Consider the following 72,089-nt stretch of genomic DNA (forward strand, 5'->3'; position numbering starts at 1 on the left):
AATTGGAGGATATGAGGCGCATAGGGTATCAGCAGCTGAGTCTTAGGTGAGTTCTTGAATCCCTGAAATATGGCGGAATAAGCCTCCAGGATTCCATTTCTCAGAAGATTTGTGTAATCTAATATCTCATCATCAGCACCAGTTGCACGTGCTGACAGTTCCGCAGCACTCTGGAGCATAGGCATGGCATACATCAAGTACTTCTCGAAATTCTCTCCTATCGCCAAGGCTATGTCACCAAAGCATGAAAATATTGGTGGCTTTACAGAACGATGTAGTTGATTACTTGATAGATCCTTGAGAAGCTGTGTCATTATACCATCACAATAAGGTAAGATCTTATCCTCCAAAGCTCTGCATAAATCACCCACAACACCTACGGTGACAGCACAGACTTGGTACTCCTCAAAATTCTGAAGACCCATCTCCAGGTACTTGTAAAATTCAGGCATGTACTTGGCAAAGTCGGGACCAGTTGCATAGGCAAGTGCTCCAATGGAAAGCATGGCTTCCTCATGCACAGTAGCACTTCTACATGCAAAAACCCTGAGGAAAAGGCTCATGATCTGATCAGCATACTGCGAAAAAGCATACTTTGTTTGCTCTGAGGACCCTAACTTCTGAATAATAACCTGTAAGCATCCACACAAAAGACCTTGCAACTCACTCTGCTTCTCACGTTCATCAGACGAAAGCTTCTGAGCCTCAAGAGTCTGGTGGAGCTCCATCATAATGACAGGAACTAGTTGCAAAACCATGGGAGCTGTTTCATCAGTCGAACACCTCACAACTTCATTGAGTGCCTCGTACGCAGCAGTCCTAAGCCGTGACTCACCAGCATCTTCTCTGTGGGTCACTGTGAGAAGCGATTGCACCATTTCCTGGAAAAAAGGGGTCAAGGGAGATGATGCAGCCACATCTCCATACCCTTGGGCAAGAAAATAAAGAGCACCACATGCTTTTTCAGCAACATTTGGAGCATCCTTCATGCTCTGAAGTAGAACTGTAATGATCTGTTGGCAGTTTGCTGGAGTAATAATGGGTATCTCCACAGTTGAACCATGAAGAAATTCAAATATTCTTCCAAGGGTCCATGCAGTAGTGTCCTTCACATGGCTATTTGCATCCTTTGTCAATGCAGTAAGCATGAAGTTTAGAGCACCATTAACAATGGGCGTTAGCTTATCAGGTGAAGGACCTTCCAAAATGGATCCAAAGGCATATGTGGCGGCCTCTCTTTGCCTCCAATCAGGCTTTGTAATGTTCTCTTCAATGAATGGCATAACAAGAGGTACAATGTCATCTCCTACAGTCCTTGCAACCAGACCAAGGCAAGTGCCACCGGCCATAGCAAGATTCCAAGCAACTTCATCCTGATCCTGATCTTCTTCTTGCTTGAGAAGTGTCTCCAGCAGCATAGGAACAAGTGCAGGAAGAGCCTGCTTGATGAAATTATAGCAAGGAACATCAGAATCTGCAGTAAAATCATCCCCATAATCTTCTAAAATATCAATCTCCTCATCACAGATTGAGCTCCAAAATTCAATGGCTTGAAGAGCAACAGGCTCCTCATCCTCTCTAACAGCCTTTGCTGTAATGTTAAAGATGTCTTGAATATAAGGAGCTAATTTCTCATAGTATGTTGACGAAATCGACACTAAACATTCAAAAGCAGCCTGCCGAATTTTAACTTCAGGAGACAGAGTGGCCTGGCAGACAACTCTCATAATAAAGTCACGCTCCATATCATTGGTGAAATTTGCCTGAGCAAAACCAAGTGCATTGTATAATGCTCGGGTAGCAGCAAGCCTCACATCATTGTTCCTTTCTTCAGCATTCATACCCTGAATTACAGCTGTAAGGATTTTATTTACTTGATCCTGCTCCATGACATCAGGAGAAACTTCTTCGCATAAATATCCCAATGTCTCTAAAGTAGCTTGCTTGACGTGGGCAGGGAGCTGTTGATTTGACAAGAGTGACCCAATCAACTCAGGCCACTGCTTCTGTGGCAGCTCAATGCCAGCAACCTTGGCAATGACTTGCGAAGCAGTTGATCGAGCATCAAGTGCTTGAGAAGAGAGGGTTTGTAACAAGCATGCTTTAATCTGGGTCTTCACAGCCACATCAAGTGACAGCCATCTTTGGACGAGTTCATATTTCCTGTGTTGTTCCTTGGCATCCAAAGCATTTTTTAGTATTAGACCTGCCAACTTACGACTATCCACTGGCTTGTCCTCACTAGCCAACTCTCCTGACAGAGACAATAGGAAACCAGGAAGATTTTGCTCCTGAAACTGTTTCAGTGTTTCTTCTGCATGTTTTCGCACTGTTGAATCAACTGATTGTGCATTTAGAAGGACCTGAGTGACTTCCATTGCAATATGGTTCCTGCCACACATGAGAGATCCCGTAAGTAAGAATCACAGGATTATCATAAGATGACAAGAATGAACTTGAAGTAATGCTAATATTAAGAGATTGCTTGGTTTAAAATGCTGAAAAAGTAAACACGAGACCCGAAGGTGTAGCCTAGTAGTGAATGCAGTTGTTTGAGAACCATGAGGTATCAAGTTAAGATCCCAGCGCAGACAAAATATGAGGTAATTTTTTCTCATGCATTCAAGACTAGGTCAAAAAGTTTTCCAGTATAAGTGTTGGTGGGAGGTAGCAGCTACCCGTGGAAATAATCGAGGTGCCCACAAGCTGGCCCTGAGTCCAAAAAAAAAAATGGTATAAAAACCCTATCCACATTTGGTTGTCATTTTCATGTCTTACATAGATAATACTGTACAACTTATATGGTTTGGGAATAGTTCTCAACAAGCAATAGAAGCACCTTGGTTAGATCCTCACCACCTGCGTAGACCGCATAAATTGTATGGTAAGTTATGTATAATTTTATACCTACATAAGCACCCAAAAAATAACACCATTGATTTTAACATGGTGGTTGTTCTTATCCCCAAGTCCTTGAGAAACCTGTTGATGCTTTAGGCATTTTTTATATTGCTAGAAAATGGCACCTCACTTTTAGGAACACCATAGTTAGGGTAATTAACTCTTCTAGATAAAGATACAAGCATCGGTCTAGGGATGTGCCATAGAACTGACAGACTTCAGACTCTTTCTTGGAAAATACCGAAAGCCACTACCTCTTGTCATAATATGTTGGAAAAATAACATTGACAATATCCTGTGTGCTTATCCATCTTAAATGAAAAACCATTTCTGCAAGGAACGTTCATGGTTTCTATGCTTAAATAGATCAGTGCATAGTGATATAGAGAAGAGAGTCTTCTCTTCCCCTTTTTTTGGTAAGCAAATGTTGTTTTTTGAGAAGTAGATTATTATCAGAAGAAAGTCCCTTACTAAGTAAATAAAAATGCAAAAAAATCTTAATGAGAAGAAAAATATCTACCATTATATAGTTAAAAATGATCACATTTGACAAAAGGTGCAAGTAGCACCCAAAATAAACTATGGTGAGTGGAAGAGTTAGCAAGGAGATGAGGTAGTCCTAAAATCACATGGGAGAAAGTTGTCTCAAAAACCTACCATCTCTCTTGAAATCCTTGAAGACCTAGTGATTAATAGGGAACAACAAAAGAAATGTAGGCAAAGCCAATTGGTACGATTAATTTTTAGTCATGTTAGTAAATTAAATTTAGGACCAATATTTTCTAGGGATCTTTATGTCAAAAATATATATTTCAGTAGAAAATATGAAGAACCTGTAGTACTTTTATTTTTATTTGTTTTAACTTCATGAAATATGGACTAAGATGATCTTTATCCGTTGGGTCCGGGGAAGGGCATACCACAATGGTCTATTGTACACAACCTTAAACCTATAATTCTGCAAAAGCATGTTCTCATAGCTCAAGGCAACTTTACCAGTTACACCAAGACCCCTTCAATGTGAACTACAGTACCCCATAAATCTAAAGCACAATGTAAAAAGGGATGAGGTCCACTATAAGCAAGAGAAAAAGGAACATAAAAGTTGAAGCAGCATCAATAGAGGCCTTACATATCAAATTAAGAAATATTGCATCAATTGAAAAATGGCACCAACCATTAGGGAATAGATTCATAATTAAAATAGAAATATATTAATCGTCTTGTTTAATTATTTTAAAGGAATTATTACTGCATTCTTGTTAATTATAATTCCATCAAAATATGAACATTACCTTAATTGAATAGGCAAGTAGAAGTTGAAATTTGCTATGAGGAAAGTTAACCTTGTTAATGAATAACACAGATAAATTAGTATGTCAAATTGTTTGAAGAATGCAACATGATTGCTAGAATAAACCATAAATCTAGAATATTTTTCTCATTAATATCCAACCGTTACAAGTATGTTGATTACCTGTTTTAGCTTGCCTGTGCATAGAAGGCAACAACCACAAAAAAAAGTCCTCAGATACAAGTAACTAATAAAATTCATGCACCCTGTTCAGTAAAAACAATCCTTTTCTGACTTTAAAAAGCACTTCAGAGCTCAATCAAACAGCAAAAGTAATGACTGCACAAAAACCCCTCATATATTAAGGTTCACAAATAACAGCTTCAGAAGCCGCAATTACTGAAATTATGCACAGGATCACCGAACGGATCTACTACAAAACCTAGTTCATGTAAAGTGCATCACCATATCACTTGGAGAAGTTTCAATTTCAATAAAATAACAGAGCATATCATTGATCATACTAGATCTCAGTCCTCAAAACAGAGTCACTAACAGTGATAGATGCAAATAAGTGAATCAAAAGATTGGAACCACAATCAAATCTATTGAAGTTCAAACAATGAACATTAGATGAAGCTTAAATCAGTTGTACAGAAAACTAATCAATTTTTCTGATATGAAGAATTGTTGTTGAAAACAATGAGTGAAGTACCTGAAAATTGTAGATGCGGCAAATGAGATGGTAACCAGCAAATTACACTGAGAGATCGAATAAACCAGAAACGGCGCCCAATTGAAACCCTAGAGAGAGAGAGATGGAGTGAAATTATGTTTTGTTATTTTGTTCCTTAAATAGAATACTTACATTTTTTGCCCTAATGTAATAGTAGTTGATTTAATTTCGGGTCAAATGGCCCACTAGTATATAAGGCCTTATGGGTCTTTCTAGAAAGACATTGAGTCATTTTGTGTAGTTTCAGATTTTCATATTCTGAAATTATAAATTAAGCGGATCCACTATAAACCTAGTTCTGTAAAGTGCATCATTATATCAATTGGAGAAGTTCCAATTTCAATAAAATAGCAGAGCATACCGTTGGTCATACTAGACCTCAGTCAACTCAAATATCAGAAATTAAAATATATATAGATAAGCTTCCAAACCAAAACTCAGTCAATAACAAGGATAGATGCAAATAAGTGAATCAAAAGATCGGAACCACAAACGAATCAATCGAAGTTCAAGTATTGAACATTAGATGAAGCTTAAAATCAGTTGTAACGTAGTAATAGTGTCTTTTTTTAATTAGTACTTGTTTGTATAGCAAGGATTTCCAATAAGTTTTAATCTAACTTTTTGAATGCTTTTTTTTACATCTATCAAGGGCACAAATTAGTTTGATTATGTATTAAAAATGGCAAAAATGTTTGCTAAAACATCACTAGTTAAATGGTATTTTAGCCCAAACCTCAGTTCTTCAAAATGACAAAGGAATGAAGCACATGTCAACACTCAACAGCATTATTTGAAATTATCTCTTTTCCAGATAAATTTCTATTTCAGTTTATGAACCAAATGTTAACAAGAATGTATGTGCATCAACTAATTATTATAATCATAATATTACAACCCTTGCATAAATATATGTGAACCACAAAAAAAGGCATCCACGCCCTTAGATACTAACTATTGGCAGAGTCAAGGCCATACAACAAGGGTCTATTATACGCTGTCTTAACCTATATTTTTGCAAGAGCTTGTTTCCGGAGCTCGATGCAACTTTACGAATTACACTAAGACTCCCTTCAATGTGACCCACACTACCCCATAAATCTAAAGCACAATGTAAAATAGATAAGGTCTACTATAAGCAAGAGAAAAGAGACACATGAAAGTTGAAGCAGCATCAACAGAGGCCTTGCATATCAACTTAAGAAATATAGCACCAATTGAAAAACAACACGAACCACTAGGGAGTAGACTCATCATTAAAATGGAAATATATTAATCCTCTTGTTTAATTATTTTAAAGGAATTATTAATGCATTCTTGTTAATTATAGTTCCATAAAAACATAAAAATGACCTTAATTGGATATGTTAGTAGAAGTTTGAAAGTTTGCTATGAGGAAAGTTAACCTTGTTAATTAATAACTCATATGTATTAATAAGTCAAATTATTTGAAGAATGCAACATGATTGTTAGAATAAGTCTAGGATATTTCTCTCATTGATATCCAATCTGATCGGCTTTTCACAAAAAAAAAAATCCTCGGCTGCAAGTAAATTAATGAAGTTCATGAACACTGTTCAAGGAAAACAAGCCTTTTGCTTCGTTAAAAAGCACTCCAGAGCTCAATCAAACAGCAGAAGTAATGACTAAACGCAAACCTCTCATTGATGTTCACAATAGCAGCTTAAGAAGCTGCAATTACTGAACTTATGCATATGAACATAGGATCATTATATCGATCCACAACAAAACCAACTTCATGTACAGTGCATCACTATATCAATTGGAGAAGTTCCAATTTCAATAAAACAAACAGAGCATATCATTTGGTCATACTAGATCTAAGTCCTTAAAAAGCAGTCAATAAGATGCAAATAAATGAATCAAAAGACCGGAACCACAATCGGATCAATCAAAGTTTCAAGTATTGAACGTCAGATGAAGCTTAAAATCAGTTCTACGGAAAACTAACCAATTTTTCTGAACAGTTGAAAAAAAAAATGAGTTAGTTACCTAAAATTGCAGATGCGTTGAATGAGATTGTAACCAGCAGATTACACTGTGGGATTGAGTGAATCAAAACGGCGCCCAACTGAAACCCTAGAGAGAGATGGAGTGAGAGTAGAGAGAGAAAGATCACGCGAATTTAAAGGGAACTTGAATTACTATTATTGCAAATCTATTGTACTCATTTTGTGCTTACTTCCATTGTTTTTTCTGTTTCTATTTTAATTGGGAGAATTATCTGCTACTATGCGACTGGTGGAGTAATTAATATCTAGGAAAAATGGTTTCATATAATCTTCAATTTTGTCATTTAGAGCTGATATATTATGAAAGCGGCTCATATATACCCCTGCTTATAAAAAAAATGGCTCATACATACTTTTTTCCTCGAAAAATAATTTTAATCTAAACTTTTTATTATTTTTTTAATAAAAATATAATCTCATACGAGTAAATTTAATCCTCGTCAAACATATTTTTTTGACTTTTCTTTTTGTTTCAATGACTAGTTTAGAATTATTATTTTGATAATCAAATTTATTTATGTTTCACTAATATTCTTGTAAAACTTATTGTAGATGATCAAATTTTTTTCTTCGAATACAAAAATTAAATCACAATATAGAAAAAAAAGTAGTTTAAATTTTTTTCTTTAAAAATAAGGAATGAAAGAAAAAAATAAAATAAGAATAAGAAACTCAAATAATTATAATAAAAGAAGTCAAAAATAATTTATGTATGAAAAAATTAAAATATACCTTGAACTTTGATAGAAGAATCATATATACACCTAAATAATTTTAAAAAAAAATAAAAATAATAAATATAAACATAAAATTAATTTTTTTAACTTCCGTTAAATGGAGGGTATATGTGAGTCATTTTGTAATGACAAGGGTATATGTGAGCCGTTTGTATAACGGTAAAGGCATATATGAACCACTTTCATAACAAGGGATATATCAGCTCCAAATATAAAGTTGAGAGGTATAGCAGACCCTTTTTCCTAACATCTATTTTTAATTTTTCTCAGCTTATTACTCTTATGAAGTACTACTAATATAACTATTTTACTTTGGTCGATTTAATGAAATTAGTCAACCTAAATTACCATTGTTGAGACTTAGAAGTACAAAAATTAGTAATATAAAGTAAAAACCATTCTAAGATTTAGTGGCGAATCCAGAAATTTTATCAAAGGTGTTCGAGAATATATATATTTTTATCAATGAGTTGGATGTTATTTGTTTAACTTACCGTATCATGAGCGATCTATATATTTGTTACTATCAAATATAAACAATCGAGTTTTTTCTCCCAATGCATTAATTTTATATGATAAAGAATATATGAATCATTGTGTATAAGGTGAAATAATAATTGAATAAATGTGTCTAGCTTTATAGGAAACACAAATCACACCATCAAACAATTCTTTTTTTCTATTAAAAAGAAGAAAATAAAACAAATGTATTGATTTTAGCTTTGAATTTAAAGTTATAAACATATTTTAGCACAAATTTTTAATGTAAAATGTTTGCCAATTTGTTTTTACACCCATGTTAGATAAAAATAAGAAATACATAAAATGTATATAATAACAAATTTCAAAATTAAAACTATTTATTCATAAATGTTACTCTATATTTTTATAATTGTAATATTTAAATTAAGAAAACATTTTAAGAATTTTAAGTAAATTAAAATTAATAAATGTATTTTTTTATGCAAGAATATATTATCAAAATTGTAATATTAAAAGTTAAAAAATTTCAAAAACATTTAAGGATTTTAGGTAAATTAAAATTAATGTGTGTGTACAAGTATAAGTAAGACTTATCTCAAAACAAAATCAAAAAATATAATGAAGTTACATAGAATCGAACACAAAACCACAAGGAATAAATGAAAACCCTTAACCAATGCAGCAGAGGAAGAGCTTACGCTAAGGTTGTTCAACATTATATATGTATTGTTTAAACCCAGATTTTTGACTTATATACGTGATGTAATTTTTCGGTGAATGGTGTTAACCTAACCAACTTTGGATGGCTATAGCTCCGCCCCTGCTAAGATATCAAGTTAGGGGGAGAGCAGATGTCATAAAATACATCTATAATGATTAGTATACTCATAATACTCTCTTGAATGTAGAGATGTCAATATGATTTGATTTTATTTGGGCTAACTTAAACAGATTTTGAAATTTGATGGTCATATCGGATTGATTTGGTCCGAATCACAAGTATGTGAGTTGTAGGTTGTGCCCCACTTTTTAAAGAAATTATTTTTTATAATATTTGAAATTAAATTGTAATTTAAAAATATTATCACAAATATCGACAAGACAATATTACATATGTTAGTATTACTTGTTAATCAAATTCACAAATAAAATTATCTTTATAATATTTATTAAGTTGGTTTCAAGTAAAAGTATAAATAGCTAAATAGAAATATTAATTTAATTTTATAAACATTGTATTTAAATTGTAAATAGATTTTGAGTTTGGACTCTTATTATTGTTAATATTCTATTTTTTTATATAATTATTTTATTTGGCCCACAAATCGCCTTACCCTTATTATTCTGTCACATCCGAGAATAGCTCCTAGACGTAACCAACGTCGTCGTCCTCTTTGAAGACTAAAACTAGCCTCTTAGCTTACATCATTACATTCATAGGTCAAAATTAGCAGAAAATTTAAAACTTTTCATTACATCTACTCGGAGGTTTACATAAACCTCTACATACACATAGTATATATATATCTAGTATACATAGACCCTTCATATAGGAAGATTACTTAGTCTTCTACTCCTATTGCACATAAGTATATAAAAGATAACATAGTCTCAAAATAGTCGTTTCATCTCATAACCATCTAATAAGAGTATATCAAATTAGGACTAGTCCATACATCAATGAAACAAGACCACATATAGGTCATACAATGTTTAATATCCAAATGAAAAGGAAAGAAACATAAGAGTCTTAATACTAAAAATAACATCATGGCTTGATAATGGCATCGCCCTCGGAAAGTGAGGACCTACCCTACTTGGATGATCAAGAAATCCAAGTCTTCTTCAATGTCATCTCCAAAAGTCCTCCAACGATCGGAACCTAAAATGTTGGGGAAAAGGAAGTAATGGGGTTAGTACACCACTTGTTGAGACCATATGCACACATATCATGAAAACATACTAAAAGGGACATTTCATTAAGTATGCAAGTTTCTTGAAAACCTTTATGCATATTCAACAAGACTATACCAAATCACTTAGGCATATTTATTAAGTCATAGGCATGTACATCACAAGACCAACAACATCAAACTAGTCAAGTCAACATGCATATCATGTAATTGAACACATAGTCAAGTAACTCTATCAGCAAGTCATAAATAACCACAAGCATGAACAAGAGTACATTTCATCATAGCCAAAATAAGACAATTACCCATGAACCCCTATTAAGTCAACAAGTGCAATGACCAAGCAAAGCCCCATAACCTTACTCAATCAAATAACTCAACAAGAATCATGACCAACATCCCACTTCACATATCATAACATTTAAGAGTACATAGCATCATACTTTAACAATATAGACCAACACATATTCATAAGTGACACCAATCAACAAATAGTATCAACAATGTGCAAGTTCACCATATACATATCATTAGCATTATAAGCATATTCATATATAAGAACATCCTCCTAAAACTCCCTTCAAGGCTAACTAGTGCAATGTTTAGGTAGAGTCTCATACCCCTACCTAGACTAAGCTAAACCCCTTAGGTCATCTTAGTTAGAGTTCAATCCTTTAGTTTATTTTACCTTTTGGGAACATCTTTCCCTAACCGACATAGACCACATGAGCTAATGTGAAATCTTTCTGGTGTCATGGAACCCTAAACCGAAAGAAGGCGGACTACTTGCCAAGGTAGTACCAAACATGAATATAGCAACTGCATGGATCCGCTAGCCAGTATTCCTATGGGGGCGACATAGTTCAAGAACCAGGAGATATAATTGGGACCCTCTTTATGCTACACGCATTATAGTCTCCAATCTCAAGAGTACATTAGTGATCCTACATTTCCTGTGTGGGAAGGGACACTCCTCACTCTAGTTCACTCGGTGCTAAGCTAGAGTCCCTTTTGAAGTGTCTTTAATGTCTTTATTAATCATCATAGCTTAATGTAGGTCATAGGGTCTAACCCTTGTATAACATCATCATCATCACAGCTCAATAGGAATTACATGAGTCTTGTCCTTTTATTACAATTCACATAGGTGAGGTTAGCACATTAACATTTTCATATCATGATAAGGCACATTGGTAAATCATTCACCATCCGTATAACATTTACATCTTAAGCTAACACCTCACAAATCATAGTCAAAACATTTCAATTCAACATCATACCATCCTATCAACCCTAATACAAGGCATGCTCCAATACAACATCATGACTTAATCACAATTAACCATAATTTGAAGTAAAAGATAGGGATCATAAGACTTACCAAGTCTCCTTCATAATCCATCATCAAGGTCTTACCATCAATCCTTAATTCAACCCTATTAGGGTATAACATTATCATAATTCAGTGACCAACATGATAACATGACTAGAAGAATCACTACATCACAATTTAATACTAGATCAGAGCTTAAGACAAGATACTTAAGTTAATTCACAACGTACTTCATAACTTAGATCACTTCTCAAGAACTAGTATGAAAGAACTATAAATCACCCTAATTCATTCATGATTAGTGTAACAACATCATCTAGTACAACCAATAACCAAGTCAATTGAACTAATACAATATAATTCACTACTAAAAAAAATAGGGATTAGCGACGGATATTAGTGACGAAGATGTTCTGTCACTATATAACAACGGATTTGCAACGAAATAGCTATTTCGTTGCAATAATTACAAATAATTTTTTGAGTTATGATACAGCGACGGATCTGCGACGAAATTTTTTTTAGCCGCTAAAAAATAGCGGAAAATTTTGCGCCCTAATTTTCGCTAGTATTTTGCAACAAACTGGGTGTGACAAATTTATTCTGTGACGGAATTAGCGATGGAAAATCCTTTCTTAAATTATAAATATATTTTTATAGAATTTAAATTATATAGTGACAGAAAATCCGTCGCTGGAATCTAATTTAAGTAAATAAATTTATTTAGTAGGGAAGAAATTCATAATTCGTCGATAAGTTTGTTGCAATTTTTTAAACTATGTCTTGAATCCTAGTAAACAAAAAGGAAACGAAAAGACATTATCCCTAAAAGAAATAGGGTTTACTCTTACTGAAAGGCGAAAGGAGAAAAATCTCAAGTGAAATCTCCCACCTCTTCAGGTGAAATCCTTGAGGTGAAAGGTAAAATTGTTAGGTGAAATCTCCGTCTTATTGCTCAGATGAAAGCTTCCGTCATTACTTCTGATTCAGTGAGCATTTTAGAGGCAGCTATCGAACAATGTCTTCAGCATATACTTGGTATCTAGTTCAGTTGAAAGCTCTGTCTCCTTCTCAAGCTTCTACCTCCGGTGAAAGCTCCCGTCTCCTTCTCAAGCTCAGGCGAAAGCTCCCGTCTCAAGTTTCAATTCGGCTAACCTTTGAACCGTGGTATGTAAATGAATGAAATGTTGTTTTGGGTTCATTCGCATAGCTTCGAAATGGTCTAATCTTATTCCAAAAAGTTAATATAGTTTTCTCCTTGTTGCCTCCTGTGATAACGTTTTATTTGTTGATTTTCGTGTCAATGAGAAGTATGTATGATGCCTTAGTTTGCTTGTATCATTAAATTAATCAGGATTTGGTCAGTATGCGGTAGTTACATTGTTGTGGTGTTTGGTTGTTTAGGTTCATTGATGCAGTAGTTTATTCGATGCAAAAAATGGCGTTATTGCTTAATAGTTTGATTTCTTCAGTGTTCATTCTCATTTCTATCAAAGTGGTGAAAATTTGATAGGTGTCCCTTTGGTTTGATTTAACATGTACTAGTTTAATGTAGCTATGCCCCTACTCTAAACCTAATGATCAGTTTAAGCAGTTTTGTTCTTCACATATGAGGCATCTGGCATCCTTTAAGGTTTTGATGCATGACCTAATTACGAAATACATGATCTCATTAGCTTTGAAGTCAAAAGATTGCTGACACTGAAAATGGCATGATAAAAATGTACAATTTTTTCTCATACTTGCTAACTAAGAGATCAAATTGACAACCATATGAGGCAGGACACTATCTGTATATGCAATAAGTGAACATCTTTGTACATTATAGATTTCACCAACAGTTAGTAACCAACAGACTTAAGCCCATTTAATATGACAAATGAAAGAAACAATTCCTTTGACAAAACAGTGATAACTAAGGTATCCCGTCAATAAGTTAAAAAATAGTGATTCAGCTGAACAAGAACCTCTTAATGTAATCTGAATAACTTACTTCAGATAGAAGCAATAATCATAATTGATTTTCGTATCCCATTTCCTTTCAATCATTCTTAGTGGTACTACATAGAGGATCAGAAATTCACAAGTTCTTAGGGTAATGAGTTATGTATAAAGTTGATAAAGACAAGACTTACAAACAGAGCATTGAAAGGAGTAATTAAACGAGATAAAGTCTATATATGACTTCAAAAGAGATGAAGACTATATATGACTTCAAAAGTTCTTCTCAACAGGCTTTATTAAATAACCCCTGTTCTCTTCTACTATGAGAGAAACTAGGAAACTGCATATACAGAAGCAAAGAAAAGTAATTCAGATGAGGCTTTAATTGGGGACTGCTTTTTAATGGATTTCTTAGTATCTTAATTTAATAGTGGAGCGTAATGATTAAGTGGATAAGACCATCTACTGTAGTTGTATGTATAGGAATTGAAGCTTCTCTGAGTTAAATCTCTGATAGTTGTGTTACTACTAACTATTTTTGTTAGTTCGATTTGTATATTTTGATTAAATTTAATGAATATGAAATAGAGTACCTTTTGGGCAATCAACTTGTACTTTTTTACTAGTAGTTCTATTTCTTATTTTAACCTTTATTTAAATTTGCTTATAGCATTAATTAGTGTTATACATACCAGGTAACTGAATGTTCCATTTGAATGAGAGTTGTTTTGTGATGCTTTGCATGCCTAGGAAATTTCCACATTCACCCTTTCCTTTCTTTTAGCTACTGTGTTTTCATTATCATTGGTCCTTTTACATTGGTTATGGAGTTTTTAGTGTCAAGTGTGGTGTCTTTGATGGCCAATCCAAAGAGAATTTCTGTTCTCTTTCGTGCTACAGAGAAAATTGAAACAGATGCTATGCTTTGTGGTCATTTTACATTAGCATTATACATACCAGCTTTGATGACAGAATGTAACTATCAGGTCTAGGTGCCTTTTCAAAAGCACATGATCTGATGGTATTAAACTTTTCAGCCTCTTAAAAGGCTTCTCCAGTTCTCTAATATCATTTTCTGTGATTGTATTCAAATTTTCAGTATCTAATATAGATTTCTGAAGCTCATTCTTTGTGTAAATCTTCTAACCAAACTTGATGATAACTATTCACTCTTTTATAAGCAGGCATAAGTTTTTTCAGTTGATCTACCAGCTTTTTTGGTATTTTTAATATACTCTTTATCCATGTTCTATCAATTACATGTTTGTTTCTTTGGTTCCTTCCATATGTAGTAAATAATTGTTCCCAACATTATCAACAACGAATATTGCTCTCAACACACCATGAAAAACATTCGATTTGCTTTCTTTTTTTGGTGATAGTCATTTGGTAATCTCCTTTCATTCTCATACAATATGATATTTAAGTGGGGCTGCTTGTATTTTGTTTTGACATTGGATAAATAGCTCCCATGCATGTTGTGTTTGTAGTTCCACATCACTGAAAGTTTTTTTTGTTTAGACATGACAATACATTTTCATAAAGTCAACTACACAGTTATATTTTTTTTATAGGTATTGCTCGAGACAAAGGTCATGGAAAGTCCTTTGGTAGGAGTACTCCTGCAATTCATGTAAGCATGCCAACTATTCTGATGCTCATTATAGTTTCTGCAAAAAGACATTTCTTTTTTAGATCTATGCTGTTGGAAGTAGTATATGAAGATTTGGTTGGTTTATGCTGTTTGTTTGAGAAAAGGGTAATTGATGTTGGTTTATGCTGTTGGAAGTAGTATTAAGAGATATAAATGTTGATGGAAGTAGTATTAAGACATATATATGATTACTTAATTTGTTTGATTTGAAAAAATACAATTATTCAATGATATAATGAAGAATCAGGAGAGAGAATTTTTTTCTTAAAATAAACACATCACTTAAACTTCTCATCAATTATAATTTCAAAGAGAAAACCACAGTGACTGCACCTCTTATTGTTTCTCAAACTTTCCGTATCAAATTTTATCTCCGTTGATTCTCAAACCTCATTTGAATTTTTTCCTATGTGGACAAAAGATATTGAAAGAATCGAATAGGATTTAGTTGACAAATAACTTTAGAACAGAAATTCCAACTTGAACTTTGAAATAATTCGTGCAATATAAAATCGTTCAGGTATTTGTTAATTGGTGAATTACTAATTTGTTTGGAAGTTTTGACATGATCTTTTTTTAAAATTTTCCTAGGTAATTATAAATTGTTTTGGATGACGAGTTGGAGTTTTACCAATACACAAGTAAATACCGATTCAAATTTGAATTTGGTGAATTTTTTTTTGTATAAAATGAACGTAGCAAACAGCCAAATAAAGGGCTGGATTGGACCGGTCCCATGGCTAAATCCGTTTTGACGGCACTAGAAACTAGAGAAAAATTCTAATTATATTCTTATTCATCAAGATATATACAGGTAAAATGTATTATATATACACTAAAAAGACTATTAGCTACCGCTAATGCATGATAATTATGTAGCTACTAGTATATAACTAGGACCTCCCTTCAGCTAGCATTCAACTAATTTCAACGCTATTAATTAATTAACTGCTTCTTGTTGAACCATGATCAGCTGACTTGACCTCATGGCTCGAGTTGAAATAAATAACTGCCTCTTTGAATTAACACACACACATATATAATCTCCTGTTGACAATAATAAAAATAAAGATTTAGCTAACATAATCTCCCTCACTCCACCTCATCCCCTCCCACGCAGGATCCATTCTACATCGATAGTATTTGTCTAAGATTATATACTTATTTTTTAAGTATTTTTAGAATATGTGCACTTATCAAACACCATCATAAAATAAATAACAAAATAACTTATTTTTTAGGAGAGACAATTTTCAAAAAAATATTTTTCTTCGTATGTGTCAAACACACCCTATTTATATTAAGAAAGAAAAAAAACGAAATATGTAGAAAAATGCAAAGTATCTGTTAGTGCATTATGATTTATATTATGATAAACAAGAGAAAAAGAAAGCCTATAAGGAAAAAAAAGAGAATTTGATTTTTATATATGTTATATGAGTATCTGAATTAGCCTAGCTTACATTTACATTGAATACATGACGTACCATAAATCACAGTTCTTCGTGGAAAATTTCTTCATTCCTACTGTTATCATAAACAGTATTATAGAAAATACTTTCATGGTTCAATATCTCATCCAATGTCAATTTACCATCTTTGTCATCATCAGCCTACACACAAAAAGTAATGCAAATATTAGTGATTATTGACTCAAACCCCCTAACCTCGTCACTCAAAAATATAGGGAAAATGCACAAGTACCCCCTCAATGTATGCCGAAAAACTCAGAGACACACTTATGCTATACTAAGGTCCTATTACCCCCTGAACTTATTTTATAAGTAATTGTCTACCACTTTTCGGACTATGTGACACTAGTTTGAAAAAAAAAAAGGCAACTAGCGTTGAGCCCACAAGATAATGTCATGTAGATAAAAAAGGGGTAAAAAATTATTAATAAAATAAGTTCAGGGGTAATAGGACCTTAGTATAGTATAAGTGTGTCTCTAAGATTTCGATCATAGGTTGAGGGAGTACTTGTGCATTATCACCAAAAATATATAATATATTGTTTCACAAATCGATCGGACTTACCTCTCGAATCAAATAAGTTGTGTACACTTTAGCATAGGAAAGTTCTCCGGGGGATAAATATTGTAGAATTGGTTTCAATTCTTCCACTGTCAAAAATCTAACATACAAATAATAATAATTAATTAAATATAATTCACTTAATTACAGTATCCAAGAAATAAAATTAACAATTGACATGAAGTAAGAATAATTACCCGTCACCATCGTAGTCAAGATTGGCAAATGCTTGAAATGGTGTAGGAATATTGGTTCCTTGAGATTCATATTCAAGGTAAGTCTTATAAATATTGTAAGCCCCATTACTAAATTCCAATCGATTTAGCATATTATCCTTGTTTACGTCCATTTGCCTATTAACAAAAAATAATTAAAATAAACCAATAATATATTTCAATTGTAAATAAAATTAGTGAACTTCTTATGCCTATAAAAGACATTGTAACCTATATGGAAAATACATAAAAAAAAAGGAAGATAAAAGTTTTCTATTTTATCCATCTACTACATTCTTCTCTTCTTAATTGTTATTAGTTTAATTTTAGTACTTAGTCTTTATTTTGTAACAAGTTCTCAGCACGAGACTCTATCATCTCAAAGTTTGAAGACTAAATTTGAAGGCTAAGTACTATTATTTTTCTTCTTATTATTATGCCAATCTTACTAAACTTGAGTTCGTTGCCCTTCATAATTCGGGAAAGAACTACCTTTCATGGGTACTGGATGCTGAAATCCATTTGGATGCTATGAGTCTTGGAGACACCATTAAAATTGAAAATAAAGCATCAAAACAAGACTGTGCTAAAGCAATGATATTCTTACGTCATCATATTGTCGAAAATTTAAAAATTGAATATCTCACATTCAAGGATCCACTCATTCTGTGGAATAATCTAAAAGAAAGATATGACTATTTAAAGATGGTCATTCATCCAAAGGTACGATATGATTGGATGCATTTAAGGCTACAAGACTTTAAGTCTATTCATGAGTACAATTCGGTCATGTTCAGAATTACTTCTCAATTAAAACTATGTAGAAATACAGTTAGTGATGTTGATATGATGGAAAAAATGTTCTCCATATTTCATGCCTCGAATGTGCTTTTACAACAGCAGTATCAAGAAAAGGGTTTCAAGAAGTATTTTGAACTGATTTCTCATCTTCTCGTGGCTGAACAAAATAATGATTTGTTAATGAAAAATCACGAGAATCATCCCACTGGATCTCCATCATTTTCTGAAGTGAATGAGGTGTACGCCCACCACGCTAGGCGTGGTCGTAATTACGACCAAGAATGAAATTCTTTTCCCGATGTTAATTTTTCACCAAAGAAAAATAATTATCAAAGCAGAAAAGGAAAAGATGAGAAACGTGAAACAATTAAAATAAATTATTTTTGATGTGGTGGAAGAGGTCATTATGCACGTGATTGTGTTCTCGTAAACACTTGGTTGAGCTTTATCAAGCATCACTAGAAAAGAAGGATAAAAAGTCAGAAGCTAATTTTATCACTGATCATGTTGACATCACACACTTGGATGTGAAAATTTTCTTCACACACCCTAAAGGAAAAATAGATCACTTAATTGGTGACGATTCTACGGCTATGGAAGAATAACCATGATTGATATTTGCTAATGTTATTGATATTTGTTGTTTTGTATTGGTTATAATGTGAAAATTAAATAATTAAAAGTGCTCATATTTATCCATGCATATTCATTAAGTCCCTTCTTTTAAAAACACCAATGGAAAGTGAGTTGAATTTTAGTGACCATAAAGGAAAATATATATATTATATTTAATGTAAAAGTAAGAGCACTACCCAAATTGGTAAGTGAAAAATATTTTTTTCTTTGTCACTCAAATGTCCTTGCAAGATATTAAAATTGTACTAATACTTATTTTATACATGCTAAACTAAATCAATTTAGTGTTAAAGGTTTGAGTGATAAAAATCTTGTGCATTATTAGTATATGATCATTATAATTATTTAAATGTCATTTTAACACTTACATTATTTCTTAAATTATTTAATAGAAGATAATTAATCATTTAATATAAATTTATTTCATTACTTTTGAAGCTATGGATAATTCTCCAAGCAAATTATCAAATTATGAAGACATTTGCTTGATTAATTCTGGTACAACACACACGATATTCAAAAATGAGAACTATTTTTTTCATTTGAGTATGAACAATATGAATGTTACTACGATATCTGGTAGTACTAGTTTGATTAAAGCTCTGAAAGAGTCATTATAATTTTGTCCAAGGGAACTAAACTCATAATAAATAATGTCATGTTTTCTCCTCAATCTCGGAGAAACTTATTGAGTTCAACGATATTCGTGAAAATGATTATTATATCAAGAAATTGATGAAATGAACCTTGAATATCTTGGCATAACCAAAAATATCTCTAGACAGACATATGTTGTAGAAAAATTTACGGTCTTATCTTCTAGATTGTATTGGACAAAAATTAGTGCAATTGCGGCACATTCTATAGTAAAATCAGGGGTTCACTGATTCCAATACCTTCGTACTTTGGCATGATCGTCTGAGACATCCTTGGTCTATAATGATGAGACGAATTATAAAAAATTCAAATGGGCATCCATTAAAGAATTTGAAAATTCATTTAAATGGTGAATTTTCTTGTGATGCATATTATCAAGGCAAGTTAATTGAGATACCATAACAAACAAATGTCAAAATTGAGTTCCCTGCGTTCTTCAAACATATATATGGGGACATTTGTGGGCCAATTCACCCACCGAGTGGGCCATTTAGATATTTTATGATCCTGATAGATGCTTCTTCTATATGGTCTCATGTATGCCTATTGTCATCTCCCAATTTGGCATTTACAAAATTATTGGCACAAATAATACGATTACGAACACAGTTTCCTGATAATCAGATTAAGTCTATTCGCCTTGATAACGATGTAGAGTTTTCATCTCAAATATTCAATGATTATTGTCTGTCGATTGGAATAAAGAGTTGAATATCTTGTAGCTCATGTTCACACTCAAAATGGTCTGGCTGAGTCATTAATTAAACGACTGCAGTTGATTGCAGACCATTACTTATGAAAACTAAGTTGCCCATTTTTGTGTGGGGTCATGCAATTTTGCATGTTGCACTACTTATTCAGGCTGACAAATTATCATAAGTTTTCTCCATTTCAAATGATTTTGGGTTAACAATCCAATATATCTCATCTGAGAATTTTTGAATGCTTTGTGTATGTGCTGGTAGCGCCACCACAACATACTAAGATGGGTCCCCAAAGAAGGTTAGGAATATATATTGGGTTTGAATCGCTCTTCATTATTCTCTACCTTGAACCATTAACTGAAAACATGTTCACAACTCGATTTGCAGATTGTCGATTTGATGAGACACTTTTCGCAAAATTAAGAGGAATAAGTAATGAAATTAAAGGAGAGATTCTGTGGAAAAATCCATCATTATCTCATCTTGATCCTCGTACTTCCATTTGTGAGCAAGAAATACAAAATATCATTTATTTGTAGAAAATCGCAAATCAAATGCAGAAGCATTTTACATATTTGAAAAGGATTACTAAATCACATATTCCTGCAATGAATGTCCCAATTCGACTTGATGTCCCCGTAGGACCATCTACTAGTATCATAGATAATGAGTCAAAAGCACGTCTGAAACGTGGTAGATCATTAGGATCAAAGGATCAAAATCCTAGAAAAAGAAAATTAAAAGATCAAAATGACATTGTGAAAGAAGCTCACATAGAAAGTCCAGATGTGAGTAATTCTGGTATCCTTGAAGGGATCAATGAACTTGAGACTCAAGAAAATAATGAACCATCCATAAAATCAAGTGATGATGAAACAAATATGAGTTGCTCAGAAATAGCGGTGGATTTTGTTTTTGCATACAATGTTGCATCAAAAATTATGCAAAATTGTGAGGATCTTGAACCTTAATCTGTTGAAGAATGTCGACAAAGAAATGATTGGCCAAAATGGCAAGAATCAATTCAATCAGAATTGAATTCACTTGTCAAGAGCGAAGTTTTTGGGCTTATAGTACAAACACCTAATGGTTTTAAACCTATTGACTGTAAATGAGTTTTTATGCGGAAAAGGAATGAGAAAAATGAAATACAAAAGTACAAAGCACGTCTTGTTGCGAAAGGATTTTCTTAAAGGCCCGACGCTGATTATGAAGAAATATATTCATCCGTTATGGATGCAACAACATTGTGTTATCTTATTAGTTTGACAATCAATGATAAACTTGAAATGCATTTGATGGATATTGTTACAGCCTACCTTTATGGATCACTCGATGTACATGAAAATTTCTGAAGGATTCAGATACCCAAAGCATATAGTTTAAAGCCTCGGAAAATGTACTCAATTAGATTGCAAAGATCATTGTACGGTTTGAAGCAATCTGGACGCATGTGGTATAATCGTCTTAGTGAGTATTTATCTAAGAAAGGTTATACAAATTATGCGATTTGCCATGTGCGTTTATAAAGAAAACAATATCAGAATTTGTTGTACGTGCTATTTATGTCAATGACATAAACCTTATTGGAACTTCACAGGGCAATTTATTATCTAAAGAATGAATTTTAGATGAAAGATTTCATAAAGACAAAGTCTTAGTTTGCAAATAGAGCATTTGACAAACGACGTGTTTGTTCATCAATCTACAGAATAGGTGTTGAAATGATTTTATATGGATGTCATTAAGTACTCCAATTGTTGTTCGATCACTTGATGTGAATAAAGATCCATTTCGACCTCAAGAAAAGGATGAGAATATTCTTGGTCCTGAAGTACCATATCTTAGTGCTGCACTAATGTATCTTACTAACACCACAAGGCCTGATATAACATTTTCGGTTAATTTGTAGCAAGATATAGTTCTGCTCCTACTAGAAGACATTGAAATGGGATCAAACACATATTGTGGCATCTAAAAGTGACTATCGATATGAGTTTTCTATTCTAACGATTGTGGTCTAGATCTTGTTGGCTATGCTGATGCAGGATATTTGACTGACCCACATAAAGCTAGATCTCAAACAGATTATGTATTCACATGTGGGGGTACTGTCATATCTTGGAGATCTACGAAACAGTCCATCGTGGACACTTCATCAAATCATGCTAAGATAATAGTTATTCATGAGGCAAGCCGAGAATGTGTGAGGTTAAGGTCCACTATACACCTTATTCGAGAAAAATATGGTTTAAAATGCGACATAGTACCCACAATTTTATATGAAGATAATGCAACATGCATAGCATAACTCAGGGGAGGATTCATAAAAGGAGATAGAACGAAACACATTTCACCAAAGTTTTTCTACACACATGAGCTCTAGAAGAATGGTGATATCTTCGTTCGAGTGATAATGTGGTTGATTTATTCACTAAGTCTTTGTTTACCGCAAATTTCGAGAAGATGGTATACAAGATTGGAATGAGAAAACTTAGACAACTAAATCGTGATTTTTATCGGGGGAGTAAAATACGCGTTGTACTCTTTTTTTCTTAATTAAGGTTTTATCCACTGGGTTTTTTAGATTATGTTTTTAATGAGGCAGCAAATAATGCGTATTAGGAACAACTATTTGCATTTGTTACTTTACTAAAGAATTTTATTTTACATGGACATCTAAGAGGAAGTGTTGTAAACAAAATTAGTGAATGTTCATTTTACCCCTCTTATGCTTATAAAAGACATTGTAGCCTATATGAAAAAATACACCAAAAATAAGGAAGATAAAGATTTCCTATTTTATCTCTCTACTACATTTGTCTCTTCTTAATCATTATTAATTTAATTTTAGTACTTAATCTTTACTTTATAACAATTTCAAATATAAATGATATATATATATATATATATATATATATATATATATATATAAAATTAATAAAACATTCTAACCTTATTTTTTCTCTCAACAACCACCTCTGTATTTGTTCGTTCCTGCTATCTTCAGGGTGCATAAAACTGCATCAGGAAGATTTGAACTTTAAATGACACAACGAAGGTTGATAACATTTTGTTAGTGAAAATTTATGTACACACGCATACCCCAAATTTATTTTCTTTTAAAGGGAAAAAAGATAAATATGTCCTCGAATTATTATAAATGATATGCAGATATCCTCTGTTATACTTTAGGGACATTGATATTCTTGCCATCCAAAAACTAGAGCATACATATTCTTTATACTAACGAACATATACGTGTCATAATCTTATCCACCGAACCATCATCGGATCGAGGGATAAGATTGCGCCACGTGTCCCTATTTAGTCTTTCGTTAGAGCTAAGGGCATATACACTCTAATTTTTGGACAGCAGGGGTATCAATATACCAAAAGTATGACAGAAGTATTTACATACCATTTAAGATAGTTCAAAAATATATTTATCCTTTTTCTATTTTTTAAAAAAAGAAAGAAAAGAATAGTATTAATTACTCTCTAAATTCATATAAGTTTAGAGTTCCACTTCGATCAGCATCAGCATTTCTGAATTGTGCCATCCACCATCCTGCATCTCCATGGCTTGTCTCATTTTTCTCTGAAAATTAAAGATGACCCAAATTTGGGTTCATTAGCAGAAATTCATAAAAAGGAAAAGGACAATTCGGTGCACTAAACTTTTACTATGTGTGTGGTTTGGTTAACTAATGGGATATAATCACAAGAGTCTACTATATGTAATCTTTTATATATTTCTGCGAAAGACTGTTTCGACATCATGAATTCTGAAGATAACTTAACTCGCATTCTCCTAACTAATTCATAGTTTAGTGAAAATATATCTTTGAGATCTTTTAGTCCAACATGAGTATTATACTCGTAATTAATTTATAAAAAAGGCAAAGATATCTTGATGCACTAAATTTTTCACTATTCATGGAATCTGAAGAAGAATCGAATCACAAGAGTCTATACTATATTGTACACTCTTATCTTATCTTGCATTTCTACGAAAGGATAAGAGTAAATCAACTTTTTCCAGTTACGTTCAAGGCTCTCATTAATTGTTATTTGAGTGTGAATGAAATGAATTACCTAAGTCTTCATTGGTAAATTGAGGGAGATATTCAAAGAAAGAAATAGCTCCATCTCCATCCTTATCTCTAAACTCCATTTCACTCGAACTCCTATAATGCAATCGATCAATAGCTTGTTGTGTATTCCAAATTTCAAGCTCTTTATACTCAATAAATCCATCTTTAGGTGCAACGTCCAAAATAGGAAACAAAACCATCAATCTCAAACTAGTTTTCAATCTCCCATCATTATCAAAATATTTTTCATCCTCCTTCTTACGCCATCCATCATTTGATTTTCCTCTTCTCTTTTGCTCCAATTCAGCAACAAGAGGATCAAAAATTGGGTCACGAGTTTTGAGCCCTAATCGCCTGCTCAAGCCATTAGGTGTGTAATATCCGTCTTTGTGATTAAATTTGATAATTAATTGGATGAAGAGTACAACGAGAAAGATGAAGGCGGTGATTATGGTGGAAACCACCACCTTCGACATTTTTTTCCTTCTTGTTCTACTTAACAAATTTTTTTTCATCTAAAAAATGGTTGGGGGCAGTTATAAGATAAGGGCCAACATGTAAGTATGCATCTTTGTGGTTAGTACAATTTTAGTGGTTAAATACATTTTTTTCTTTCAAATAATAATAATTAGTTCCTGTTTTAAAACATTAAATACATAGAGCATATGACTTCCAATTCTAACCTATGTTAGTTTGACTTGAAACTGAGTTTATAAAAGAAATTTTTTTTTTTGACATTAAGACTGATAATTTCGCTTAATTGACACCAAATCAATATATATATACATTGTATTGGTATCATTTAAAGTTTCTTGTTTTGAAATTACTTATTAGTCAATGATATTATAAGGGTGTGTGTTATGAAGGGAAATGTTTTCCATGAAAAATGTTTTCCTGAAAAATAAGTAGATTTTGGACTTATTTTCTCATGTTTGGTTAGTAAGTAGAAAATATTTTTCAGAAATAATTTTTAGTGTTTGATCATAAGTGGTAGGTTTCTTATTTGATCTCTTTATTGCACTCCCCCCTCCTTCAACTTGTTCCTCCTGGAAGATGTCTAAACATCATATAACCTCTTTTCTTTCTTAGTGGTTGCCAATGTGGTCTCGACCGAATGCCAATTCCGACCCTAACCTTCCTCCTTTCAACTGAAGTAGGATGTCCCGAAATGCTCACATTCCCTCCGCCAAGATCTCTATAGCAACTCGGGATTTTGATTTTGGGTTGTCTTTGGATTTGGTATGAACTTGTAATTATTTTAGATTTTATAGCTTACTATCAAAATGGATTTAGCTTATGGGGTCGGTCCAACAACCTGTTATTGGGATCGGAAAGAACTTCAAACCCATTTAAACTTAGGACTTATAAGTCCAGCCCAATTAAGTCCTCGATCCTTGAGGCTTGACGGAGGCCTGATCAGAGATGAACCATGGACCAAAACTATTTATTCAAGGGCAACTTATAGAAATTTCTCTAGTTTAGGAGCTAATTACTCGGATACACACTAATTTACAATATTGCAAATCGTATTGAATTTTGGTGCGTTCAAATATGTTTAGATATATGTATCTCGGGATACATGAGCTCAAAAATAGATGTAATTTATTATAGATGCACTGTATACAAGTGAATTCACATGTACATAGGATAGATAGACAAATCTCCCTCGCCCGCTCACCTCCTTTCCATCTCGCTTGCCCCCTCGCTTCCCTCCCATCTTGTTCGCTACTCTTCTATCTTGCTCGCATATATGATATTCTAGATATGCATGTGAACCACACTAGATAAATGTATCTAATGTGTATCCAATGGATTAACATGTATATGAGATAAATAGACAAATCTCGTTCGCCTCCCTCTTGTTCTCTCTTGCATCTCTCCCTATTTCAATGTACACTTCTGATAGGAAAAAACATGTATCTAGGTGTATCTGACTTGAAATTTAATTTAAAATTATTAATTAGTGAGATAAAATGTAATTGTTATAAACTAAAGTGAGAGTTAGTAAATATGATCGGAGTGTTTGTGTAATCAGACAGTTTCTCCTTTATTTAATTTGGATTAAAATAACTAAAGTTATAAGGCGTAATTGTTCTTTAATTACAAATTTATTTTTTCAAAATTATTTATTTATCTATTCGTCAAAAAATATTATTATCTTTTCTTTTATAGTCTTACTAGAATTATTGAAACGGCATCATTGTATATATGCCACATTTAATTTGAAATTGTTTCATTTTCTTGATGTTATGTATTTAGATATGAGATTGTAATGGAAAGCACCACTAATCATATGTATAATGTATGTTATGATTGTAATTATTATGTATTTTCATATGATTTTGTTAAACGTGTTAAATTAATATATTGACAAAATTTTATGATTAAAAAGATAAAAAAGGCTAGCCTGCCCCCAACTCATCATGACCCTTCCAGGCTTGGGTTGGATTGACCAATTTTCGGGCCCTTTCAAATGAAGGGTCGGTCCATACTAGCCTATTAAATTTCTTAGCCCGCTAGGCTTAGTTCGGGTGAGACTGGACTGATCATTTTGACAACTCTAATTATACTCGTGAGTATCTTCTTTGATGGTCAAAATGTCTCAGTTATGTACTTAAATATTTGATTTATGTCATTTTTTTATTCTTTTGTAATTTCGCACAAAAAACACGAATATTTCCCCTTCATTTTTTCTATATATTAAAGTAAATTTCCTCCCTCTTTTAGTTTCAACATTTAGGTTTTCTTATTTCACAGTGGCTCAACGGCGCATCCTCTCCTCCTCATTTTTTCTATTTAAGTAAATTTCCTTTCTATTTTAGTTTCAACATTTAGGGTTTGTCATTTTACCGTGGCTCAGCGGCGCATCTCCTCTCGACCAAAGGATTGAAATCGTAAGCTCTTTGGCTTCTCTTCCTCTCTAATCTCATCTAGATTGCCAATTTTAGTTTATAAGGTCTTAAGGTCTCTTTTGTTATTTCACGGTGGCTCAGCGGCGCATCCTCTCCCCCTCATTTTTTCTATTTAAGTAAATTTCCTTTATCTTTTAGTTTCAACATTTAGGTTTTGTCATTTTACAGTGGCTCAGCGGCGCATCCTATCGACCAAAGGATTGAAATCGTAAGCTCTTTGCCTTCTCTTCCTCTCTAATCTCATCTAGATTACCAATTTTAGTTTATAAGGTCTCTTTTGTTATTTCACAGTGGCTCAGCGGCGCAGCGGCGCATCTCCTCTCGACCAAATGATTGAAATCGTAAAGGCCTTCTCTTCCTCTCTAATCTCATCTAGATTGCCATTTTAGTTTATAAGGTCTCCTCTCGACCAAAGGATTGAAATCGTAAGCTCTTTGCCTTCTCTTCCTCTCTAATCTCATCTAGATAGCCAATTTTAGTTTATAAGGTCTCTTTTGACTGTTTAATTATGGTTTCAAATTAGGTTCCGATGAGAATCAATACTTTTTTTTTCAAAAAGCATGTCTTGACTTTATTTTGCTTCATTCCGCTTTTAGTTTTATCATCTAGGTTTTCTCATTTCACAGTGACTCAACAATACATCCTCTCTCGACAAAAGGCTTGAAACTGTAAGTTGTTTGCTTTCTCTTCCTCTCTAATCTCAGGGGTACATCTACTCACGACTCAAAAGACTTAAATTCACTTTACCTCTAGTCTCATTTCATTTAGTTTGTCATTCAATTTTAGTATATAATAACTCTTCCACTTGTTCGATTATGATTTCGAATTAAATCTTGATGAGAGTAAGTGTCTCTAAAAAAATAGGTCTTGAAATTCCAGTTATTATAGGAGTAAAACTCTTTTAGCTAAATAAATTCATATGTTAGTCTATATAAGTATTTATGAATTATTAATTTTCTTAATCATAGATTTGTTTTTGTATGCGCGTGCGCGCGCGTATTTGTCTGCTCAATCACATGACATAGGGCCTTAACATCAGTACAACAATAAAAACAAACATCAACTCAACTTTTTAGTTCAAATGCAACATTTAAATATGGACAAGTAGAACTAATTGTTATATGCCTTATTTGTCCTTTAATCTTCCTTTTTTCCCCCTTAAAAAACAGGGCGGGAAAAGGTGAATGGAGCGAAATATAAGATGGAGAATCGAACTCTTACCAACAAGAAAAAATCCAGGTAGCAATTAACTGTGCTACTAAAATTATCCTATTTTACTTTACTCAATCATGAGAACTTTAATATATATTTTCTCTTGTGATTGGGTAATTTCTTTTATAATTAACAACTCCAAAAAGATTATCTTTAAGCTCAAATCGATGTCAACAACTTATTTTAAGGAATTGTGTAATATGCTAGCTTTAAATAGGACCATTTTCTTACTTTGTGTCAAATTTATTTTTGCTATGTATATATTTAAGAAGTTATCATGTTTGTCTTATTCATTTTCTTCACTTTATCATTACTGTTCTACTAATTTCTTTTTAAGGAATTTTTTACTTATAATAGTTGGTTGATGTGATATGAGCAGGAAGAGTAAACACTACATATGAGAATGAGTTATGATTTCTCTACTGGATCATCTTCTTATAGTGAGTCATTCTTCTTTAGATTTGAAGAGATTAGTTTTATTTATATGCTACTTTAATTTATTTTTATTTTTTTTCATTTCTCATACACCTCTATCCTAAAAGTATGAATAGTCTTGTCAAAATTTCAACTTTACCACTAATTTAATTATTTGTGGAACGTTTTTCTCAATAATATATTTTATTTACATAGAATTATGAGAACTATAAACTAATAGAAACTGAAAAGATTTTTGACAACAAAATGAACTTGTAAAATTATTAACTTAGTCATATTAATTTAACAAGTCCGCAATCAGAAGGGTAAGAAAATGTTGCCAAAATTCCAAAACAGCAAACAAATTTTGGGATGAAATCAATGGGGCAAAGGCTCCACTGCATTAAAAAGGATTACAAAGAGAGACTTAAACATGCTCCTTTATTAGATTGACAAATGGATTTCATTTATGTCCATTTGTCAATTAAACAATGTCTCATACAAGTATGATACGGCGTGTCATCCTTAAATTTCCGTCATGAATAAGCTTCAATAAGAATCCAATATTAATAGCTACTGAAAACATCAATCAGTAGTGCCCTACTGCAAAAAACACAACCTTGTCTTTTTTTTTTTTTTAACACCAACAACTCTTGAAGTCCCAACAAAGATGTATATAAAAATTAATGCCTTCTAGAGTTGTTTGTGCTAAAGACTAGGTTGTGCTGCTTACCCTTAGGCCACTGATTAGTGTTTTCAATAGTTATTGATATTGACTTTCTGATTAGAGCTTATTCATAATAAAATTAATTTATGTATGGATTGCAGAATGATAAAGAAATTGGAGTTTATCTTTCTTTGACCGCGGCGAAGTCAAAGCCAAAAAATAAAAGAATAAATTCAAAGGTTGAAACATAAATTTGAATCAGTATTTATTAATACGGACAAGGCTCCTATCCATTACTTCTCTCTCCATTTTTTTAAGTTTCCACTTGGAAGTCATATGTCATAATTAATTATGACACATGACTTCAATCCAAATAGAAATTTGGAGAAATGAGAAAGAAAAAGTAACGAAGAGGAACCTCAACCTATTAATTTCACATAATACTCGACCAATTGTTGTACTTTATTATTACTTGAAAACATATTTAAAATTCTGAAATTGAATAGAAATATATATAATTTGATCTAAAAATATCATAGTCGTTGGTATATTTGCATGAGTTTATATAGTTGTGTGAGTGGTTAATACCTTTTTCTATACATATTTGAAGTTGATTGGTCCACGTCATCACTTATGACATGGTCAATTATTAAATTATAGTGTTAGAGTCCTAAAACAAAAGTGATATCTTTTTCATTGATCCTCACCTTCATAATGATTGGTCCACGTCATCGAATATGCCGCCTCAACGAAACCCCCTTGTATATATTGATTGCTGTATTTGATAAGTAAGAGGAGAATTGTTGAGCTATTATTTGAAGAAAATTGATAAGTTGAAAATCTATCAGCGAGCAATGGCTGGTGGTGCGTGGAAACTAAGTGCATCCTGGATCATCTTGTTCGGTAAGCTTTTTTTATTTGTTTTTACTCTTTGTTCAATTTCAATCTCACATCTGTTTGGGAATTCTCATGTGTTCGGCATGAGGTTGATTAGTCAATGTCGATATATGCATGCACATTGTTCAATTGAAAATTGCTAGTTAGTTGCACAAGTCGCTGAGAGTTTGGTTTGAATATTAATGCCTTTTAGTTTTAGATGTGTAGAGTAGAGTATAGTTAGTTTGGTTAAAATATTAATGTCTAATTGTTCGGAGGGTAGTGGTTTGAATCTACTTTAGACGATGATAAAGTAGTGATTGATTGCTTGATTTGAAACGGCATGTTGTTGCAACAGAGCGTGAAGTTTGACAAGTCTGTCTCTACACATGCAGGGTGCTTGTTCGCATATTCTGTAGCCAACGAAGAAGCTTCCAAGTTGGGAACAGTTATTGGAATTGATCTTGGAACAACTTACTCATGTCTTGGTGTTTACAAGAATGGTCATGTTGAAATTATAGCAAATGACCAAGGGAATCGTATCACCCCTTCATGGGTTTCATTCACAGATGGTGAGAGGTTGATTGGTGAGGCAGCAAAAAATATAGCCGCTGTTAACCCAGAACGGACCATCTTTGATGTCAAGAGGCTTATCGGAAGAAAGTAATATACATTATCTTCCTTTTTTTCAAAAAATTATGTCTGAATGTTTGTTTTCATATAATAGCAATGACTCAAAACTAATTCTATTTGATAGGTTTGAAGACAGAGAAGTTCAAAGGGACATGAAACTTGTTCCGTACAAGATTGTTAACACGGATGGTAAACCATACATCCAAGTTAAGATTAAAGACGGGGAGAACAAGGTCTTCAGTCCTGAGGAGATCAGTGCCATGATTTTGACCAAGATGAAGGAAACAGCTGAGGCTTTCCTTGGAAAGAAAATCAATGATGCAGTTGTCACTGTTCCCGGTAATGTTGAAAAGTTCCTTCTATATTAAGTTCCAACAATTGTATCACATGATTGCTGATCTTTTTATCTGTTCTCCGCTGCAGCTTACTTTAATGATGCCCAGAGGCAGGCCACTAAGGATGCAGGTGTGATCGCTGGACTAAATGTGGCAAGAATCATTAATGAACCGACTGCAGCAGCAATTGCCTATGGATTAGATAAGAAAGGTGGTGAAAAGAACATCCTTGTCTTTGACCTTGGTGGTGGAACATTTGATGTTAGCATCCTCACCATCGATAATGGTGTTTTTGAAGTTCTTGCAACAAATGGAGACACTCACCTGGGAGGTTAGCACCCCTTTGTTAACCGCATCAATCGCTGTATTTGTTTTTGTTAGTTTTCCCATATATATTGATATAATACTAAAAATTTACACCAGTTCAAGTTCGATATCTGATTTAGCTTGACGAAAATAAATGCTAGTTGTAAAAACTATTAGTTTCAAATCAGCCTTGTTCACAAGTCACACTACACATTGATAATTTCTTCAATGCAGGAGAGGATTTTGACCAGAGGATTATGGAGTACTTTATTATATTGATTAAGAAGAAGCATGGGAAGGACATCAGCAAGGACAACAGAGCTTTGGGTAAGCTTAGGAGAGAAGCTGAGCGTGCCAAGAGATCTCTGAGCAGTCAGCACCAAGTTAGGGTAGAGATCGAATCTCTCTTTGATGGTGTGGATTTCTCTGAACCACTTACTCGGGCACGTTTTGAGGAGCTAAACAATGATTTATTTAGAAAGACAATGGGGCCTGTTAAGAAGGCTATGGAGGACGCTGGGCTAGGGAAGAACCAGATTGATGAAATTGTTCTTGTTGGTGGAAGTACCAGGATTCCTAAAGTTCAACAGCTTTTGAAGGATTATTTTGACGGCAAGGAACCTAGCAAAGGAGTCAACCCTGACGAAGCAGTTGCTTATGGTGCAGCTGTACAAGGAGGAATTTTGAGTGGCGAGGGTGGTGATGAAACTAAAAGTATTTCTTCTTCTGTCTGTCTTTTATCCATTTGATGGAGATTGGATTCTTTTAAAACCATATATTTGACAATTAACTTTGGAATTTAACCAGATATTCTTCTTCTGGATGTGGCTCCACTCACTCTTGGTATTGAAACTGTTGGCGGAGTGATGACTAAGTTGATCCCAAGAAACACCGTCATTCCTACTAAAAAGTCTCAAGTCTTCACCACTTATAAGGATCAACAGACAACAGTGACAATTCAGGTATCTTCTCGAAACTATATTTTCTTAGAGAGTTCAACGTGTTTTGTTTAAAGTCTCAAGAGAAGTAACATGTCTGGACTTGTGGCTCTCTTCTGACATGAAAATTCTTACCTTCAGGTCTTTGAAGGTGAACGTAGTCTCACAAAGGACTGCAGACAGCTTGGAAAATTTGATTTAACTGGAGTAGCTCCAGCTCCAAGGTACTTACTTGTCTTCTGCACCTGGTTGATCAGTTTCTTTTTGCCTGCTTGACCAAAATAATATTAGCTTCCTGACTAAATTCTTTCATATTTCAACAGAGGAACTCCACAGATCGAGGTGACATTTGCAGTTGATGCAAATGGTATTCTGGACGTCAAAGCTGAAGACAAAGCCTCTGGAAAATCAGAGAAGATTACAATTACCAATGATAAAGGTCGCTTGAGTCAAGAAGAAATTGAACGTATGGTCAAGGAAGCAGAGGAGTTTGCAGAGGAGGATAAGAAAGTAAAAGAAATAATTGACTCTAGAAACAGCCTGGAGACATATGTATATAACATGAGGAACCAAATCAATGACCAGGATAAGCTTGCAGACAAGCTAGACTCTGATGAGAAAGAGAAGATTGAAACGGTGACAAAAGAAGCACTTGAATGGTTGGATGACAACCAGAGTGGTGAGAAGGAGGATTACGATGAAAAACTTAAAGAAGTGGAAGCTGTGTGCAACCCAATAATCACTGCGGTATATCAGAGGTCTGGTGGAGCACCGGGAGGAGAATCAGGCGCTGGTGACGATGATGACCATGATGAGCTGTGAACGATTGCTAGTTTTTAGTTTACTTTACAAGTGATAGGATATACGCATGATTGTCAGATATATATTTCTTGTTGACGGTGACAATCAGAAATAGATTTAGATTAGGCATTGATCAATTTACAGTTCAATCAAGTTCCATTTGGAAGACATGTATGATAGAAACATTCATCAATATAGATTGGAACGAGTTTTGAAGTTAAACTTTGAATGTGAGTATTAAACTATGATGTTAGTTGATGTAACTTTGTTACAAGCTAAACCTTTTATGAAAGAGCCAAATAAATAGAGTTGAGTTCTTTGTTCTGGCATTTTGATACTTGCTTTACGCAGAAATTGTGGATGTAAAAATGCATCATGAGTCAAAAATAAATAAAATGCTGCGCATCCGGGGAATCGAACCCCGGTCAGTACCGTGGGAGGGTACTATGATACCACTACACCAGATGCGCCTTCTTGTCTTCCATTCCGTGTAGTTTTATTAAGACTTCGGTTGATCAAACTTTAGGAGTTGGGCTATTCAAAACCGAACTAAAATTAATAACCTAAATCGAAAATATGTAATTGGTTTATCCATCTAAGTAATGTTTTTAATCTTTTTTATCATTAAGTTTTTGGTTCTTTTAACTGTTTGAGTAATGAGTTAACTGATAACTTGATAGTAAATTAATAAAAATATTTATAATATTCGGTATATAAAGTTCTTGCTTTAGGGCTTCGTTTCATATTTTTATTTTTAGATGTCTCAAACTCTCGATTATTCTACAATGTGTCAGTGTTTATTTTTAGGTTATATGCAATATGTCAACTCGTCTACGTGGTTCTTTTGTTTTTTCACCTTGTTTTAAGTGATTTTAAATAAAATAATCGTGTCAAATCATAATAGTTAAAACCAGTGGTGGAACCAGAAATTTTATTAAGGATATCCAAGAATAATGGTGTGTGTCTGTAGTAAAATAAAAATTATAGTTCTATTTGGGGTTCATACTCGAAACTGCTCATGCAAATGGACACACATTACAACTGTATCAAAGACATAACTTTAGCTAAGGGTGTCCAACTTTAAATATACATCCTCTAAATATAGAATTTGACATATATCTACAAAAACTAATCAACAAATGTGACTATAGCTCCGCCCCTAGTTAAACCGATAATCAAATCGATAAGAATCCATAATTGATAACCAATAATTCTATAGCCGATAAGTCAATATCTTAATGGTATCTACAAATCGATAACGAATAAGTCAAATCGATAAATTTTAAAATTGAACCGAACCGATCGATATGCAATCATAGTAGTTAGTGTGGAAATGAGTAATACAAGATTATGTGACACCACTTTTGATAGCTAGTAAAATGTGATAAGTCATTCATATATAAAATTACTATAGTGTTTTATTGTACAATTTAAAAATCACACAATTAATATATATACTATTATTTTATACTAAATAAACTATTAATAATAATAGAAGAATAAAGTGTTAAAAGCTTTTGGTTTTAGAATGCAATAAAGTTTTAGCAATGAGTATGACAGGGGAAGCCAACATTGAAGGCAAAGTTGTAGGGTATTAGAATAATGAGGAAAAATGTATGTAAGGTTAGAGAGATAATGGGATTATTATTTTGACCATTCTCCTCACTCCTCGCCTATCTCTCCTCCATTTGTTCTTTTTTCCCTGAAACCGGACAAAGAAAGACCCTCTTCTCCTCGCTCGACTGGAGATCGAGCTAGGAGAACGAAAACCAAAAATAAATAAATCAAATCAAAGAAAAGAAAATGTCCTGCGAAAAGATTGACGGCCTGGCGAGGTGGTTCGGCACCAGTGTCGCATCGGCATTCTTTGCCTCATTGGAACGATGTGCTTGTGTCAATCTCACAACTTATGCCTCTGATGATGAGGAAGAGGAAGAAGCTAAAGATCGCCCTCTTTTTATGAACAATTTGCCTTCTCATGTTGATCCTTGCCCTAGGACCAACAATTCTCATTCCGTTGACAACCTCCCTGTTTAAATCTTCTGGTAATTTCTTCTCATTTTACATCACTTGCTTGGCTTTTGCATTCCACAATTTTTATTTTTATTTTTTTTGTTGTTGTTAGTTCAATGTATGTTGCTTGATAGGTTATGATTTGGATCTCTTGCCTTTATGGAGTTAATTCTATATATTGCTTTGGTTGGTGATTATTTGTGTGTTTGTATGAATACATTGCACAGATGTTATTGAATTTAGTATTGTTCTTAAACAATTAAACATTGAGTTCTACGATTGGTTGGGCTCGTGTATATAAATCCTCTATGTCCATTCTATTATGGTGTTCAAATGATTCATCATAATTGGATTACGAAAAGGTATTACTCCGTTTAAGGAGTTCTCTCTAGTTTGTACTAGACAAGGGAAGGAAGAGAGTGGATGCATATCGTACGCGTACATTTCTGTAGAAGGCTGTTTCAATGCCTCGAAGCGATAATCTACAGGTTATCAGAAAAACCTGGAAATTGATGGCTTTTGCACAACAATGATTTGAATTGTTTTCTTGGTCCTCTTCTGCCAGATGGATGGACTCTTAAAGGTTCCAGGTAGGAAAGAGAGGGAAAAGGTTATTTACTTCATCAACTGAAAACCTATCGTGAATGGAGGTTTTCTTTTGTACTCTTGCATGAAAAAGGTTTAAGGAACAAATGAAGAGAATGGAGTTAAAAGGCTAGCAGACTTTTGGTTCTAAGTGGATCTATAAAGGAGCTATCTCGTGTTGTTTTTTCACATTTTTATTCTACTAATGAAGAACTGTAGAGGTGGAATCAAGTTAATAGCTGCTACTCTTGGTATTGGTACAATATTGACACATGCATTGCCATAGGTTGTCTTACACTTCATGGTTATTTGGTGGACATAGGATTTATCAACAAATGGAACGATGATTTCTTGGAAAACTAACTTGGGCTGGCTGTTAGAGAATTGGCAGGGTTGGCTTGTGTCATTTTTAGTGCCTAATCGTATTTACTTCCAAATGTTTCCTTTAGGAACTTCATTCCCAAGATCGTCGAACAGGATTGTCAATTATGACATCGTAACACATGGAGCTTGCACAATGAGTTGTAAAAGAGTTCAAGTCACATAGATGATAGAGATCTATCTGATTTCTTAGTTTAAGTATAGATCATTGGCAAATGTATAGCACATGAACAACATCCTTATTATTTTGTTTATCAGAGAACTTGCGTGGCTTCCGGCTACAATTACCCTGGATTTATGATCTCAGCAGAGAAAGAACTGATTTGGACTAGGATTCTGTTTACTCTTGCAAAGAAGGTTGCCACGGGATCTTCTGCAGGGATTACTTTGAAACTTCTATCGTTTGGTGAGTTAGATTTATGCCTGTTAAGTGCAAATTTTGAAACCCTTTAGTCTCAAAGTCAGTAAGCTTTTAGACAGTTGGCTTTCTGTTAAGACTTAAGTGCTTAGATGTGTGGCAATCCTTATGGTTGGAATGTCTAAGTACCAAACTTGAAGAAGATTAACAAATCTTTTCTTATTATAAGTGACTCACTGATTTCTATGTACGTGTTAGGGAAAACCTGGGGCATACGGTTGCTGACATCCAGATATCTTGTCCAAATCAATCACCTAACTACTGTTTGAATGTTCATAGGTTGTAGGAAGAGCTTGTTTGAAAAGATATATGGTTATTATCTGTAAAAGACTTGTTACAAATGCTAAATTTTCTTGGTCGAGAATCAAACTAATATATTTGACATAGGAACATCTGCCTGATAAACTATATCAAGTGCAAGACTGCAACTTAAGTGGTGTTCTCCATGTTTCTAACATTCAAAAAACAAGTGGTGCTTTCCATGTCTAAAAGTTGTCTTCATTTGGCCCATATTATATTGTGACACCAAAAAAGAAAAAGTTAATTTCCTGATCTGATAATGTTTGCTTCTTTGCATTTGGTCATTGTCAATATTTTGCAGCCCGATCTCTACTGGACAGCTTATGATGCAACCTTTCTTTCCGTTTTTTTTCATAGAACTGGCATCACCAACTTCGTCATATTAATCCCCTGGCTCCAAACAGAGGAAATGGAAATGTAATTCTGGTATCAACTGTAATATTTTTTTTCCCCTTATAGACTGATTTTTCCCTTGAAGTGTTGTATGAGGTGTTTGTCCGTTGGCATTTTTGTTACAAGGTCAAACATTTAAGCACGAAAGACGCCTTTTATTGTTTCTTTACCTTGACATTCTTTCCCAAGGGGTCTTGCTTGCTCTAGGAAAATAGCAAAATGCCAGTGAGGCTGTTGTACTTTATGTTTCTGAAGCTAACAGTGCAAAATTGGCCCTCATAAGCATTGGCAACACAATCTTGTCAAGTTTTCGGGCACTACAACTTTTATGTTCCTGGGGTTATTTTAAAAATAATTTTAGCTTTCATTACTTTATTTAGGAAAACTTCATCATGAACCAGATAAAATAGTATATGTGCTTTTACTCTACTAATTCAGGCATTAAAACTTCTGCGACTGCAAGGGGGTGTTTCTAGCTATGAAAATTGTGAGTATTTGAAAATTTAAAGAAAAAAGTTTTTCTAATTTCAAAGTAAAAATGGATTTTGGAAAATAGTTACTTCTGTAAGTTTGGTTTTAAAATGTTGATCTATTCTCATAATAGAACTAGTGTTCAGAACGTGCGTTGCACGTTTATTTTAAACTACTTAATATAAATTTTTTACTACAATCAATAATTTGTAAATGGTACATATATTGTTGAATTTGCTATATGTCATAACTTAAAAAAATAAAATATACATAAAAAAGTAAACATACATGTAATTCATAAGCTAATGTTAGTAAATCTTTCAAATCTATACATATATTGAATTAAAAATGAGTATTTAAAAAGTAAGAAAAGAGGGGATAAGAAGTTTCTGAAACAGATACTAATTTATGAGATAATGAAGTAATTATAACTGCATGGATAGGCAGTCAACATATGTGTCAAATATTTCAAATTATCTATTTAAAACACAGATAATTTGGAATATCATAAAATATCTAAAATATCATTGAGACAATTTTTAATTTCATTTGGAAATAAGAAATATAGTATTGTACATGTTCTACGCCAATAATTATATAAAGTCTAAATAAGTAACATCTATTTAATTATTTAAACACAAACTTCTTTATATAAATCGAGAACATATTTAACTTAAAATGAATAAGAAGAGAAACATTATAAAAGAAACATTTTAAAACTAATATGAAAATAACTTACAAATGGTCATAGCTATAATCACTTTACATAAAATAGTATAAACATTCATTATTTTGTTATAATTCATATAACGTGATAAAGAAAATATTATTTCCTTTTAAACATTCTTTACAATAATCATAATGTCTTCGATCAGAATACAACAATAATGTTATTGCCCTTAACAATTTTATAAAGATTGATGACAATTTTTTTTCAGCAATGTATGACTATGATCAGAAAGGAAATAAAAAAAGAAGAAAGAGATGATATATCAAAAATTAGAAAATATATGTTAATTTATAAGAGAGAATTGACATATTAACATACTTTAGTTAGAAGATCAGATGAGATTTGTAAGTTAATTTTCATTTCTAGGTGACTTTAAATATGAAAATTTTAGGTGAGGGGAGATGAAAGGAAAAAAATAAAAGAGACCTATCAGTTTCCTAATTAATTTTGTAACCTTTAGTCTTCACCTTTAATTCATTGAACAATATCATTAGGAGTCTTTTTGTCTTCTTGATAATAATTGTTTCTAACAATTTAATATTAATTAACCATCAACATAAATAAATTGTAACTGGAAGAATTCGATAAATTTAATATTGCTTAATGTGTAATCCTCCCTTATAGTAATTAAAATTTACTATTTAATATTCAGTTAACAATTTATTAGACGATTAATAGTATTTATATATGATATAGGGACAAAATGTAATCTAATTTTTGCCTAATATTCCTTCCACTTTTATATTATTATTATTATTATTATTATTATTATTATTATTATTATTATATGATATGATGGAGATTAAATTAAATATACATATAGATAATAGATGACAAATATTATTAAATTAGATATTTTAATTAGAAATTAATCTAAGGAAGTGCAAAAGTTATTTATATTTTTATTTAAATGAGACAATTTAATATTTAAATTAACTAATTAAATGTTAAATAATTAATCAAATTTCAATTTAGTACAAGGTCAAAATGGTAATTAACTTTTCACTTTAGAGCTTGCCACTTTTATGATAACTAAAATTCTTAAATTTTTACAAAAGTTATTACAATTTTAGAAGGAACCTTATAAATAGACAGAAACGGCATACACAGAGTGAAGAGGTGGGGGTTTTGGTTTGGAAATTTTTTTAAAGATAAAACAATAAAATACTGAAACGAAAAGTTTCTGATTAACTTAAAAATTACTAGTTGAAGATGATTATCTAATGACTTTTGGCTGATGACTTATGAACACTTGATTATAAGTACTTTATTGTTTAAGAAAACACATGAATAAGCTAAAACATGACTATAAATTGGTTAACCATAACCAATTTATTAGCTTAGCTGAACGCCCTCTATATATAAGATTTATAGTGTGTATTAGCTCCAACATGCATGCAAATTGGTTCATAGTCACCAAAATTCATCAAGAAATTAACCAATATCTCATAATTCAAAGACTACAATAAGCAAAAGCGTTGAATCTCAAAGCAAGGGGGTCAGCTGCTATTAACAATTTTGAAGGAACAACAGTCAGTTCTATACATTTAACATACACTAATAAGTAATAACTACTGAATTTTATACAGAAGAACTAATCAATGAAATCACATTTGTTGTTTCACACGTGTGTTGTACCAACACTGATGCTACTAAATACAATTTTGGAGCAGTAAATTTGAAAATGCCATCTATGTTAGTGTAACTATGTCACCAGCAGCCTTGCCCCCTAAACTTTGATCTAGTGGTAGAGCATAAGATGTGACATGTTGCATTATGCACATGTCACAAAAGTTTAGTATTTAAGTGGAGAAGGGTAGAGGAGTGGACGAGTTTAGAACTGTGCACCCAAAAAACCCATGGTACCAGCACCCTCTCTGTAATGAACCTCCCTCTTTTACCAGAAAAGGCGCTGTTCCAACCAGAGGTAGAGAAGAGCACCAGCCCCGAAGCATTTTTACTTTATTAGTAACTGACATCAGCACTGAGATCTCATGCAGTCGTACAGCTGCTACGACAGTCCGATTCAGCAGGAAGCGGCCCCCACCTTCCTCAAAATCAACCTGTGGTTACTCCTATATTCAATGGACTGACTGTATGGCAGACAACAATTCAATCATTTAGAACAGCCAGCATGCCATAAAGATGAAGTTCCCCACCATTCCTCCTTGAGAAAATTATAGCCACTAGCTCCTTCCCTGATCTCATTTAGATAACAAGGAAGTAGAATAATGAAAGGCCCCGCAGACAACTCATATGGATAAGCATGTTATGTTGACCTCTCATAAAATATTCATTTCCTTCCATAGTTGGTGGATGATTGGCCCTAATAAACTAAAATTAGGTGCCAACTAGTGGCAACATCAGGTATATTCAAGCAAACTCTGACATGACTTGTAAGTACCTAAAGGGGCCGGTCAAACATCCTTTCTCATATGGAGATCTCATTGCAGCAGTGAACTCTGTCGAGTAGTTCCATGACAAAGGATATACACGCAGTGGCAGTTTCTGCAAACCAGAAAGGAGGTGCCAAAAGAGGATGTAACTTTCACTTCCTTGAAAATCCTGAAATTACTTCTCAAAGTGGTGAAGGCAGTCCATAATTATGATATGACCTTATTCGCCCATCATAGCCTGCAGTAACAATAACTAAACCCCAGGCATGAGAACTGGATGAACTCTGACAAGAGCTTTTGAGAAACTTGTATTGAGATTTACACATTGCAGAAGGCACAAACCGAGGACTTGACAGTGGAAGCTTCTCTTCAGGCCAGGTCGCAGATCCCTTCGGAATTGCCTCTAAAAACAACCCTTGTCCTAAAGAGAAACAAGGTGAAGCCCCCAAAGGAAAATTGTTTAAGCTTTGACTCAGTACTTGTGAGTGACACTGATTCTCGTGGTTAACATTTTTCAGGCCAGACCAAGGTATAGCAATGGATGCATCACTATAGAAGAACTCAAATGATCTCACTGCTTCAGGTTGAGATACAGAAGTCTCTTCTGGAATGTGACAGTTCCACAGATAGACATTAGAATCTTCAGATGCAGAGATGATATGCTTCCCATCTGAGGAGAAAGCAGCAGAGAGATGGCTTCCTGCATTTCTTAGGCCTAGAGAATAAAGTAGCAGAAAGTTAAAACATAAGAGAAACAAGAAAAAAGAATTCCACCGGCTATCCTATTAACTACATATAAAAAAGATTAAGTCGACTGCAGGTCCCATATTTGTAGACAATTGCATTATCAACTAGTAGGGAAAATAGGTCATCATCTAAAACTCGAGAAGGGAGCATACCTCTGTATTTGCCTATTACATTGATCCCACTAAGGATTCTTACTAGCGAGTCCGCACAAGTAACAATCACTTTACTTGGGTCTTGTGGTAGAAACTGCATTGGAGTAATATGATTGATCAGCATCTTATTACATTGCTATCTAGAACTAATAAAGCAGTAATTAGTATCTGGGGGATGTCTACTAACCTGAAAGCCAGTAATTCTTTTGCAAAGTGACTTCTTCTTACTGACCAAACAAATCTGCTTCTCCAGTTGAATCTCATCATCTGTGATGGTCCAAAAATGTCAAAACACATTTCTAATTTGATATGAAATCAGTATAACAGACTACCCTTTCATTAGCTGCAAAAATATGGACCACAAATTCTCTGTCACTGTAAACTATATATGCATTCTTTCATTTGCTATATCATATGACTTTATATAATGTGCATCAGAAATTGGTACGTGACTAACATATGATGCTCATACAAACTAAAACTACTATCAGGTAATGGAAATACTACTCTGTTAAAGCTTGGAGAAAGAAAGGAAACAGAGCATGGGCTAGAACAACTCTGGAAAATCAAAAGACAGAAATGAAAATGGGAAACCCTCCAACTAGACCTACCCATAACAAAAGAAAGTATAATAAGCTCATGAAATTGTGCATAGTTATCTGCCTAAAATCAGCTTGATGGTTAATCAACTGAAAAAAAAGCAACAAGTGGGCTAAAAAGCTCTTAAATAAAAATATAAATCCTAACTGCAGGTGATCAATGCTATTTTGGTATATATAAGGAAAAGAGGCAACATTACCAATAAAACTAAAGAAGCAACATGCGCCTTCTATAGAGCCAATAATTCCACCCTGCATGAGAAGTAGATAACTTATTTAATGAACTGCTTGGATTTCTGAATCTATGAGGTAAGTTTGTAAAAAGGAAACAAGATATGAAATAACTACCTTCCCATCAGGACGATAGGATATAGCAGTCACAATGTCTTTTAGGTCCGTCCAAGTCACAACTTGACCGCTGTTAATCGCCCAAATGCGAACTTTTCCGTCAATTGAACCACTGATGAAGTAATTATCATTTACTGGGTTGAATTGTACGCAAGTCACTGAAAAACAAAAAGAAAGAAAATAGTGAGTAATGCAGTCTGGAACTAAAATGTCAGAAACTTAGAACAAATAGGCTAATCAGCAAAAAAAAAAAATCAAAAAAATATAGAATGATCTAACAAAAGGTTTGGTGCATACCATAATTACTGTGCGAAAAGACTTTGAGGCATTTATCATATCCAACTTGCCACAGACGAACAGTTTTGTCCGTTGATGATGAAAGCAAATACTGCAAGAATAATAAATTATAAAAGAGAACTTGATTAGATCCAGAAGTGTTCACAAAGCTTTAATCAAGTATAGAGCAGCAATAAACATACATTGTTCTCTGACCAAGAAATATCCAATATATCGCCACTATGTCCTTGGAACACATGTAGTGGTTCTTCCAAAATTCGAAAGACCTTAGGCGGGAAAATGACACAGGAAGACCCTGTTGTTTTCTTTAGACCCCTCAATTTATTGATTCTCTCTTTCTCTGTCACCAAAGGAGCAAGTTGTGAAAGATGGTTCACTGTGAAGTACATGCAAGATGGATCTAAGTCTGGAATATCGACTTCATCGGATCTCTCGTCTTCCACCACTTGCCATACACGCACAATCTTATCTTCACCGGCACTGGCTAGGTATTGCCCATCAAGGCTGAATTTCATAGTTAATATTGAACCTTCATGAGCCTGGATATCTTGCCCCACAAAAAGTCCAGAGAGTTCATTTAATCGCTTCTTTCGGTGGTGAACCTTAGTCCTCTGAACCCTAGACCTTTGGACAGCACTGGAGCTGTCAACCTTTGAATTGTTAGTTCTCCCTCTGTCATTTACAATGCACGTCAGTGATCGCAATCTACTTATTAAACTCCGCTTGACCACATTCAGTTTCCTCCCAGCATCTCCATAGGCCTCAAATTCTTGTTGTCCAAGTTGCTGGCGTTCCAATTTCATAGTTTTGTGATTAGTCTCAGCCTGATCATGTACATCGCACTCACTTCCACCATCTGGATTGCCACTCCGACACACAAATGTCTCATTTGAATCCAACTCTTTATATGAACCCAAAACACCAACAGACAAACCAGGTAGATGAACTTGCTGAGAAGGAAATTCATCTTCAAGAATTGAGGTTCGCACCACAGCCTCACTACTCTCCATAATCCTTTCACTTTCACAACTAGAATCAGAACTTCCATATACATCCACTAGATCTTCCCCCATCCAACTAAAGAATTCCCTACGACGCTCTCTAACACTGCTGGGACTTCTACTCCACACATCATACTGGTAGCTACTAGTGACACAATTATCAATCCTGGAGCTGGATTTGAGCACCTGGGGTTCATTAGAACCCAAATCAGGTACTTGGCCAATATTCTCAGAGGCATCAAAAAATACACATTCTTCATCATCACTAATGCTACCCATTATACCTTTGAGTTCACCCCATCAAACCCCACCACAACAAATCACCTTTTACAATGTGCTGAATTATTCTCTCCTCGAAAAGCCTAAGAAATTTAAAAAAAAAAAAAAAAACTACTACAAGTTAGTAAAAGAACAAACACAACTACCAAGTAAACAGCAATTTTATCTGTACTTTTAACATTACAATAACCAAAAAAAACACAAATAGATCCAGCAAGGATCCCAACCAGACACAATATAAATTACACAGTATAATTTCAAGAAAAGAACCTTTTTTTTTAACTTATAGTACTCCACTATAGCTATATCCAAACAGAACCCTGAAGCTACCAAACCAAAAGAAACCAACAAACACCCATAAGTTATTTTCACGGAAACATGAAAACCCACATAAGCAAAACTAATAGGGAAGCAATAAATCAGATAAAGAAGAAGAAGAAGAAAGAAAAACGACAAAGAAAGAAAAACAAAAATACGAAATTGAAAGGCGTGAAAAGGATAATTTGCTCACATGGGTCCGGCTTGTTTCTACAGAATTGAATGGATGAGATAGAAGAAAATAATCAAAGGCGATTTCCCTAGACACAAACACACACTTCTCTCTCTGTTTGCTTAAACAGGGGAAGTTTTAAAGAGAAAAGGGAAAAATTCCTTGATAGACGTGATTATGAATGGAGCGAGAAACGAGTAAAAGAAAGTATGCTGTGTAGTCTTGTTTGCTTCTTCCTTTGTGCGCCACCCTATTTTGCCCACATTGCAGGACTCTCTCTTACAACATTACAACAACTCTCTCTCCTATTATATTTAGCTTTTCTCCGATATAATATATAAACATATTCTTTAACTTAGGTCTAATTATTTCACTAAAATTTTGATTCAATTATTTAAGGAGTTAACTATTTAATTTTTTCAAGTGAAACTCTTCTTTTTAACAAAACATTCATCTCGTGACGTGAAGCTCTAGCTTCACACATGTTTTATATAGCAGAATATGCGTAGTACACTCATCTAAAAACAAAACATTTGTTTCGTGACGGTGAGGCTCTAGCTTCACATATATATATACAGACACTATGTAGAATTCACGTAGAATGTGTTTTTTATATATAAATTTATATATCTATGTATATATAGCTAAAGTTATTTAAATATTTATTTATATATAGTTAAAATTGAATTATATATGTATCAATTACAGAAAAAGAAAAACAATCTTTATATATATTTTTTATTTTATTTTTGCTATGTAACTGACCTTACAATGATAAGCATTACTACTCGATGTATTTGAATTTACTTTGACATAATCTGAGTCAATCGTAAACTTCTTTTAAGATATTGATTATTGACCATTGAGGAAATAAGGTTGGTAGTATCTGAGTAGTAAGTTCATTCTATACAAGTAGATTTATATATTAAACGGAAAAAGCCTTAAAATATCTTCAAAGTATTGAAAATAGTACAAAATTACCCTTCATCCATCTATCGGCTCCAAAATGCCCTTCTCATCCACCTATTGGGTCCAAAATACCCTTGTTATCCACCTTTTGGTTCAAAATTGACCACTTATTCAACGGTTTTATATTTAAACTATATAAATATTTTTTAAAATACGTGGCGCTCAACTATTTGTTATAATTTAACTTATTAGTGTAATTTATAAATCAATCCAGTACCTACCCATTACTAATTAAATCCCTCTAAATTAATGAACTCGTCACATTATTAATGCAAGCTACTGCCAATTGAGTGTTTTTAAAAAATATAGAAGTAAATTATCATTCATTCAAGTTGCTACATAAAAATTACCGATAAACTTAAAAGTCTGACTATGTTCATTTTAATTATTCTTACGTCTCAATTATGTGATGTTACTTCATAGGTAACTTTTTTTCAAAATCATATATTAAAGGTTTTGAAGTAAATCATAAATATTTATAAAATTATATTTAAAAAAAGTGCATGAATTAATTCGGGATGTATTATTTATTTAGCTTTAATCATAAATTTCTAATTCAATTTTGAAAGAAAGTGTCCTCTTAAATAAGCGGCTCAACCTAAATTTAATTGGGGCTTCGACTCGGACTCGAATAATTTTGAATGTCATTTTCAGTAATCTATAATTTCATCGTGTTTTAGTAGTGTTTATGATGATTTTGATATTATAATTGAATTATTAATTGAGTGAGGTTTAGTTAGTAATGAGTGGGTAGTGGATTGGTTTATAAATTATATTAATAAATTAAAATTATAATTAATAGTTGAACACAGTATTTAAAAAAATATTTAAAGAGTTTAATTTTAAAACAATTAAAAAATGGTCAATTTTGAACCCAAATGTGGATGACAAGGGTATTTTGGAGCCAATAGGTGGATGAAAAGGGCATTTTGGAGCCAATAGGTGGATGAAGGGTAATTTTGTAACATTTTCAATACTTTAAGGGTATTTTAGGTCCTTGTCCGTATATTAAATGTATCATAATCCTTTTTTACTATTACAAATATATTTAGATATTTATGTAATTATAAATTTTTTTTATTAATAATATATTTGTACTTTTCTAATAAACAGTTTAATAAAGAGTTAGCATCCAATAAAGTGAAACCTACATTAATTGACTAGGGAGCCATAGTGACAAACTGCAATTAGGAGTATTCACGATTTGATTAAAATCAATTGAAATAAAAAATCAACCAAACTGAATAAATAATATAAGTTGTTTTTTATTTGGTTTAGATTTGTATTTTTTTTAAAATCATTTGATTTGATTTTACTAAAAATAAGGCGAATAAAAATAATATATCAAACCAATAAATGATATATCCAACATATTTTTTATATATACTTTTAAAACTTCATATACTTTTTTCATGCAAATTCTATCATACGATATATTATTTTTAAATTAATAATTTTAACTATTTTTATGATTTTCATGAAAATTCTATCATACAATTTATTGTTATGAATAATTTTAACTAACTTCTATATTTTTTTTCATGAAAAGTTGCTTCCTCTAGTAGGCTTATGAACTTGCCATCTATTAAGCTCACTTATTTTTAAAAATTATACATTCCAACACATTTATTCAAAGAAAATAATTATGAGCTTACCTTCATATGATTTTTGTATTTCTTATTTACTTAGATTAAGAGCCTGTATGGAATTATTGTTAAAAATTATTTATTTTCAGAAATATTTTTTAAAAATAACTTTTTTCAAAAAAGTGTTTTTAGACAAGAAAAGAATAATTTGTATTTGATTAATTTATTTGAAAAGTATTTTTCATAAGTAAATTGTGTTTAACAAATACTTGTAAAATACTTTTGAGAGTCAAATTACGAAAAATGACAAATATCAATATACTATCAGTATTAAGATTACTTTTATAAAGATAATTATTTTAATATCTATTACAAAAAGATAGTTTTATTTTTATTTTTATAAAATTAAAATGAAATATCCAAACTTTCAATCAATATTATACCTTGGAGAACTGAAACATTGAATTATTTTTTTTCTTTTTATATCTTGCAAAAATATTGTTGATACTTTTTTCTAATTGTGCAAAACAATACGTAATATAATAAATAAAACAATAATCATAATTGTAAAATAACATACAAAATTTAATATATAAAAATAACATATAAAACTTTTACATGAAACTTAACTAAATTTATGAGATATGTTAATTTAATTAAAAAGAGATATATTGATAAATATGTATACACGGAAAAGATATTTTAGCCTTATAAAAAATAATTTTCTGCTTCTACTTTTTGTAAAAAGCAGAATTTTTTAGTTTCTTTGCAACGATGGAAAATTTATTTCTATTTTCATTTAATAGCATTTTTACTAATTTGCCAAACACTTAATTTTATTTTATTTTTAAAAAAATGTATCTGAACTCCTATATCAATGTCAAACAGGCCCTACAACTTATTGATATTAAGATTGCTTTTCTCCATAATCTAAGATATTATTACAACCACAATAAAAGGTTAATAATGATATTGTAAGTTAAAAAAATTCCTATCTAATTGTAGGAGAAAAGTATAATTATATTTCTTAAAACCTGAAAACTCAAACTAAACCAATAACAATAAAATAGTTAAATATAAAGTATATTTAATTTAATTTAATTTTAATAATTAAAAAAATTGATCAAATTAATTTTTACTTTAAAATCTATCCAAATCGAACCACGAACACTTTCACCAACTGTCATTCTTAGCTAATACAAAAGAAGTTGGTGCTGATATTTTTTTATTTTAGAAAAAAGAAAGGCATGGCCACTAAACTCATTGAACATAATAATATGCTAATCATTATTAAAGATGAAATGATTTATTTTCTTTTATCTTTTTGTTACAACAAAGAAGTCAAGTGTCTTTGTCGAGTCAAATCTGAATAAATAAGTAGGGTGTTTAAAAATTGGTCTCAATTTGATCGAAGAAAAAGTCCATAAAAAATTAAAAAATAATAAAAACAGTGCACAGATGTTTTATAATTAAAATAATATCGGAACAATTTGAATTCTCTTAAAGAAATCCACCAATTAACAATTATGGATTATTATTGACTTGATCATTATAAGCACTACAGTTAATCTTAATTTAAAATTAATTATTTTGGTCAGTATTTTAATTGTGTTATGAAATCAAACTCATCAGACTATAATCATAAAGAGAAGAAGATAGAAGAAGAGGATTTTTCTTCTTATTCAAGTGTATATATTACAATGGTGAATGATATCTCTATTTATTGGTAGAGAAATCAATCAAAAGGTCACCATGTTTAGTGTCACATTAATAGATACATTTCTATTCTAAAAAGGTTCATATCACATTGGGAATACATATCCATGATAAGAATAAGTTTATGATAAGCTTAATAGACAATCCACTTAATTCAATGTATTTATAACAAATTGAAAATAGAATAACTTTTTTTCAAAAATAAAATAAAATTGAAGAGTATAAAAAAAAAAAATTGTAAGATAAAAATGGATTTGGAAGTCAAAGTATTTATGTGCTATTTAAAAAGTTAAACATGATGACACTAAAAAATTTTAAATCAAACTACACAATTTTAATAAGATTTGTTTATTTACAAAATTAAATGAGAAAAAAAAAGTTAAACACACGGAATTCGTGATGATTTTTCTAAAGATTGGATATTCTTTTAGAAATAAAAATACGCCAATATAAACTTTAAAAATATTAAAACTGCTCTAAAGTCTAAATGATAACATAATCTAAAATCAAAACAATATCACAATAGTTTTCAAACCTTTTAGATATTCATATAATCTATAAAAATAGGATTTTACCTATGAAATATAATTTTTATAAAGGGTATTTGTTTAATCAATCTCGAAATATAATAGTTTTTTCGTAGGCAAAGTTGATCGACTCATAATTTTTAGCGCTTATTAAATTTTAAACTCTTTCGATAAAACTTCAATTTAAATAAAATATAATACAATTAAATAAAAAGATATAATAATAAAGGAGTCATGTTAAATATAATGAAGAACAGTACAACAAGAACAATATATAATATGGTAATCAACTAAAAGAAAACAACATGTGATAATTTTTACTGCTAATCGTCAGAAAAATATATATTTAATTTAATTAACAAAGGGGGTTGGTTGCACGGATTTCTTGCAAGGACAAATCGAAAATCATGAAGAAATACTAACAAATTCAAGATTGGCAGCTATATAAAGGCAATGGGAATCTTCAAAGAAGCATATATAACCTCGAATAATGTATGTATTTATTCGTCCACTTTTATTTGTCATGATTTCTTTTTTTAGAATCAAATAATAAAATATTTTATTAATATTTTATATTATTACTTTTCATCATATTGATATGCAAAAAATTGTAATTTATAGTACTCTTTCTATAATTTTCGAATATCTATATTTTTTGTTTAAAATGTCAAATTAAATATAATTTAATTTAACTTTAAAAATTAGTTAAATTGATTTTCGAAAAGCAAAACATGATAAATAAAAGTAGAAAGGGAGTAAGTAGCAAGAACTAACAATGAAATTGCGTATCAAAATTTAATTATGAAAACCAAAAAATGTAATATTTCAGATAAGTTATATTTATTCTTTTTATTCAATTTTAGGATCCTATTTATTTTTATATTCTCAAAAAAATCATTTTTATTCTTACGATTTAAATTTTCATGTCCCCCTTTAATGTCGGTTCAATCGTATGTACTTTCAGTTAAGTACCAAAATATATAATAAATTATTTCAATTAGACACTCAAATTAATGTTTTGTTTTCAATTAGTGTCTATTATATAGAGATAAACTAATCACTTCAAACATGACACCTTCTTTAACTATATATATTAACCTTAATAATTAATTGTAAAACATCATATATGTTTCAGTTTAAACTGATATGAATATAATTAATTAATTAATAAATATGACATATTTATATGTAAAACTTATTTACGTATATAATATAATTTGAGAACATATAGAAAAATAATTTAAAATTTAAACTAAAAGTATCTAATATAAACTTTTGATTATAGCATAGATTGGATATTTAAGTAAAATTTAGAGACAATTTAAAAGGTTATAAATAAATATTAAAAAAAAAGACAGGAGACAGTGGGGATATATCCAACATCTCCTTATCTCCAACAACATATTTCCTTCATTGTCCTATTTTTCACCCATTCGATTTAAAGATCATACTTGCACTTATATTTTTTTAAAAAGTCATATTTATTTATGTAATGTTAAATTTTTATTTCGCGCTTTAATGTCGTTTCAATCATGTATTTCGATTGAGAACCAAAGCATGTAATAAATTACTTCAATTAGACACTCAACTTAATGTTTATTTTTAAATATCCACTACACAAAAAACTAATCATTTAAAATAAATCACCCCTTTTTACCATATACATTAGCCTTAATAAATAACTGTAAAATCTCATATATATTTCAATTACTCAATAAATGCGACATACACATATATATAACTTATCTTTCTATACGATAAATATTTTTTTTTTATTTTTCACCCGATGTCTGGAGCCCGATTTACCGTGTAACCATGGTTAGAAAGTAGTGGAATACCATTGTGAGTGATAAAACAAAAAAGAATGAAATGTGAGATAGTATTTATATATTGTCTGATGTTTAGGTAGTTTGCTACAAAATTAGGTGCCAGAAAGTAATGGGCTAAAGATGGCTTCTTGTGTTATCACAACTTTGGGAGTCCCCTCTATTCCGACACCTTTTCATAATAACAGCCAACATTTTATTTGGTCCACACTAAAGTCAACACCTTCAGTTTTTTCCTGACATTTCTCAATCTCTATGTCTTTCTTTCTTCTATATATATATATATGAGTGAGTATGGGTTTTGCCCATTGCTTCCCCTCCTACAACATATATATCATCTTTCACGTATTGGTATTGAGATACGATTAAATTTTTATTTGTATAAGTTATCTCTAATTATTCAATGTGTAGGGGGAGTCACAAAACAACACAAGTAGGATACAACACCTACAAGGATCGACTTCAAGACAATTAACCAAATATACTTCACCAATTTACCAAAAGAAATTCACCACTATATTAACCAAGCTCAATTCAGCCACATATCAATTGAATCACAAGCAAATATGAATTATAAATACGCAAGTGACACACAAGATTTATACGTGGAAAACCCCTTCGGTATGAAGGATAAAAACCACGGGACTTGTAGGAGTCCACCCTTCTTCTTCTCTTATTATGCAAATTGAGGGTAAAAACACCCAAATCAGTCTACAAGGATGTCACAGCCCACCAACAACAACATACATAAGAGCCAACACAAAAGAGAAGAGAAATTGGGAAATATCACCAAGAAAAACGCAGGTTACGCCAGCAGCAATAACAGACGATCAAGAACTCCGATTGACGATCTGAACGGTCAAGATGTAGTGCTATGTGTTGTGAACCAGCTGTGAAAATTTCAGAACGATCCAACGGTCGGATCTCCGGAAAACTGAAATTTTGTCAAGGCTGTCCAGAAAGTCTGCACTCCAACCCTCTCTCAAAAATCTGCTTTTTTTTTTTTATCTCCTCTCTCTCTCTTTCTCTCTCTGCACGTCCAAAACAAAACCCCAGCCCCTTAACATCAGCTGCCAAAGACTTCTAGAAGGAGTCAACAAGGCCCAAAATATATGGGCCACCCATCAATGGGCTGGACCCTTAACAATCTCCCCCTCCAGCCCAGTTCGGGGAGACCAAACATAAAAGGTCATCAAGAAGACATACCTGCAAGCTTGGAACAAAATTCAAGCTTGCTTCGAGGGACCACCTTTGTCAACATATCAGCACCATTCTTGTTGGTGTGAATCTTCTTCAACTTCATTAGTTGCTCTTCAATGACAACACGCAACCAATGATATCTCACATCAATATGCTTTGTGCGAGCATGGTACATGCTGTTTTTGCTCAAGTCCATAGCACTTTGACTATCACAAAACACAACATACTCGCTTTGCTTCAAACCTAACTCTTGAAGGAAACGCTTTAACCAAAGCATTTCTTTGCTTGCTTCCACTGCTGCTATATATTCTGCCTCGGTTGTAGACAACGCTACACACTTCTGTAGCTTGGATTGCCATGAAATGGCTCCCCCTGCAAATTTGAACAAGTAACCCGAGGTAGACTTCCGGTTATCAAGATCTCCAGCCATGTCAGCATCCGTAAATCCCTCAAGAATAGGCTCACCACCTCCAAAACACAAACTCAGATTTGATGTGCCTCGCAAATATCTTAAGATCCACTTTACAGCTTCCCAATGAACCTTGCTCGGATTTGCCAAGTATCTGCTAACCAATCCAACAGCATGTGCTATATCCGGTCTTGTACACACCATGGCATACATCAATGAACCAACAGCAGAGGAGTAAGGAATATGAGACATACTTTCCTTTTCTTTATCGGTTGTAGGACAACAACGCTTGCTCAACTTGAAATGGGCTGCAAGTGGTGTATTAACTGGCTTGGCATTCTTCATATTGAACCTTTCAAGCACTCGTTCAATATACTTTTCTTGTGACAACCAAAGCTTACCAGCTTTTCTATCACGAGCAATTTCCATACCAAGAATTTGCTTCGCAGGACCCAAATCTTTCATATCAAAGGACTTTGACAAATCCTCTTTCAACCTGCAAATCATCTCAACATCTTGTCCCACAATCAACATATCATCAACATACAAGCAAAGGATAATGAAGTTACCTTCAGAGAATTTTCTAAAATACACACAAGGATCTGCAGTAGTCCGCTTGTACTCATTACTATTCATGAAGGAATCAAACTTGTGATACCATTGCCTTGGTGCTTGCTTGAGTCCATAGAGACTCTTTTTCAACTTGCAGACAAAATTCTCTTTTCCCTTAACTTCAAATCCTTCCGGCTGCTCCATGTAAATCTCCTCATGCAAATCACCATGTAAGAAAGCAGTTTTAACATCAAGTTGTTCAAGTTCAAGATTCAAACAGGCAGCTAGTCCCAAAATCATACGAATGGAAGTCATCTTCACCACCGGTGCAAAAATCTCATCGAAGTCGATGCCCTTTTTCTGATGGCATCCCTTCACCACTAATCTTGCCTTCCGCTTCACTAGCTTGTTGTCAACTTTCTTGTTCTTAAACAACCACCTGTTCTTCAAGACTTTCTTCCCTTTTGGAGGCTTCACCAAGTCATAGGTTTCATTCTTCTTCAAAGAATCCATCTCCTCTTGCATAGCCTTGAGCCAATGGTCTTTGTCTGAATGTGACAAGACCTCTTGAAGGCTTTCAGGCTCCCCCTCATCAGTGATTAGGATGTATTCTGAACTTGGATAAAGTCTTGAAGGTTGACGAACTCTGGTCGATTTTCTAAGTGTTGGCTCTTCTACCTGTGGGCTGGATTTCTCCCCCTGATTAGAAGACTCTCCATGTTGAACATCTACAGCTTCATCATCAGGTTGTGGTACAACAACATCAGGTTGTACCTCTTCAATATGGTCATGTTCATGAGCAATTTCATGACCATCCTCTGGAGCATCACCTGTTAATTGATCATCTGAAGCAGAAACATGAGGCATGGGCATATCAATAACATCATGAGAGAAATTAGAATAATAAGTCTTATCAGCACCCAAGAGATGAAAACCCATCTCGTGCTCATAAAAGACAACATCTCTACTTCTCACAACTTTTTGCTTTGCTGGATCATAAAGTCTGTAACCAAACTCTTCATCACCATATCCAACAAACACACAAGGAGAAGTCTTGAAATCAAGCTTCAATCTATGTTCCTTCGGCACATGCATAAAAGCCTTGCATCCAAACACCCTCAAGTGAGAATAAGAGGGGTCTTTCCCAAACCAAACTCTCTCGGGAATATCAAACTCCAAAGGAACTGATGGTGCTCTATTTATCAAATATACAGCAGTTCCAACTGTTTCACCCCAAAATGACTTAGGAAGATTGGACATTCTAAGCATGCATCTCACTTTCTCAATAATGGTTCTGTTCATCCTCTCGGCAACGCCATTGTGTTGTGGGGTACCCGGTTCTGTTCTCTCATGTCGAATGCCATATCTTGAGCAATATGCTTTAAACTCATTTGAAGTGTATTCACCTCCATTATCAGTTCGAAGACGCTTCAGTTTGCAATCTGTCTCCCTTTCAACCATTGCATGAAACTTCTGGAAGATACCGAACACCTCACTTTTGTGCTTCATCATATAAACCCAAGTTCTCCGAGTAGCATCATCAATAAAAGTAACAAAGTATTTGTTACCACCAAGTGATTCCACCTCTATGGGACCACACACATCAGAGTAAACCAACTCTAACTTCACTTTCTTTCTTGTAGATGTCCTCGGAAAAGAAACTCTGTGTTGCTTTCCTGCTAAACAATGATCACAAGGGTCAAGTGAAATAGTAACATCAGCAGGAATAAGAGACTTACCGGCCAACAGCTTTATACCCTTCTCACTAACATGCCCCAATCTTCGGTGCCATAAGTTAGGAGAAGTTTTCTCCTCAATAGCATTCAACTCACCACTACACACTTTCAAATGTGTCTTATACAATGTGCAACAAAGCTTGCCACGAGCAACAGTCAAGGAACCCTTAGACAATTTCCATTTACCCTCACCAAAAGTGTGCTTGTAACCGTCTTCATCAAGTACGTTAGCAGACAATAAATTGAGGCGTAAATCTGGAATGTGGCGAACATCTCTCAACGTCAAATAGCACCCAACATTGGTTTGGACTCGAATATCTCCAATGCCAACAATACTTGCTGAGCTCTGGTTCCCCATCTTCACACTACCAAAATCTCCAGCTCGGTAGTCAATAAAGTACTCCTTATTAGGAACACAATGATAGGAAGCTCCTGTATCAATAAGCCATTCAGTGTCAGAACTATCAACATGACAACACTCTCCAATAGCACATATCAAAGAAACACGATCATCAGAACTAGAAGTTGTAGCAGCTGTATTCTTGTCATCACCCTCTTTATGATGGTCATTTTTCTTATTTTGCTGGTCTCTTTTCAACTTGTAGCAAAACTTTTGAATGTGGCCAGGCTTGCTACAATAGTGGCATATCGTAGGTTCTCTCCCATCCTTGGACTTTGACCTATACTTTGACTTGCCACGCCCTTTGGGACCTCTACTCTTGCTTCTTCCTCTATTCTCTACCACAAGTGCCTGCGAAATATCAACACCCATCTCCTTTCTTCTAAGCTCTTCATTGAACATGCTCTCTTTGATGACATCCAATGAAAGCGTACCATCTGGAGCTGAGTTGCTGATGGACACAACCAAAGTTTCCCAACTGTCTGGCAAAGAACTCAAGAGGAATAAAGCCTGCAACTCATCATCAAGGACAATTTTCATAACAGTCAACTTGTTAATAATATCTTGAAAGTCGCTAAGATGCTCAGAAACAGACTTCCCTGGCTTCAACTTGAGATTAACAAGCCTCTTAATCAACGAGGCCTTGTTATGAGCGGTCTTCCTCTCATAAAGACCCTCCAATTTTCTCCATAGCTCAAGCGGCTCAGTCTCCTGGGATACATGATTGAATATGCTAATATCAATCCACTGTCTGATTGTCCCCAAGGTCTTTCTCTTCAGCTTTTCCCATTCTTTATCTGTCATCTTCTCTGGCTTAGTGGGCTGGTCATCTTTCTTTGTTTTATCCACATCAATTGGATCAAACAAATCCTTGCAATATAGCAAATCTTCCATCATCGGACGCCAAATGGAATAATTGGTTGATGTCAGTTTAACCATAGAGTTATTTCCATGCTCCATGTCTATGGTTTAACACTCAGCTCTGATACCAAATGTAGGGGGAGGCACAAAACAACACAAGTAGGATACAACACCTACAAGGATCGACTTCAAGACAATCAACCAAATATACTTCACCAATTTACCAAAAGAAATTCACCACTATATTAACCAAGCTCAAATCAGCAACACATCAATTGAATCACAAGCAAATATGAATTATAAATACGCAAGTGACACACAAGATTTATACGTGGAAAACCCCTTCGGTATGAAGGATAAAAACCACGGGACTTGAAGGAGTCCACCCTTCTTCTTCTCTTATTATGCAAATTGAGGGTAAAAACACCCAACTCAGTCTACAAGGATGTCACAGCCCACCAACAACAACATACATAAGAGCCAACACAAAAGAGAAGAGAAATTGGGAAATATCACCAAGAAAAACGCAGGTTACGCCAGCAGCAATAACAGACGATCAAGAACTCCGATTGACGATCTGAACGGTCAAGATGTAGTGCTATGTGTTGTGAACCAGCTGTGAAAATTTCAGAACGATCCAACGGTCGGATCTCCGGAAAACTGAAATTTTGTCAAGGCTGTCCAGAAAGTCTGCACTCCAACCCTCTCTCAAAAATCTGCTTCTCTCTCTATCACACACTCTCTCAAATTTTCTACTCTTCACGTCAAAAACCCCAGTCGAAAACAGCAGCTCCCAAAGACTTCTAGAAGAAGTCAACAAAGCCCAAAATATATGGGCCACCCATCAATGGGCTGGACCCTTAACACAATGGTAATTTATGGATCACAATATTTTTATCTATGACCTAATTTTGTTCGGAATAAGTTAAGTAGGAATCAAGGTATTTGATATAAGTTATGTAGTATCTAATTTGTTTACCATAAGTTTGGAGAACTTTTGGTTCCCCTAGCATATGTTATGTAGGAATCAAGTTATGCTTCGCCTATGTAGGAAATTTTATGATATAACTTTTGGATTCTGTAGGACTTAAGTGGCATAACTTGTGTTATATATTTTGATACAAAAATATAAACTTATGTCGAATAGAAATTGTTTGTTATTTTGGTGTGAGAGGTACTTTTGATCACTTATTGGTTACTTGTCTTGAAGTGCTAAAGGGCAAAACTTTAAAAACAATCATATTCGAGGATAAAATTAAGATCGATCTATAAGAAGGATATTTGTGCAAATGAGATATCACAAACCGTGCATTGTAGGACCTATTTTTGGGGTGGCGTTCTCAATTAAAATAAATCGTTATGTCAAAAGCTCAAACTTAAAACCTCTTATTAAAGGTAGGACAAATCTCAATCATCTCACCACGACTTACGTTGGTTCACTCTTTTGAAAATTCTAGCGCTTCACGTCCTCTACTATTGTTTGGCAACATTTTAAAATTAAATTTCTGATTTACTTTTTGAATGTTGTAATTGTTAATTTCTGTATTTGATTATCACTCAAACTCCATTAACAGTCGTTGAGAAAACTTAAGCTAAGAAAAGAAAAGAGAGAGTTTTATTGGAATGAGTGAAAAAACAGAATTAAAGAGTATTGTTACATCACATTGTATTTATAGCTTTCAACAACATTAACTAACTAACTTTACTTGTAACAACTTTTACTAACAATATCTATCACTGATGACTACTTTACCCCTTAACTCATTATCATGTTATACCTTTTTCATTACTCCTTCTCAAGCTGGCATGTATGAAAATATTTAGCATGCCCAGCTTGCCTACTAGGAACTCATGTTGTGGTCTTGCCAATCCCTTGGTCAATACATCTGCTACTTGATCCTTGGTACCAACATGTATTGTCTTGATCAGACCCTCCTGTATTTTCTGTTTGATGAAGTGACAGTCTATTTCGACGTGTTTAGTACGCTCATGAAACACTGGATTTGCTGCAATATGTAGTGCAGCCTTGCTATCATTGTGTACAACCGCTAGTGCAACCACGTAAACATTTAATTCCTTCAGTAAAGCAGTCAACCATACTACCTCAGAAACTGCATTGGCCATGCTTCTGTATTCAGCTTCTGCTAAACTTTTAGAAACAACACTTTGTTTCTTTAATTTCCAAGAAATCAATAAGCTACCATGTTTAACTAGGAAAATTGAAACTGATTTTCTGATAATAGGGCAGGAGGCCCAACTTGAGTCACAAAAGACTGCTAATGAATTGGAAACTTGGTTGCTCAATAAATCCCCGGAGTTGGCTCTCTTTTGATATATTTCATGACCTTGACTGCTTCATCCCAACGTGATCTTTTAGGTTGTTGCAAGAACTGACTAAGTGTATGTACATCATAGGCTATATCAGGCCTTGTTAATGTTACATACAACATTTTCCCAATCAATCTTTGGTATTTAGTCTTATCTTCCAGCATGTCATCATTTGTTTTCTGCATTTGCTCATCAAGACCCTGTGTAGTTAGCTTTATATTAACCTCCAAAGGTGTCCCGGTAGGTTTGACAGCTCCAATTCCCAGCTCTGAGATAATCTCAAGAGCATACTTTCTCCAATTCACTAGGATTCATTCCCTTAGAAGATCATTGAACTCCATTCCATGAAAGACCTTCAAAGTCCCTAAATCCTTGATCTTGAAGACTTTATGTAGGGATGCTTTAGTTTCCTCAATGACAGATATATTACTGCATGTTACTAGCATATATCATCTACATAGACCAAAATGATGATAGTATCACTCCCTTGCTTCTTTATAAACAGTGAGTGATCCAAACAACTTTGAGTGAATCAAGGCTTCAGATAACTTCAAATTCCATTGTCTGCTAGCTTATTTTAGTCCATATAAAGATTTAACAAGTCTATAAACAATTGTGCCAGATGTGCTAGACTCCCTCTGACTTGGTAAACCCTGAGGAAGTTGCATATAAACCTCATCATAAAGAACACCCTGAAGAAAAGCATTGTACTCATCCAACTGGTGAACATGCCAATTATGTTGGGCAGCTAATGATAAAACAACTCTCTCAGTGGCAATTTTGACCACTAGGGAAAATGTGTCATGGTAATCATGGCCCTCTTGTTGGTTGTATACTTTCGCCACCAACCTGGACTTGAACCTCTCCACCTCCCAGTAGCTTGCAACTTTACTTTATAAACCTATCGACAACCAATAGCAACCTTAGCTGGGGTAAAGGAACTAGGTCCCAAGTGTGATTGAGTTCAAGAGCCTGTAACTCAGAATTCATGGCTTCAATCCATCGACTATCCTGAATGGCTTCCAGATAGAACTTAGGTTCATGTATGTTAGAGGAGGATCTGAGATATACATGATGAGCAGGAGAAATAGCTTCATAAAAAAAGGTATTCACTGATTAGATATGAAACATTAGTCGTAGCCTGTTTAGTAATGTAATCAACATGCCAAAGAGAAGCCTTGGTCACTTTTTGTGATCTGCGTGGCTGTGGAGAAACATCAAGAGGGATAGATGACTGATGAATTGCATCTTGAGGGGGTGCATGAACATGTACACGTACTGGACTGATAGGATCAACTACTAAGGAATTAGGGGGATCTGTAGCAGGAGGCTCATCCAAGGGAGAAATATCACCAGATAATAAAGGTTCAGAAGACTAGGGAAATGAAACATCAGAAGGTACAAGTCCATGAGATGATCAAAAGGAAATACATGTTCCCTAAATGTAACATCCCTATTGATATAAAATTTTCCCTTTGCAAAGTCAAATAATATGTAGCCTTTGGTGGTTGTAGAATAACCCATGAACACAGAGGGAATTGCTCTTGAATCTAATTTGTCCACCTTAGGCAATACACTCCTATAACACAAACATCCAAAAGTCCTAATATGACTAAGAGTAGGCTTCATTCCGAAAAACAACTCATAATGGGATTTCCAACCAAGGACTGCTGTTGGCAATCTGTTATATAAGTTGCAGTTAGAATGCAATGACCCTTAAAATTCAAAGGAATATTCCCCTGAAATATGAGGGATCTAGCTACTTCAAGCAGGTGTCTATGTTTCCTCTCAACTACACCATTTTGCTGAGGTGTGTGGACACAATTTCTTTGGTACAAAATGTTAAGTTTTTGGAGGAAAAGTTGCAGATCAACATTCACAAATTCACCATCATTATCTGATCTAATTGTTTTAACAACAGCATGAAATTGAGTGTGTATTAACTTGAAAAATTGCCTTAAGACAACTATAACGTCACTCTTAAATTTCAGTAAGAAAATCAAGATGATATGGGAGAAATCATCAACAATAGTCAAAAAATGTTTATTTCCATCAAATGTTTCTACATTGTATGGTTCTCAAATATCTAAGTGCAACAATTCAAACACCTTATTAGAGGTAGTAGTAGAATGAGAAAATGGATGTCTAGTGTGTTTAGCTAGAGGGAAAACATTACAATCAAGTAAAACTGATTTACAGTCATCCAATTTATAACCAAGTAAAGTATTCATTGAAACACTAGAAGTATGAGCTAACCTTTTATGCCACAGTAATATGTCCTCCTTTGTTTTTGTTGCAACATGAACCCTGTGTACTCCTGTAGTTGAACTATCAGAGAAGTTGATGTCATTGTGTGGTTGTGAGGACATTAGGTAGAGACCATCACTCTCCTTACCAATCCACTTCAAGGTTCCACTAGTAAGGTCCTGAAATAGACAGAAACCGGGATAAAAGAGACAAAACAATTGAGCTCTCTAGTGATCTTTGAGACTAATAAAAGATTGTACATAAAATCAGAAATGAATAAAACATTTTCAAGGACTGTCATATCCCATAATCTGCATTTTCCAGTATGAGGCACGCTTGTAACCCCACCATTAAGCAGATGAACCTTCCCATTATGAGTAGTAGTGACCTGTTTTCCATCAAACAACATATCTAAACTAGCTGTCATGTGATTTGTTACTCCTGTATCTACAATCCATTTTACCTGCTCTACTGTGGGTAAGGTTTTAAAATCAATACCTGCCATATTAGTCATGCATTCTAATTGTTTCTCCTTGTCAAGCATCGTTTGAATTTGTCCATGTTGAGCCTTATTCAAGTGTGGAGCTATTTGGAAGTCTCCCTTTCCAATTGAACAATCATCCTTAAAACCTGCATGCATGTTTGGATGAATGTTTTCAGTCTGAGTATTATAGGCAGTAGGACCTGTATACATGTGTGGACTCATCTTCTCAAATTAGGCAGTATGTGCAGCAAGAAGACCTCCTTCTTCCTTCCTTTGTACCCTGGTGGATATCCAACCAATCTGTAGCACACAACTTTTGTATGACCTTTAATTTTACAGTGATCACATATAAGATTTCATTTCTTCTGTGGCTTCTGATGGTAGTTCCCTAATCCTGCCACCATTGCTCTTAACCAATCCTTTCTCCTGAACTTGATGAACTAGTAATCGATCTCTGACTTTCTCTTTCTATCAACATAGAATAAGCCTTATTGATGTTAGGAGTGGGACTAGTTATCAATATTTGACTCTTGGCTTGTTCATAATTCTCATTTAGTCCCATAAGAAATTGCATAACCTTTAATCTCTGAATGTGCAGCATGAAATCCTTGGATTTGATGAAATTGCTTGGAGGTGGAATCATACTGTCAAACTCTGCCCAGAACTGCCTCAATTTCAAGAAGCGTTAACTTTTCAATTTTTTCTTTTTAAGATCTTCCCAGATCATTTTTGCACTCTCTGCATAAACAATTTTTGCGTGTAGTTCATTCGTTACTGATCCCAATATCCATACAATTACAATTGCATCACATTTGTCCTATTAATGAGCTAGATCTGCAGAAAAGTCCTTTTTCTTCTAGATTCCATTAACGATCGCTAGCTTATTTTTTCCGAGCAATTGGAATTGCATAGACCTACTCCAGATCGAATAGTTTTCAGATTTTGTCAACAGAGTAGAAATTATAGGTCCTCCAGTTGTATCAGAAGGATGAATAAAGAGTGCATGTGTGTAGTCAATCTTTGTGGTTGTCTTTACTACTCTTAGTTAGCAATCACACTGATCCATTCACTACAATGCTACTCTACCTAGATCGATCAATTTAAATCACAAAAGTGATTGCTGCTCTGATATCATGATAAATTTTGTATTTGATTATCAATCAAACTCCATTAACAACCATCGAGAAAACTTAAGCTAAGAAGAGAAAAACAGTTTTATTGAATGAGTGAAAAAAACAGAATTAAAGAGTATTGTTACGTCACATTGTATTTATAGCTTTCAGCAACACTAACTAACTGACTTGACTTGTAGCAAATTTTACTAACAATATCTATCACTACTAATGATTACTTTACCCCTTAACTCATTATCACGTTATACTTATTCCATTAATAATAAAGGTAAAAGGTTGCGTTCATATGATCATCTTCAAACTTCACTTATCAAATTATACTCTATATATTATTATATAATAAAAGAGGAATTTTCTCATATGACCAAATATGATTAGAATAGAATGATGACAGTACAGAGGTTTCTTGTTTTTTAATTTACCAAATCTTTTTGTGTTATATATTTATTTATTTTTTAATAAAAGAATATTTATTCAGGATCATAAAACCAATCACCAGAATAATAAATTTCACAGAAAAAAAGTACAATTTGTATTTTGAAAGGAGAGAGGAAATATCTCTTTTTAATATCTGAGAATTAAGATGCAAATTCATAGTCGTGTCTTATATTGCACAACAATAGCAATAATTTTGATTAGTTTGCATGAATTCTAAGAAATTATTGTTTTTCTTTTTTTTGTAATAAATCTCTTTCAATTGATTTTAGAAATTGAATTGAATCATGATTCTCCCAAAAGGGCTAAATATCATATTGGGTCATGATATGGTCAATTTAATTTGGTTAATCTTAATAATTTTAACATATTGTTATTTATCTTTTATAATTATTTGAATTTCAACTCAAACAAATAATAAATATAAGTTACAAATTGATAGATAAATCCAAGAAGATATAAATATATTGTAATTAAAACCTTCAATATGAGAACATACACTAAACCAATGCAAATAAAAGTCATAAAATGGGTTGAAATTAGAGATTAAATTAAATTCGATTGAAAATTCTTTTAAAATAAGTTAACAATTGAATAAGTTGAGATTGAACCTAATTTAAATTATTTTAAGCTCAACTCATAAACTCTTGAGTAGATTGGATGAGTTATCTATATTTTAGCTCATTTTGACAATTTAAATGTCACGATTAACGTAAGACATGACAATAACATTTTAAGAAACTTTTTTATCATTTTATCTTAATCGTGAGACATGACAATAACATTTTAATTGACTTTTTATCATTTTATCTTAAATGTATGATATTCGAATTTGTTCATAAATGTGATTATTTTTAATTTTGTCTAATTAAATATGATAGTACATTCATCTTAGTACATCCATGTATCTCTGATCATCTTATGAAGGTTTTTGGACTTTAATGGTACAACATTCATTCTCACATAATTCATTAATTGTATTGTATTATTCAACCAAAAAGAAATTAGTATTATTTCACCCTATACCCTATATGTTTTGTTTCTTAAAAAGGACATAGCAGCAGGGAGTTAATATTTTGATAAAATGCATATAAGATAAAAAGATATATAAATTATTGAATTTTATTACGACATGGATGAAATTTATAATAAAGTGACAAAGGTGATTCAATCGAAATATTTTATTTTATTTTTGCATTTTTGGGAATTTCTTTGTCAGAATGATTTTTATTAGTCTACCTTAACTTGTTGGTGAAAGTATGAACAAACTGTTATGAGATGAAATATTTTTCACAGATTTGATAGGATTTGAGAAAGTGACACTTCTTTTGAAAGAGCCAACATTAGATTTATATATATATATAGAGAGAGAGAGAGGAAGTTGACGATTGAAATAGATCTAACGCAGTTAACTGACGTATTTACAGCAAGTGTTAATAAAGAAGGAAGTTGATCATTGGAATAGGTCCAACAAAACTAACTGACGAGTTTACAACACTGTTGTAAAATTAGAAATTAACTAGGCTTAGATTACTTATATTAATTAGGATTACATTTGATATGTTCCAATCATTAACTTCCTTCTTTTTTTAACTACTTATATTAAGTAAGATTATATTTGACATATTCCAATTATCAACTTTCTTATTTTTCGACGATATGCACTATTCCTCTTTTATATTGGTGAAGTAAAAAGACAAAGAGGCTCACCAAGTCAAAAAGAGAAGTCTTGTTTCCATTTTACCATACAACATAACCTACCTCAGTAGTAGTCAGCACGCGAATCGAATGATAAATAGTCGTTTATTTTTCTTTATTTTTTTATCGAATGATAAATAGTTTTTTATTTTTTTTTATTTTTTTATAGAGATTTGAGCTTGAGTTTTATGGGATATAAACTTACTTTTGTTTAGGAGCAATTTATTTCTAATGTATTTAATTGAGTTTTAATATAAATATCAAACATAGAAATATTGATTTATTCACTAGCTATTATTTTACCTTCTACTAATTCACTTGATTACCGACCAAATTATTCTTTGTTTGGAGCATCTAAGTACAGACAATACTACAGCATTTTGAGGTAGTTTTCACATGTCATGTCACCTGTAATTACTTTAGTTACTTGTCAATCAATTTAAATTCTCTACGTACAATAAAAATAAATGTGAAATATAACCATAAAATTATTAGTTGAAAGAAAATTAAATATTATTTTCTTTCAATGAATAACATTTCCGAAGGTAATGACAACAAACTAATTTTATTTTATATAATCTTCTCATATTTTACGAACAATCTCTTTCCGCAAAGCTTTCATTTTTAGATTAGATGAATGAGAAGATGAAATTGTACTGTTACCCTGAGTCATTGTTCGTCATCTTCATCACTAACCATATCATCATGTTCATGTTCATTGAATATTTCATTACTGCTTTAATTTCAAGCAAAAAATAATGATAGATAAATATTGATTTGATTCGGTTATAATTACAATCTATTAAAAAATTATTCCTTTTTCTCAATTTCATCATTCAAATTAGAATTCAAACTTTTTCAGAAGAGATAGTAACAAACTATTCCTATAGATATATATTAGTAGGAATCAGTAAATGATGGATATTTTTTATAAAATATAAAAGTTTGAAATAATTTTTAATTTTTTTAAAGTTTGCAAATATATCTCAAGTTCTCAAAAAACTATTTTTTTTTTTCTAGTAACCAGAAACTTGAGATTCTTTGGCAAAAAGATTGGTCAAGATATGTGGCCAAACACTAATGGCCAATTTTTTTTTCCAAATATTTCCAAAATAAAATTTGGGGCCAAACAGGTCCTAAGACTTCCCACCCAAAAAGATGGATTCTAGACGTTATTCGAGTTGGCAGATTAATTTATTAGTAAAAGAATAAATGGCAGAAATTATTATTATTAAGAAAAATCGATCGTTATCTTGATTAACAATAAAATTTGTAAAAAGAGACTAATTATTAATTCACTAGTGAAATACTTTGGATCAAAAAATTGATCACCTTTAATGTATCGATTTATTAATATGTGCTCTAAAAAGTAAATTTTGAATTTTTTCTTTAGTAACAAACAATTCTCTTGAAATTGGACAACACTTATTACTAAAATTTTAGTTGAATTAATCAAAAAAAATGTTAGTGAAGTCCCTTTAGAATTTAACATCTGATTATTTAGAGTCACTTTATTACTTGCAACCATTTATATTTGTGTATGTATTGGGTGACAACATATGAATTATCACCCAGTAGATTCACAATTAATCAACGAAGACCGACATACAACTTATATTAGTCTTATATATATTTTTAAATCAATAGAATTTATACATTTAGTAATAATTTAATTTTAAATATTTTATCTTATTTTAAATGAGAATTTGTAATCATATAAATTTTCAGAACTCGTATTAAACCAAAAGTTTTTTAATAAAAATAAATAAATCAAATTACACATAAAGAATAACTTAAACTAGTTGAAGTGGCCCGAAAGTGTAAATATTGTTACACCATCAATATAATGAACTAAACCTTATAAAAATATTATCATTTCACATATATAATGTCAAATACCGTTGGTATGTTCTTTAAAATAATAAAACTTGAGAATAATAAAAAGTACAATTGATTAAGTGCATCCCTAAAAATGTGACTAAAATAAATAAGATTTCAAAATCTTAATTAAATGTCTCACATGGGTAAAAAGCGTAAGAATGGATAAAGATTATTTTCCTTTAAATGAAATCGTTATATTATATAAATCTAAATTAATCAAGTTAATAGATTTTGAATATCATATCATTATGAAAATAACAAAGAAAAAGTAAAAATTGGAATGCAACGTCTAGCTAGTGGTTGCACATTTTTATTTTTTATTTTTTTACAAATAGTTCGTTTTAATGTGTGGTTGGTGGGGTGGGTGGGTGGGTGGGTGGGTGGGGTTGTCCATCTTAATGTGTCTCTAATACTACTACTACTAATAATAATTAGAGTGGTGAAAACAAAACACATGTTTCCAACCAGTAATATCTTTAGCTAAGTTAGGTACCTTGTCTTGTCCATTGAAATGTATTTTTTAATCATTTTCTGATTCTTTGTTTTAACGAGACAAAACATAATTATTTAAAGAATCTCAATTTCATCTTTGTTTCCTAATTCCTACGTATTTTGCTTCTACTATACAATTTGATTTATAATTACAAACCCTATATATGTGTCATGCATGTTAACTTTTTTTGGCAAAAACAAATTAGTACTCGGTAAGTCTAACACAATACGAGATCAGTTAAAGTATTTCTTAGTACTATATGAAATTGAACGTATGATCTTATGTTAATACTTTAGCTTATTACTGAGTCCGGAGCCTAAAGGGTATAAAATATTAATAAAATTTTCAAAACGGTATATAAAATTTTATATTAATCAAAACGGTAAAATCGCTGGAACAACAGCAATTTCCTCCGCCGGAAAAAGCAAAACCGCTGCAGCAGTAGCGGTTTTGCTTTTTCCGACGGAGGAAATCGTTGTTGTTCCAGTGATTTTCTTGAATTTTTTTTTTAAAAAAAAATAGGCAGTGATTTTCGTAAAAAAAAAAAAAGGCAGCGATTTTCTTTAAAAAAAAGTTTTTATAAAAAAATCACATTCTGCAAAATCGCTGCAGTGGCAGCGATTTTGCTTTTTTGGCGGAGGAAATCGCTGTTGTTCCAGTGATTTTACCGTTTTAGTTAATATAAAATTTTATATATCATTTTAAAATTTTTATTAATATTTTATACCTTTAGGCTCTGGACTCACTTATTACTTATGTCCTTATGGTCAAATATTTAGTCTAGATGTTTCTTTATTTTGAATCAAATTAAATTGCGATATTAATTAATCAATTAGTATTGTCATAAGAGGCCTAGACAGGCTAGCTAGACTTACCCGGCCCCATATAGAGGGCATATATATTTGATCCCACACGTGTAACTTTGAGGGCATATTTGACCTATTAATGTTCTTAAGCTTTTTGTGTTTTGTTTGTTACTTGTTGAATTCATACAAATGTAATAAAGTAGAAGTTAAAAATGATCAAATTCCCCTCAATGATTTCTTTCTTTATGTAAAACTTTTTAAAATATCATATGTAAATTAAGTATTTGATGATCCAAGAGCATAAGTGAGCTAAGATATTTTCTCATAATATATGAGTATATTTACACTTTTTCTCATTTGAAAAATTATTATTTTATATTTAGTATTAATCGCATAAGCAAGAAAAAGAGTAACGTAACATTGCAATAATGAAAAGGAGTGGGCACTCTTATTTGTGGATTTAAATTAGTCATGTCAATAAACTTTAAATAAATTTGGTCATAAATAGGTTTAAAGGGACTCAAACCAGTAGTTTTATGGACTTATTGTAAGCAAATTATATTTGAGCTAAAAGCAATTGTCCCATTAAATTATTAAAAAAGGATAAGAAATGAATAGCAATTTGAATTGAAATCCTGTAATGTGGGACTTGAGAGTTTGTGCACTGCTGTATTTTATTTTATTTTATTTTGGGGTGGGGATGGAGATAGGAGTTATAAAATACTTTTTTTCATCTCAATTTATGTGGTATATTATTATTTGATAATTATTTAATAACATTATCTTCGCTTTATTCTTATTTGATTTCACCTAAAACTTTATTGTGACGAATATTTAGTTAAAAGTGAGCAATAAAGTGAATTTATTAAGGATAATTTGATAAGCATAATAAATTATTTCCTTATTTATCAAATTCTGTATCCAATTAAACGATGTTACATAAATTAATACAGAAAGAATACTACTTACAGTCAGGGCGGAGCCACTTTGTACTGAGGGTTCATTCAAATTCCCTTCGGTGAAAAATTATATTATTTATGAATGGTTAAAATATTTTTTTTTGTATAACAATAGATGCCGAACCCTCTTGAGTTACTTTGTGAGTCTATTTTCTACAAATTTTAAACTCGTTATTGAAAAATTTAGCTCCTCCACTGCGATAAATATAAGACCTTACTCGAAAATGAAAAAAAATAAAGTATACATATTAAGATAATATTCTTGAATTCAGTGGAGTTGCCCTCTTGATAACCAACAAATAATTGTCAATGACAAACCCATGCTCCCTCTCAAATATTATTATTATTAGTACTATTAATTTGCATTATTGCATGCATATGCTTGTTTTTTTTCTCTTGTGAAGAAGCAATATCGGATTCTTCCAACTGTTGTATCAGATTTCCATTACTCTTGATAAATAAAATAACACGTAGCAAATAATTTCAATTTGAATTCCGGAATTGACCATAGTTTTGGAAACTATGTAGCCTGTTCCTATCGATCAACCCGGGGCCTGGTAAAATATCATTTCATGAGATTGATGAAGTCAAATTATAATAGGAGGCCGTTCGATGTGATTAAGAAATTGCAAGCAAAGGTGCAGAAAACTGTACAACTACTCCGTGCGTGTCAAATGTAATAGAATGGCCAAAATGCTAGTTGTTCTAATTTTGTGGACTATAGTACTAATTAGTAGTGAAATAAATTGATTATAAAGCTTTTTGATTTTGGAATTTTCGAAAGTATATAGTATATAGTAGTAAATCAATGGATGAAGCCAATTTTTGAAATGAGTGATGTGACACATGCCTTTTGTTTTGATCTCTACTGATTTTGCATGATATGATAGCTGCCCCTTTACTGAAGTCAGCCACATGATAATTCATATACTCCACAAATATTACTACTACAATTTTATGACCACAGTCTACAAGTAGTATTTTCATGGAAATATAACCATTAGTATATACATAATCTTTGTAAATTATATTTTATCTCTATTTTTTTTAATTATAATAATTTCTTAAAATTTATATCTTTCGGATATATTAAATAATATTTCGGATACATTATAACATAAATCAAATACATAATATGTAGCTTGGATACATTAAAAACTAGTTCGAATACATAATATGCAGCTCATATACATTAAAAACTTGCTCGGATACATTATAAAAGAAATCAAAAAATAATATGTAGCTCGAATACATAAATACTGACTCGAATACATTAATATGTAGCTCGGGTACATTAACTACATTAGGAGAGAAATAAAAAATTTTAGAAATTTTTAGAAATAGAAGGAGATATTGAAAATAAGAGAAACATAAGACATATATTTCAGTAGTCTTTCCTTATTTGAAATGTGGTATATATATATATATATATATATATATATATATATAATATTCAAACATTGTAAGTATCAATGTTGTGTATATTTATTGTAGGGGTGGTATAATGTATATATGTCTTTCTATGTTTCACTTTCAAAAACTCATATATGTTTTTTTTTTTTTGTGATTCTTGTGAGCGGAATTGGAAAGGAGAGGAGAGAGGCGAGCGGAATTCGAAATAGAGATAGCGGAGATTATGTAAATGTATATCTCAATTTCAATTGCTTTACGATTTGTTGGCCTCTCAATCTCCCCTTTCTCTCTCAATCTTGTCTCTACAAATCATGATTAGACAAATTATAGCTATAATTCATAATTATGATACAAACTTTAGTTATTTACTAAAATTCCTCAATTTTTCATTCACCAAATGAGGACTTTTGATGTTAATTAATTGATTTGTTTTGAAGTTTTGGGCATTGATGGGATGTGATAGTGAACAATTAAATTGTTTTCATAAACTTATTATTATTATTATTATTATTATTATTATTATAAAGAAGTGTCAGAATCCTATTATTGACTTTGAATCAGGGTTAGTGGGAATCAAGAATCCAAAAAAAGAACAAACAGATACAACTAAATATTGAATGACACAATCGTATATTGTCCGTAGCTTTAGTTCCGAACTTAGACAGGCAAAAAGAAAAATGATATTAAGCTTTATCAAATTGTATGTATACATTCATTATACAATTTGACTAATTTCAATAGGTTGAAGACATTAGCATCAATAGCAAGTATTGTAGGGGTGGGCATGGTATTACATGTTGTTGGCGTAGGAAAAGGTGGCAAATATTTCCAACAAATTAGTTGAAGTATACGAAAGTTGATCAAGAAATCACGATTATCAAACAAAATTACAACAATGTGATTTCCTTTGCTAACCAATTATACAAAAAAGATATTTGAGCTTGTTTGACCATGCGATCTGGTATCATGATATGATATCATAGTATGGAATTATGAAATGAATTTAAAGTTTTGTTTGGACATGCGATATGAAATTTTTATATTATATATTTTCTCATAAACATAAGAATCTCATAAGTTATAAAAGTATGAAAATAGCCCCAATCGTTTATTCAATCTTACCAAATAAACAAAAATTATAAAATCACATAATAAATTATTACAAAACTATTTGTTCTCCATTTAATAATTGTTTCCTTTAACTTTAATTCAATAAAAAAAGTTGAACATAAATATATAGAGTACTAGTCTTTAATATTACACAACAGTCGGTTGGTGTGAGTTAAAATTGCTATATATTGGTGAGAATAATAAATTTTATGTCATTGAGAAAAATAAATTTTAAAAAGTAATAATGTCACTATAAATTTGTTTTACATATAAATAAATAGTTAGAGATATAAACGTGGGGTTGTTTTATCAGAATATTAACTTGTGATCAATTTTTATATTAAAAATATCTCAAATCATGATTTGAAATTCTCATATCATGGTTTTTGAAGAATATGAAATCACATCTCATGATATGAAATCATGAGATAAAATCAACATAAAATCGCATGTC

The 72,089-nt window shown here is 32.5% G+C and overlaps 4 protein-coding genes, 1 long non-coding RNA gene and 1 other non-coding gene across 10 annotated transcripts in view; 2 read left to right on the top strand and 4 right to left on the bottom strand.

The window, feature by feature from the left end:
* Positions 1–7,171, bottom strand: part of LOC107023267 (importin subunit beta-1-like) — an 8,105-nt gene extending 934 nt beyond the window's left edge. The window contains exons 1-3 of one of the 3 annotated variants that reach the window (XM_027917570.1): positions 4,911–4,999; positions 2,679–2,712; positions 1–2,391 (exon numbers count right to left, since the gene is read on the bottom strand). The exon at positions 1–2,391 is cut by the window's left edge and continues 30 nt beyond it. In XM_027917570.1, the coding sequence (XP_027773371.1) occupies positions 1–2,378 (2,378 nt within the window). In that variant the 5' untranslated portion in view covers positions 2,379–2,391; positions 2,679–2,712; positions 4,911–4,999. Of the gene's footprint in view, positions 2,392–2,678; positions 2,713–4,910; positions 5,000–6,944 lie in introns of those variants that run through there. The other 2 variants (XR_003578817.1, XM_027917571.1) reach the window with 2 other exon arrangements.
* Positions 7,172–15,796: 8,625 nt separating this feature from the next.
* On the bottom strand, positions 15,797–24,683 carry LOC107022638 (calumenin-B). Of its 2 annotated transcripts, XM_015223234.2 has the most exons (7): positions 24,174–24,683; positions 23,574–23,676; positions 23,031–23,096; positions 17,260–17,415; positions 17,066–17,162; positions 16,516–16,641; positions 15,797–16,075 (listed from the first exon to the last, which is right to left on the bottom strand). In XM_015223234.2, exons 1-6 carry the CDS (start codon positions 24,646–24,648, stop codon positions 16,522–16,524), a joined length of 1,017 nt encoding a protein of 338 aa, XP_015078720.2. In that variant the 5' UTR covers positions 24,649–24,683; the 3' UTR covers positions 15,797–16,075; positions 16,516–16,521. The 2 variants fall into 2 exon arrangements, with proteins under 2 accessions (XP_015078720.2, XP_015078719.2); XM_015223233.2 differs by lacking the exon at positions 15,797–16,075 and having other exon boundaries at positions 16,426–16,641.
* Positions 24,684–26,844: 2,161 nt separating this feature from the next.
* On the top strand, positions 26,845–33,574 carry LOC107021803 (luminal-binding protein 4-like). The gene is made up of 14 exons (XM_015222517.2): positions 26,845–27,066; positions 27,253–27,292; positions 27,376–27,509; positions 27,711–27,752; positions 28,254–28,323; positions 28,676–28,736; positions 30,226–30,280; positions 30,649–30,916; positions 31,011–31,225; positions 31,310–31,552; positions 31,762–32,241; positions 32,335–32,489; positions 32,607–32,689; positions 32,789–33,574. The coding sequence occupies exons 6-14, from the start codon at positions 28,707–28,709 to the stop codon at positions 33,285–33,287; spliced, it is 2,028 nt and encodes a 675-aa protein (XP_015078003.1). The 5' UTR covers positions 26,845–27,066; positions 27,253–27,292; positions 27,376–27,509; positions 27,711–27,752; positions 28,254–28,323; positions 28,676–28,706; the 3' UTR covers positions 33,288–33,574.
* A 91-nt stretch (positions 33,575–33,665) lies between these two features.
* On the bottom strand, positions 33,666–33,736 carry TRNAG-CCC. Its single transcript has one exon. It is a non-coding gene; the product is annotated as a tRNA-Gly (tRNA).
* A 1,138-nt stretch (positions 33,737–34,874) lies between these two features.
* Positions 34,875–37,689, top strand: LOC107021366. Its single transcript, XR_001457016.2, has 2 exons — positions 34,875–35,311; positions 37,265–37,689. It is a non-coding gene; the product is annotated as an uncharacterized LOC107021366 (long non-coding RNA).
* Positions 37,690–40,035: 2,346 nt separating this feature from the next.
* On the bottom strand, positions 40,036–45,181 carry LOC107021101 (WD repeat-containing protein 44-like). Of its 2 annotated transcripts, none has more exons than XM_015221694.2 (8): positions 44,888–45,181; positions 43,279–44,459; positions 43,097–43,187; positions 42,800–42,957; positions 42,652–42,703; positions 42,040–42,119; positions 41,853–41,946; positions 40,036–41,668 (listed from the first exon to the last, which is right to left on the bottom strand). In XM_015221694.2, the coding sequence occupies exons 2-8, from the start codon at positions 44,374–44,376 to the stop codon at positions 41,136–41,138; spliced, it is 2,106 nt and encodes a 701-aa protein (XP_015077180.1). In that variant the 5' UTR covers positions 44,377–44,459; positions 44,888–45,181; the 3' UTR covers positions 40,036–41,135. The 2 variants fall into 2 exon arrangements, with proteins under 2 accessions (XP_015077180.1, XP_015077181.1); XM_015221695.2 differs by lacking the exon at positions 44,888–45,181 and adding an exon at positions 44,647–44,853.
* Positions 45,182–72,089: the final 26,908 nt, after the last annotated feature.

The sequence above is a fragment of the Solanum pennellii genome, chromosome 6 (assembly GCF_001406875.1).
Source record: "Solanum pennellii chromosome 6, SPENNV200".
Taxonomy (NCBI): Eukaryota; Viridiplantae; Streptophyta; class Magnoliopsida; order Solanales; family Solanaceae; genus Solanum; species Solanum pennellii.

Excerpts from the sequence above, each read along its gene's own strand:
- LOC107022638 (XM_015223234.2), bottom strand. The coding sequence starts at position 24,648 with ATGTCGAAGGTGGTGGTTTCCACCATAATCACCGCCTTCATCTTTCTC. Across the intron at positions 23,097-23,573 it reads AACTTATATGAATTTAGAGA|TTTTATGCACCCTGAAGATA; the intron begins GTAATTAATACT and ends TTCCTGATGCAG. Across the intron at positions 16,642-17,065 it reads CAACTTATTTGATTCGAGAG|GCTGATGATGACAAAGATGG; the intron begins GTAAGTCCGATC and ends TTTTGTGTGTAG.
- LOC107021803 (XM_015222517.2), top strand. The coding sequence starts at position 28,707 with ATGATTTCTCTACTGGATCATCTTCTTATA. Across the intron at positions 31,553-31,761 it reads TGGAGACACTCACCTGGGAG|GAGAGGATTTTGACCAGAGG; the intron begins GTTAGCACCCCT and ends TCTTCAATGCAG. Across the intron at positions 32,490-32,606 it reads AGACAACAGTGACAATTCAG|GTCTTTGAAGGTGAACGTAG; the intron begins GTATCTTCTCGA and ends TCTTACCTTCAG.
- LOC107021101 (XM_015221694.2), bottom strand. The coding sequence starts at position 44,376 with ATGGGTAGCATTAGTGATGATGAAGAATGTGTATTTTTTGATGCCTCT. Across the intron at positions 42,958-43,096 it reads CTTTTCGCACAGTAATTATG|TGACTTGCGTACAATTCAAC; the intron begins GTATGCACCAAA and ends TTTGTTTTTCAG. Across the intron at positions 42,704-42,799 it reads CCTATCGTCCTGATGGGAAG|GGTGGAATTATTGGCTCTAT; the intron begins GTAGTTATTTCA and ends CTTCTCATGCAG.